The sequence below is a fragment of the Manacus candei genome, unplaced genomic scaffold (genome assembly GCF_025592945.1).
Source record: "Manacus candei isolate 608988 ecotype Guabito, Panama unplaced genomic scaffold, ASM2559294v1 h1tg000065l, whole genome shotgun sequence".
Taxonomy (NCBI): Eukaryota; Metazoa; Chordata; class Aves; order Passeriformes; family Pipridae; genus Manacus; species Manacus candei.
The window spans coordinates 7,043,854-7,115,767 of record NW_026138113.1 but is presented as its reverse complement, the minus strand read 5'-3'; the positions used below and the strand labels follow the sequence as shown (position 1 = coordinate 7,115,767).

The following is a 71,914-nucleotide window of genomic DNA, read 5'->3' as shown; positions in this document are numbered from 1 at the left end:
GCTCATGGCACACTGTGGCTTCTGCAGACTCTGTTAAAACTTTCCACTTCAATCTTATCTGAGAGTAGTTTTGACTCATTTCTCTATTATGAACAAAAGACAAAAATGGTATTGTTCTTCTGATAGACAGTAAGACATTAAATAATAAGTCTTTTGCTGCACAACTAAGAGGTTATTTAGGTGAAAATAGTCGGTCTTTCTGGAGCACATCTCTAGCATTCCCACATCTCCTGCAACCCCTTATACCTGTAGCCCTTAAAACTGAATAGTTACAAATCAAATATTGACCCTCCCCCTCACAAATTTTGCATAGATTTACTATTCAAGATAGAAAGTTACTTCAAATGTGCACACTCGGCAGCAATTGTGTGAGTAATACAGCTGGAAAACATTTGAAAAGAAAAATTTGGGCCAAAAATTTACTTCAGTTTTATCAGGATACTGAAATATATATACTTTATGGAGATTCATCCCTTGTTAAATAACAACTATGCTTTAGCAATTCTACAGACCAGCCTTATTGAGCCTTATTTGCTGGTAACCTCTTTCAGAATAACCAACACCACTTCCTCCAGCACACAAGGGTTTTGTTTGTTTTAATACAGTCAGGGTTGGTACCCAGATAACAAGGCAGCCTGGGAACAGGTCTGGCTGTGTGTCAGTCCCACACAGTGCAACAAAGAACATATCACCACAACAAAATCAGAGTCAAATTATTATGAAGTGTTTCTATTTTCAAAATATATTGTACCATTTCTGAAGAAGAAATCAAGTGATAATTTTGACAAGCCAAGCCTGCAGAGAGAAGTTCCTATTTTCCAGGGTCATCAAATGGCTCTGGAACATGTGACAGGACTATTTTCTGGGTCCCAGCACTCTGCTATATCCCTTCAGTCTACATCAGCTTCCTCTTTCCTCCCCCTCCATTCCTCCTTGCTAAATATGCAGGAAAAATAGCTCGTTCTAAAAAGCCTTTTTGCTTCTTCTGTTCTTAATTGCTGCTGAATCCTGCAGCTCTTTGCTCTAATGTGAACCAGTCACAAAGGACACAAAAGAACCAGTCAAAGGCACAGACATAACTGGGAACAAGCACACTATGTATGGAAAGAGCATGGCAAGCAAGGAAGCAAAGCTACAAATGTCATGGGGGTCTTTAGGAAGACAATTTTCATAGCTGAGTGGCCTTCCAATGGACAGATGACCAGCTCTTCCATGCTATTATAATTGAGGTGTTTTCTGTTCACCTGTTTTTTCCATCTACAAAGGCATTAGGCACTGCAGAGGCCCAAGAGGCACCAAATACTTAACACCTATGCAAGTAATCTTTTCAAATATTTGGGGTGAAAGAAGGACAGCACAATCTCTAGTGCTAAGTAATGTGTACCCAAAATATCACAGAAACATGCAACAGGCAAGGAAATAAGATACTTAAAGTCCAACACTAAGCTGACACCTTGCACTCCAGAGCTGACTTTCAACACTACACAGACTGATACCAGGTCTAGCAATCAGTCACAAAAAGCACCTTAACTGTAGTAGAATTACAGTTGCTTAATATACACAAACAACACTATCAAGCACCAGGTTTGGTAAAGGAAGATTATTTCTAAAATTCCCACTAATTACTCCACATACAGTAGTTAGGTCAATTTTCTAAGAGATTTGAAAAGGGAGAGGTCAATGTTAACTTGATTTATAGTAATTACTTACAAAATGGTGAGTTCACTATTGAATTTATTTTTATAGCCATGACAACCATATATATCACTTTTTTTTTAATCAGCCCAAAAATCACCACAGTGACACATTACAGTCTGACATAACCAGAAATAAGTCAGAAGTAAGAAAATATTCTAAGCCTACTTACTGCTGAACAATAAGATGAGCTGTACTGGAGCAAAGATAATGACAAATGGGTGTGAACCCAGGCTCTGTACCAGCTCTGCAGAAGAGGGTGAGCAAGAGATTGTAGCAGTATCACAAGATCAAGTAAAGGGGATGGCAAGAGCAAGAGAAGATGAGGGTAATCTTACCAAGTGAGATTCAACTTTAAAAAACACACCAAGAAAAAGGCACACCACACACACACACTCTGATGCAAAGATCTCACTGCATCTCTATCTCCAGTTCTCTACCTCCAAGCACTGGCATATTGTACTTAGCAGGATGCAGCAGGAGGTTAGAAACACTCAGCCTAGTTTTGAATAGGAAAATGTGTCTCTTTTTGGAGACTACAAAACATGCCTTAAGAGAATGGATCTTTTCCTTTGACTGCTTTCCTCTTTTCCAGGGACAGAAAAGAAGATTTACTTTTTATATGGCAACCCAAGCAGCTTGCTGGAATTTTAAAACCAAAGCTGTTTGTGAACTAGACCAGCAGTTAAAATGCCTAGAAAGGATCCTAAAGCTGCTAGACAAAGTCTACCTTGGGTCAATAACAAATAGGGAAGCTACATACATCAATAAGCCACATGAAACAGTGAAGAGATTAGGTATTACAAGTGCATTCCTATTATAGGAAAACAATTTCCACCCAGAAAAAAATACAGAAATCAAATTCCACCTCCTCTTTCCAAATCCAGAGCACTAAAAAACTCCACTAAATCCCAATTTATACTTGTTTACAAGAAAGAAACATTAAGAAAGAACAGATTTAAATCAAACAGCAGAGACATCAAAACTGGTTTTGAAAAGTGAGAAACTAAAGGAATTTGCAGCATGAATTAGCACTCTTTTTTCTGCTAACAAACAAGTTGGAAGGGAAAAAATAGCAGCATTTCTGAGTTATACCACAAGATATACTTGAAGGCTCAAGGTGTTTTAAGAACAATATCTTCTGAACATTTGTATGAAGTCTTCTTACCTGCCTTTAAACCTTTTTAAGTCCATGCTAAGTTCTGGATTCATAATTCAGGTCTAAAATTACTATCTCCAAAACACAGATAGCAAACAAAGTGCCAATGGGTTCTTAAAACAATAGAAATTTTAAGTGACAGTTACATTCTTGAGGGGCTCCAGAATTAGTCTCCTCATGTAACAGTCTCTTGGCTGCATAAAGACTAAACCCAGCAGGTTACCAAGGAACCTTAATAATCAAGGAGGCATTTTTTCCTCCAGAGTGTTATTCTAGAAACATGGCTCCAAAATTCAGGTCATAGTAGCAATGCCCTTTTTACTCTGGCCTTCCAAAAGCTTTTAAGAAACTTTTTAAGCAATCCAGTCATTCTAATCCCTCTCTGACAACAGACATCATCATATTGTTTGTCCTTGTGATATAGAGCAGCAGCACCTTAATAAAAAACAAAACAAAACCTCACACTTTGGTCCAATGGCTTTCAACCTACATGCTGAAACTTGACACAGTGGCTAAAAATACAGATTTAGATCTTTGTGGTTTGTTTCATCAGACACTGAAACAAAAAACCAGAGGTCTCTACAGATGTGAAACAGTCCCCACCCTACATTAAGATATCAGGTATTGGCTGAACTAGTCTAATTAAATGGTTTAAATGGCATAAACATTTACTGATTAAAAAAAAAGTCTTCATACAAATAGAAAACCCAGTGAACGTATTTCTCCACTTCTCATACCTCTTTCTTCCTCGTGCTTTTTTGCTGAGGCACTCTTAGGTCTTCCTCTTCCTCTTCTGCTGTGGTCTGAATGGCTGTTAGACCTGGATCTTTTTCGGTTTTCTAAGTCTTTATTTACTGCAGAATTTATCTTCTCTCGCTTAACCCTCTCTGTTCGCCTCCGCTTGGCCTCGCTCTTGTTTTCTGTGCAAAGGAATAGAAATGGACTCATCCAGAGTTCTTTTCATCTCTGTTCTTAATTCATTCCTAGTGCTTACCCCACCTTTTTTTCCTTAAGGTGGTTAGATGTCTATGCCTGTACAGCAAACATGATATCCATGCAGAAATTAAGGGCTCAGATCCAGAATGACACTTTGCCTCTGGATTACAAGGATCAAGCCTTCAGTTGCTTCAAATGCATTTTGCAACATGAGACATTTGCTGGTACACAAAAAGCTCAGTTTCCCAAACAAGATGGAAACACAAACTGCACACACCATAGCCATGAGGACAGCCCACTGCACCTGCTTCCTCTAGCAAAAGAAAAAGATTTATCACACAGGCAAACACCACTACACTTGATCATCTTTTGACAGTAACAATGAAATCGTTCCTGCTGCTCAGACAAATCAAAGGCTGAGTCAAAGATGCTTTAGTAAATGGCACAACACACGGTGTAGGTGTCCCACCACATGCAGCCTGTGACAAGGCTGTGACAGGGGTAATGTTTTTCTACACACCAAAATAAAAAATAAATAAATAAATAAAAAGTGTATTTACATGAGTTTCACCTGGAGGTTAAGTATAAATTAATGAGCTTGGGTACCCAAAATAGTACAGTGACCACAGCACACTACTGAACATGGATTAGCTGCACATGTGCAAGGCTGCAGCACCATTCTGCAGTAGTTATATTGTTGAAAATATTGAAACATTTCCTAAAAGAAGTGGCAGGTACCTTATGAGCACAATATAGACATACACAGTCTCTTACCACATCTTCCTGGGGAACTGATTTTCTCCTGCTGCAGTTGTCCCATTAGTTCTGTACAGGCACAGGGTACAAACTGGACAGCAGAGTAACTTGTCACTAATGTTAACACAAAACCTGTATTTCACAGTGTCACCAACAGGTTGAGGTGGCCAGGGACCCTCTGGAGACCAACCTGTCCTCTGCTCAAGCAGGACCACCAAGAATCAGTTGCCCAGGACCATGTCCAGAAGGCTTTTGAGTATCTTCAAGGATGGAGACTCCACAACCCCTTTGGTCACCCTCACAGTAAAAAGTGCTTTCCAGAGCTCTTTCCAACAGGGTGGCCCCCAGCATATATTCACTTTGTCTCCCCTGGTGCACTTCCTACATACAAAACTGAATTATACAACCAGATTATGGTCTTCAGCTTCATTTTTAACTGCTTCATCCACTGGGGAAGAGGAAAGAAAACTGACTAACACTTCCAACCTACCACAGACATTTCTTAACCTCCTCCACCTTGAAAGTTCAGTTATCAGCACAATGTCATCTAATTCCTACAAGATCCTTCAAAACATGGATAAAATCATCAAATGCTTAACTTCCATTTTGTAGGTCTGGTAGATAATTTTTAAAAGTAGACATTCTAGATCAGATATGCTGTTGGGTTTCTTGGTTTTGTTTGGTTTGGGGTTTGTTTGGGGTTTTTGTTTTTTTGTTTGTTTGTTTGTTTTTTTTTTGTTTGTTTGTTTGTTTTTTTTTTTTTAATATACATCTTCCCTGACAGGTTCTTGTTCTCACTCATTCCTACTAGGACTGGAGGAAGTGATAAAAATGATCACAAGAAGAATGTTATTCTTGCCAGAATGCATATTCAACTGACTTATTACTCTATCCATCAACAAAAGACACACAAGTTGGACACAAAAATTACACTATTTTTCAATTCAACCCATGGAGAGAGAAGCAACACCCACCTGGATTTAGATTAAACATTTTGACCAATTTTTTACTTTCAGAAAACCCAGCTTCAATCAGCACATACTCTGAAATCAGATCCTTCTGGCACTTCTAGACACTTAGCTTCGAAATAGGATTAACACAAAGCTTCCTGTAATGAGCTTTTTTGCATAGACACCAATGTGCACAGCTAGAACATACACAGAGAAAATGCCAACATCACAAGTGCAAAGGAAGACAGATTGAAAACACCAGCTTTGCCCCCCTCCTCAAAATTCAAGCAAAGTTAACATATTCAAAGTCTACCAGGCACAAATTCAAGGGAAAGTGAACTGACAATAGTCAGTTTACACAGAGAAGTAAAATACTATATCCTTTGCCTGCAAGAAATAAGGGGGAAGAACTGTTGCCCCCTTCTTGCCCCTCAGTCAGTATTACCTGTGATGGGTGGTGACCTCTCAGAACGTTTAGCATGCAAGAGTTTTCGACTAATAAATATGTAGCCACAGGGACATGATTTACATGCAACAGGAACCTGGGAAAACAAAAGACAAATATTTCAGATAATTTCAAATTATGACAGAATTCCTTCCCGATGAAGAAACAAACACACCAGTAATTCTCATTTGGCAGAGATAACTCTTCCAATTCAGTCAGTACTGCAAACTATGGTCTGTACTATTATACAATTGTATTTAAACATAATAAAACCAGATTCTGCTGTGAATCACCCAGCAAGCCTTTTCTTTATGCAGTTGTTCAAAACCAAGCTGGAAATGCACAGCTGCTGTGATTGCTTTGCACTGCTTTTCCCCAGACTGGCAGGAAGGGGGTGGGGGAAAGTGGAGAGCATTAAAGGAAGGCTGAATTAAAATAGAAATACAATTTCTCTTCAGAGCTCTCAAATATCACCAGTCAAATCAGTCAGACATTTCCAGTTGTGCTTCCTCTATTTACTTTTAAAAAATAATTATCAGTTAAAACCATCAGTGCATTCAGAATACATTCACTTTCAGAAGCATTTGAAAGCAGCTCCTTTAGAGAGCAGGAGCAGCTTTAAACAGGAGGCACAACAGAGCCCGAAGCAAAACAGATGCATTTGTACCACACTCTGCTCCAGAGCTGGAGACAAGGCCGGGTGGCTACAGAAGGACCTTGTTAATTCAAAATGCAAATAACCCACCACAGCCAGTCAAAAACCGACTGCAGGCCCAAGAGTTTGAGAGAATACAGTGCTTTTCCCGATCAGCTAAGCAGACAGGAGCAGTGTGTTCCCCCAGAATACGACAATGTAAAACAAGAAATGCCACATTTAATACAAAAAATGAAAAAAAAAATCTTACTTGGAGCAATTTTTTAAAAAAAGGTCACAGTGATAAATTACAAACCTCATTACCTTAATGCCAAGATCTTTTGAGATCTTTTAAAAGTAGTAAGGAATACACCATGTTGCTTTGATTAGGTTTAAGACTCAAAACACAAATCAAAGCAAGTTTAAACAGAGATCTGGAAGAGATTAAAATAACACACACATAAAAGTCGAGTCATGTCGAAGCATGACAGTGGGGGAGAAAAAGCAGGAGGGACTTTCTCCAGTGTAATTCTTTAAGACAGGTCACTACAAGTTTGCCAATGTCCACTGAAACAAACAGGAGCACAGAAACACGACTGTCTGCCCAATTTAACCACTGGCTAGGAAAAACCCTGCCCAAATAGTACATGAATCTGTAAAGGGGAACTTAACTGCTACTTGGAATAAACAAATTATTTTGCTTTCTGCAGCACATCCCAACTCCTGTATTTCACCCTGCAAGCAGCTTACAGGTAAGACTTTTGATACAGGCTTTACAGAACTAAAGACTTTTTAATTCCCTTTATGGAGATGCTGACATAATAAAACCAATTCCAATAAAGGTTTATTGAACCTTAAAGCTCAGAATGTAGCAAGCTTGTGTGCACACTTGTCTCCTTGTTCATATGTCAGTATAACAGTACTAAAGCCCAGTCTAGCAGATAATGTGTGTATTTTTAAGGTGATACAGGAGTTCCATTTAAATCCATTTTTGAACACTCGGGTCTCTCCAATAATTACGTTTCCAGGCTCAGCTTTAAAAAAAAACTTTTGGCAAAACCACGCAAGGGGATTGGAACAGACCCAGTATTTTTCAACGAACTTAACTGTATTTAACAGAACAATACTGTTCTCACGTTACAGGTTTGGCATGTAGGTGTGTGCATCAATGGGAGGGAAGGGACTTATTCACTGAAACGTGTCAGTTATCCTTTGAAGACCTACACTGATAACATCCTGCACCATAATTAAGGCAACACAGTCCTACAAACACTACTTTACTTCGTTTAACATTTTCCTAACCAAAAAGAAATTAAGTTTCTTATACAAGAAATTTTACCTGACACTAAATTAAGAAGTGATAATTATTTCCTCTGATTGACTGTAAATACTTCAGGCTCCCTAGTTTAATTAGGCTGTGAAAATTAATTAGGTTGTGAAAATATCATTGGCAATGATATATCATCTAAATTACGATAAAAAAAGTTGTAAAGCCTAAGAAGTCTTACTCAATATTACATTACAATAATTGTGGCTGCCTCAATATCTCCATGTACGCCAGTTCTAGTTAAGAATTCAGAAACAAATGCAAAGCCCTTGCTTATGGAAAAATTTAAGAAAGACTAGTATAGGACACAACCACTGAAGAGTCACACGAGAGCTTCCCCAGAGCGACTTGTACTGTAGGTTTTAGTTTCTTGTCCCCTCTGAAATATTTGGCAGTGAAAAACAAGGTCCTGTGAGCAACGTGTGCCAGGGCAGGACATATATGCATATTAATTCCATATTAGCCACAGAAGAGTTGCTAAGAGAAAATCTACACTGACATATGCATATATGTATTTTAAAGTGTAGAACAAAGTGAAAGATTTCACATCAGTTTAAAAAGCCTACAGTGTTTGCTTATTTGCCCTTTCTATTGTTGGTTTGACATTCACTACGTTTATTAAATAAAACAAAAAAAAGAAACAAACAAACAAAAAGCCAAACAAAAAAATCCCCCACTCTCACATGTAACTTCTCACTCATTTTCATTTCTCCTTTCACCAACCGAATAACCAGAACTCGGCACACGACTCTTTCTCAGAAATAGCACTTCAGTGACGTGCTTAACGTGAGCATTTGCAGCGGTTCATCTGCTGGTTAAAACATGAAAGGACGCCAACACACAGCTCAGCACTCCAAACTGTTCCAGCAGGAGCAGAAACACTGGAAAAACTATGCAAGTCCGAACAAATAATACGATTTTTTTTAAGTAGAGAAAAATGGCACGAGGTTATTTTTTTTTTTTCCCCAAGTGCAGCTAAAGCAGCGTGTCCCAGCCCGCCGGCAGGGTCGAACGGGAGCAGCGCGGTTCCCATGACCGCATGTGACAGGCTCTGCCCCTCCGCCGAGCCCCGCGGCCGCCGGGGCAGCGCTGGGCTATTGTTCGGGGCTCCGCTGGAACCCACCGGCCTGTTTTCAGCAGTCACATCGTCCCCGGCGAAGGCAGAGGAGCTCCCGGCACGGCAGCAGTGCGAGGCGGCCGCTGCGGGTGCCGGAGCGGGAGCAGCTCCATTTTGTGCACACCAGGGACACACGGGCGGCTCCGGGGAGCCCCCGGCTGCGGGGCAGAGAGCGCAGCCCAGGGATCGATTGCGGTGCTCCCAAAGTGCCCCGGGAGAAAACAACGCCGCCGAACGCCCAGCCTGGGGCACACCAGGCATCCAAAGGGCGAACGGCATTATATAAATCACCAAGCCCATTGTATTTGTGACAAACCCCGCGGTTACTAAGCACCGCGAGCACACAAACAACGCCGCAGCCGCGCAGAACTAAGGACTTCACCGCAATGTAACCAGCACACTACCCTGCGAGAGGGACGCGGCGTTTAATCCCCATTCCACGCAGGAAGCTGCAAAAGGCAGCAATTATTTGTTTCACGCAAACGCCGCCTCGCAGCGGCACCGAGACGCTTTTCCGCGTCCTCCCTGCCCAGACCCCCGCGCTCGGCCCGCGGCCGCTCACCTGCTGGTCGCACTCCGGGCAGGACTTGGTGGCCATCTTCACTTTCTTGGCCCTACTGGAGGACATGCTCGCTGCTGCCGCGGCCGTGACTGACACTGCCGGGGCCGGAGCGCCGCCCGCCCGGGAGGAGCCGGCGGGAGGAGCAGGAGGAGCGAGAGGGAGGAGCAGGAGGGAGGAGAAGAAGGGAGGAGCGGGAGGAGCAAAAGGAGCAGGAGGGAGGGGCCGGAGGGAGGGGCCGGAGGGAGGGGCCGGAGGGAGGGGCCGGAGGGAGGGGCCGGAGGGAGGGGCCGGAGGGAGGGGCCGGAGGGAGGGGCCGGAGGGAGGGGCCGGAGGGAGGGGCGGGGAGGACCTCGGGGAGGTCCGCGCGCCCCCTCATGGCCACCGACGGAGGAGCTGCTCTTGCCCACGAGGATGAGGGAGCCCGGGGGATGAGGGGAGCCTGGGAATGAGGGGAGCCTGGGAATGAGGGAGCCAGAGGGATGAGGGGAGTCTGGGGGTAAGGGAGCTCGGGGGATTAGGGACTCCGGGGGATGAGAGAAGCTCTGGGAGACAGGGGAGCCTGGGAGTGATGGGAGTCCGGGGATGAAGGAGCCCGGGGCGGTGAAGGAGCCTGGGGGATGAGGGGAGCCAGGGGATTAGGGAGCCCAGAGGGTGAGGGAGATCGGAGGATGAGGGGAGCCCAGGGGCATAGGGCAGCCTGGGGATGAGGAAGGATGAAGGGAGCCTGACCGAAACGTACGAGCCGTCAGGAAGCATCAAACACAATTTTTCTGATCTTCCTCTAAATTCGGCAAAAGAAAGACTGGAGTGGAGGGGAATGGTTATCGCCTGCTGCTCTGGTGCCTTTAGGAGCCTGCTGGTTCCAGGATCGGGGTGTTCAGTCATGCATCTAAGCCTGGTAATGCTTGCAAATGCGATGTTTTTAGAGTAAAATGTTATCAGGACCAGAGCAACATGAACAGCAGGAGGCTTCTGCCACCTCAGCAGGATCTGAATTTCTGCGGGGTGAACTGCATTTATGCAATCCTTCAGATTCTCGGTGTATCATGCCAGCCCTCTCCACCCTTACTACCAGTATTGTACGATGAATAAAGAATCAAACATCATTTGCAATATCCTCTCCTGTGCCAGTACAACCTGTTGATTTTTTCTGTCCTTCCTCCTTGGTCAGTCTCTACCTTGAGCCTTGTTCCCACACAGGGAATGAGAATACACTGCTCTGTACTTGAAGAGCATTTCAGGCTCCCCATGTGTGTGGTGGTTTCTGTCTGTGTGCAGAGTTGCTAAACTGGCTCATTTGCCCTTTTCCTTTTCTCCTTAGTATTTAAAGTTATGACTCAGAGGGTGTATTTGTTTCCCTGTTCTCTCTGTGTGTTGTTTCCAACCTATGCCAATCCATTGGCACAGGTCTTTCTCCAGAGATACATAAAGATAAGACAAGTTTATTTTCCATATAAACTGTAATTGCTGCCAAAAGGACAAACGTGTCCCTTGTAGGCAGGACATCCAGATTTCATTCCTGAATCCAGAACAAGTCCATGCACACAGGACCTTGAGACTACTTCTGGATTTTTTAAAATTATCTTTATTTTTTTTTTCTTAACTGAGAAGTTCCAGACATAGCAAACATAGAAAGGTATTTCAGGAGAATTTATAACAGCAGGGGGCTCTGCTGGGTATAGTAACAGTATCTAGTAAATAAATTAATGAATATACAGGACAGCTTACAGAGATCTATGACAATATCTTGCTTTTCTTTGTGCAGCAAATAAAGTAGTCAGGGACAGCTGTTCAGCTATTCCAATACAAACAAAAATATTTTCCTTATTGAATGCAAACAAGAGAGTATTCCTAGCTAGACTACTGATTATTAAGTTTTTCCAAAGAGATAAATCTTTTTCTGGTTATTCTAATTTATTAACACATTAGTTTTGAGTTTTGAAAGTCCAAGACTATTTTCTTTTACATAATTTCAGAGGTTTAATCCAGTACTGGGATAAAAACAAGAACATTTTTTAACGGTATAGGTACCTCCTCTCTTAAGAGAGTCCATGAGTGGCACTTTGCAAGACCAAATCTCATTTAAAATGTGTTTTACACCAACTTAAAATAGAAAATAAGAAAGTTATGCCATTTCTCTATTTTATGAAAAGCTACACATGACTTTGTAAGTCCCTGATGGCTGCTTTTCTTTGCTGTTGTCACCACAGGGTCCAGCTGAGCTGGATGGTCTGAGGTCTTAGGGCTCTTTCCCGGTTCACTGGAATGCAGGGCACACACCTGCCACATCAGCTTCCTGCACACTGCAGTATTTTGATGTGCAAGTCTAATTCTACAAGGAAAAACAAATCCCCAAGTAGGTAAAATTCACACATCTAACCCACCTTAGAGGGGGAGAAGAAGCCCTTCCTAAGTTACATTTCTGGTCAGCACTCCAGGCCGTTTGGAAGGATCCTCCCCTCCTGCAGCAGTGTCCCCTGGGAGGGCTGACAGCCTCCCTGCCAAACTGCTGACAACTCCCAGCAAATGAAGAAATTAAATTCCTAACGTGCTGTGCAACCTCAGGTCAGAAAGGTTATAAAACACTTCCCAGTTAAGTAACAACTTCCCAGTTAGTCAGCTGTGTTCAGTGGGGTTTTATTCTTTCCACAGACTAAGCACTATCTGGAGAATTCTTAAATTATATCTAAAATACAAGAGTAGAATGTATGAGAGGAAAATTACAAATAATAGGAAGAGCTAGATGATAATATTTGCAATGTTACCATGAAGGAATTGAAGTTGTAATGTGACAGTACTCAACTGGTAAGAAGAAAGTACTATATAAAAATGAAATCACTATATAGACAGGTTTTAATACTATTTCCTATGATTCTGGTTTTGGAAATTTTGGTAATCACAATAGTTTGTAATACTTAGTAATGTTGCTGGGCTTCTCATCAGTAGATTTCAGAGTAGCTGTAATCTGAGTACCCTCTGAGTCCTTTCATAGGGAATCAAAGTTGTGCCTAACAAGTCCTTTGAGATCCCATTACTCTAAATTTGGGCAAGAACAACATTGAAGTGGTACAAATGTTGGCTTTGTTCTCCAAGTACAGCTAAATATTGAGTGTTTCCCAATTACAAAGCATTTTTTTAATCTAAAGTGTTGTTGTGCATTGATGCCTTTTGGTTTCAGGAAGCCACGTTCAGGCTGCCTTCCTGTCCCAGCTCGGCCTGGCACATCAGAGCTTGCCTGAGGAAAAAGGCCCATGGCCCCACTGCAAGGAAATACTTCAGCTTCCAGCAGCACAATGTAGCTGCTGGACATCTCACACGGCTACGACAGGTCAGGAGCCAGCTCAAGGTCTTACTGTATCACCAACCCCGTGGGAATCGGGGCCCACTCGTGCAGTGAGTCACTGCAGCACTTCCCCACCTCTGCAACTGGAAGTCAGCATCAGCTGGCCACCACAGTCCATTGGACAGAGCCTAATCAAAGTCAAGCCCACTTCAGTAAACAACACTTTACAATTTTTAGGAAGTTATATTTTTTCTATACCTTTACTGTGCTTATTTTTCTAATCAGAAAGAAACATTTTATTTTCTATCTCCTGAATTTTAGTAAGTTGCTGTTTTAGTAATGGGGGAAAAAAATTCCTTGAACTTTTCCAATCAACCGCTTGGTTTTACTTGATTCTTAAAGCAAATGTGTCCAGTACAATGAGCTTCTCCATAAACTTTATAATAATGAACTGCATGCCTCTGAAACCCTTCTTGGAGTAAACACTTGCTGAGAAGATCCCCCTCTAGTAAAGCTGAAGCACAACCTACATAATGAGTCTTATGGCCTGGGTCAATAGTGGTTTTTAGAAAGTATTTATTTGCTTTGTGGAGCGAGTCAGCTTCAGATGGGGTTTTTAAAAGAAGCTTTTAATAAAATATCTGTAATTTAAATTCTTTAATGCCCGTAACAGTTAACATTCCATTAAAAAAAAAATGAGGCATCCAACATTTTATTCTCACATATCAGGCCTTTTCCATGTGAAAATTTATTAAGATCCACGTTATTCAGAACAGCTCAGCTTCAACACAATAATGCAATTTCACCAAAACCTCACATTGCCTTCCTAGAGCACCTTTTCAATTAATTCTTATGAAGAGGATTCAATAGACTATTTTACACATTCCACTTGAGTTTGGTTTTTGGGTAGGAGGTTGGGCTTTTTTCTTTTCTTGGCTTATCATGAGATAATGAGAGCTGTTAAACATTAAGATATGAAGTTACTGAAATGGCATCTTTTTCACAGACTGCTTTGAACTTTGGACCAGATCTTAAAGATTTATGCTCATTTTGAAGAACAGAAGCAACAGTAATTTCTCTGAAGATGCTCCTTATACTCTGAACTGCCACCACGGGCACTATGCCACAGGAAACAACCATTCTCCATACTTGCACAACACAGAATTCAGAAAGCTTTGCTCTTTTTGGCTAACTGAACCTACTTTTTGAAATGTGGTTTCCATCTGCTTAGAGTCTTCATGGATTGCTAAATATCATTAACAAAGCTTTGGCATTTTAAAAGCAGTTTTCTATCCAGTGTCTTTACTTAAATGAAACAGCAGGAAAAAAATGAATGCTTAGTTATCACATGCCATTATTGTAATTATGGGGTTTAAACCACGCAGCTATTGATGGAAAGCAGCATGTTGAAGGCTTGTCAAAATGGAAACATGACAGCAATTGTTATTCTGTTTATCATGTTTTTTTCTCCAACACTCTACCTTTGTATGTATTTATGCATTTGCTGCTGTTAAGTACCCCTAGCTTGCCACCATCAACATGAAATTCATTATTTTAGTTTCCTATAACTGCAAGGGAACCATCCCATGTCTTTATGACTAAAGATGGAAAGCAACATGGAGATCAAGGAACTGCCCTTGTAAAGCAGTACTGTCCACCTTCCATATCTGACTTGTCTGAAACTTGTGCTCCTGTGATTTGCATAGAATACATAAACTGCTGATCAGTCAAACTGAGCACCACAGGCCAACTTGCAGAAGCAAACAGCCTCTCTGAAGGGCACATCTGAGCCTGTGTTTGTGTGTTATCTGCAGTTCAACTCGGGGGCAGGGGGAGAGAGAAAGGAAGATTTCCGTAAGGAAATACAAAAAGATCCTTCATCCTTAATAGGTCATCGCACAAGATTTTTACAAAAGTTCACTGACTAATTTCACAGCTCACAAGGGTAGTTTTCTTTTCCTCATATGATACATAAACATGCCAAGATCCAATAAGTCAGAGTGGCATTCACAAAAACAGTGACACTGACACTGGAGCAGAAGCCCAGCTCTCCTGAAGTCACCGGAAGTTTTGCTGCTAACTTCAAAAAGCAGTGATTTAAGAACGACTTCGCCTCAACATTGCCAGTTCATCATAAACTATTTACTTGCAGGAAAGCATCTGTATTAAAATAACAAGTGGAGATACATTTATCATGAGTAAAGAGAGAGATACTTTTCTATAACACCAACACCACTTCATATTGCATTTGGCATGGAAAGGTTTGTTTCATCCTGTGTGTTTCCTGCGTGCATTTCTAAACTTGGGAAATGATCAGACCATTGAATTTCAGCTTTGCTTGTGTTCCTTGCAATGTTTCGCTCCAAACGCTTGTTTTGAGTCGTGCAACACGCCTTTGAAGGTGTCCAGCCCCACTCCAACACTGCTGGGCTGTTACACACTAACCAGCAGCATTACAGAATTTGCCAGCAAGGTCTGAGGTCTTGCTTGGATTGTCCCTGGAGGCAGAACCGGAGATGCCCGGCACCCTGTTTCTGGGGGGTGGATTGGGGGTGGAGCAAGATGTGGACCAAAAGCAAAGGTTTATGTGTGTTCTTCCCCCAGCAAAATTAGTGGTTCCAGATCTACTGCACTTCGATTTCTAATAGCCTGGGTAGCACTCCAACCTTGATTTCTAATGAACCATAAAACACTCCTGAATTAAGATATCTGGGAAGTCTGCTTGTATACACTGAATATAAATATTAGAATTTAAAATAATTTGAACATTTCACGTAATCTGATTAAAGCTTACTATAAAACCAGATCTGCCTTTGGTTTTGCAGTAACTCCAACCTTGACATGTCTTACCACAGCTTGTAATATTTTCTTCTGAACAGCTTTTTATCAAACCTGAAGAAAAGGCACCGTGTCACTGCTTGTTAATTATCAATCAAAATGCCAGATTTGGAGAACACTCAGCTTTCTAGATACATGATTGATGACAACTTTAAAAGGAAAGTGCCAAAACATAGAGGATCGAAAATTTGACATTTCAAAAGTTAAGAATTTTTAAAATATGGAAAAAAAATCATTCTGAGGGAGATGCAGGCTGCAATGTCCTGAAACAGCTACTGTGGCTGCAAATAAACAAAACTGGACTTCTTGGAACTTGAATTTCTAACACAGAGTGCTCTATTGGCTCATTTTGTGGGCAGAAGTTTGGAGGGAGGACAAGCAGGGCCAGAAACACTCCACATGGCCTTCACAAGCTGAAGAGTAAACAAGAAAAAGCTCTTAGTACAATCAGTACAATGACTGGAAATACGAAACAAATGAGTTTTCTTCATCACCTCGAGAGTCTTCCTTCAGCACAAAAAACATCCCATCTCTGTTACTTTGTTAACTATGTATTGACTAAAATTTTCAAGGAGCAATTATTTTAAATTAGCACAGAGCAACTGCTGAAATAGTGCACTTGAAATAGAATAAAGACTGGAGCAAATTAGTTATGAAACTAAACACTGTGGCTAGCAGAAGTTTGTTAAAAAGAAGAAATGCTAAAGAGAGGAAAAAGGCTCAAGACATAATTGTATGGGATGAAATAAAATCAAACGCAGCAAAAGCAACCTCCTTGCTCTTCATCAACTGAGGAAAGATACTAAAACAACAGAACAAAATCCAAGTCTCAAAACATCTAATTTAGGCACCTAAAATTAGGAAGCTGTTTTTTTTATATTCTCTCTCAGCCAGTGGAGAAAGAGAAAGTGAAAATAAGGTTCTACAAAAACAATTCACAAATAAGGCTGATTTACAGCCCAGGCTCTTACTCGGGGAGGTAACATTAGGTCATAGGAGTATTCCTGACTGAAAGATCCCTTATTCCACTCTCTGAGCACAAACAAGGAGCCTCTTCTGGGCACCCAGGACGGGTAAAAAGGGCCTTCTCCTCCTCATGGGTAGCAAGAAGGAGAGAGAATTTATCTCTCTTCCCTGAATCCTGCTGCTGTTGTATTTCGTGGCAGATCTCCAGTCATTTGCTATGAAAGCTGAATTGAACCCGAGAGATAAAAACATTTTCATCATCTGGAAACAATGAGGAAACTGTGAGAGAGGACCGACTTGTTTCTGCGGGAGGAAAGGAGCAGAAGCGAATGTTGCCCTGGCAGAGTGACAGCGTGAGGGATGAGGCTGCTGGCGCTCGCCCAGCCCCGCTCCCTGCCCGATCCCTGCTCCTCGCTCGCTATTCCAGAAGCAACAGCAGCTATCCCAGCCCTGCAACAGGTGACCGTGACCCACCCGCAGACCCCACCGCGCTGCATTCCTAAGGCTGTGCGAGGCTGGGCAATAAGCGCAGGCGGCCTTTTCCCCCACGGACAGCTGAGAATCAGCGCGGGCAAGCTTAGGACTCCTCACACCGCCGAGCAGAGAAGCGCGCCCAGACAAAGGCGGCGCTCCCTGCGCGGGCGGGCGGCGGCACCGCGGGGGCCGAGCGGCAGCGCCGCGCTCCCCGCACGCCGGGGATGCGGGACGACCCGGCTTTGCCATTCCCCTAGGGAAAACCACCGGACTTGCCCCCGCCCCGGCTCCCACGGCATCTCCAGCGGCGGGAGCGCGCCCCGCCCGCGGGCGGCGGGGACAATGCGGGCCGGGCCGGGGAGGCCGCTGGGTGCGGTAGTTCCCTGCCCATCACCTGATGCCTGGGCAAGCGCAGCCGAGGCGACCGGGACTACAAACCCCGCCAGGCAGCGCGCCCGGCAGCACGGCTGGTGCAATCACACCTTAGCACGCCCCGGGGCCGGGGCAGGCGTCGGCTGGGAGAAGGATGGTTTTACCCGGGACTCTTGCAGAGCAGTAGCTCGGGCACTTCTGTCGGGGACGGGGGGCTGCGGCGCTGTTCGGATGCAATGGTGGGACCTCTTGCTCCCGCGGTGGCATCGCAACGCTGCAAGATCAGTTGTATCCATTGCAATTAAGTTTGCGGGATCTGGACATCAGAGGACCGAGCATGGACGTGTAACTGTGCCAGCTCTTCGGCGTTTCTTCTGACCGCACCTCCTGCTCGTGTGCCTCCTTCCCGGCGCCCGGTTCCTACCGCAGAACACACCGATCCTCAGCGCTCGCATCCTGAATCTCGCTTTGGGGAGTACCCGGAGGACCATGCATCGGTTTGCCTTGGTTGCCAGGCAAACTGGGGCCCTCCTGTGCGGCCGCGGGCCGGGGGTCAGCCGGGGCGGAGGGTCGGACACGGCCCTGCTCGGCGCCGCTTCGGTGGCGGCGGGGCGGCAGCCGCGAGGACCCCGCCGGAACGGCACCGTGCGCTGGAGCAGCGCTGCCAAGGCCTCCGCCGTGAACATCAACGAGAAGGCGAGCAGGGAGAAGATCCTCACGCTGGAGTCCATGAACCCGCAAGTGAAAGCTGTGGAATACGCGGTGCGGGGCCCCATCGTCCTGAAAGCTGGGGAGATCGAGAAGGAGCTGCGGAAGGTGAGGCAGGGCAGGGCAGGGCAGGCAGGACGCGCTCCCCGCAGCCCACACCGGCCCTGCCCCGGGGCACCTCGGGGGGCTCGGCAGAGCCGGCGGTGGGGCCGGCGGGGACACCCCGACACCCCGCAGGGCTGATGCGCGACCCTGTGGAAGCCTCGGGAAAGCGGGAGGCACCGCTGCAGTGCCTTCTCCTACCAAGTTAAAGACTCGGGACCACGGGCAGCCTTTCCCCCCATCCCTCTTTGCCCCAAGCCGTGGCCGGACGCGCTCTCCTCCTCCCGGCCCTGCCCGCTCCGCTCCGGGCACCCCCCGCACCCACACCCCTTCTCACGGGGGGCGGGAGAGGCACAAAACAAAGGAACCCGCTGTCCGGCTACTGTTTATCTGTCACTGCCTGCGTAAGGCAAATAGAGCAGTGTTTACATTTCTTCGGCCAGTTTGACCCTTTGCTGCAATCCCGCGTCCTTTGTGTTATACAAGGGGGTGACTGACCAGCTTTCGTCATACTGATAGAGCGTTTGAGTCGTTCGTGAGGATTTTAGAGATACTGCCTTGGCCGGGGCAGGGAAACACCTCTGAAACCCCCAACAGGTGAGATGGACCCGGCTGTCCCGGGCACTGCTCCGCAGCCTCATCCAGCACTGCCCTGGGCTGCTCAGAGCCGAGCAGCTGAAGGAAGGGTTTTTGAGAGCACCGACACTGTGCTCCGCTTTTTTTAATTGCAGAAGTTGAGGTGCTTGAGGACAAGCTTTCAGAGCACAAACACTCAATGGCACTGCCCGAAGTTTTAGGTGGTTGGTGCTGTTAGGAGGATTGGAAAATAAAGCAAGATACAAGATACTCCTAAGGGTCCGGGCCAAAATGTACTAAATAAGGCATCCGAATCAGTCAGTGCTTACGTTTTGTTCTTTGTATTTTTTTTTCATATTTCTTAAAACTTAGTATTTGAGAAAAAAAAAAAACAACAAAAAACCTTAGTAATACAGACATGGCTTTTTGCTTCTACTGTTCAAACCACAGCTTCCCCTCCCAGCACAAGGACTCATTTTTGTTTTGAATAAAGCATCTGACAGTGTTACTTTTCTTTAATTTCAAATGTTTTTCCCTGCCTTCACTACTTTAGAAAGTCTTGCTAATATGTTATTACAGGTACTGCAAGACTGTTTTGATCAGTACACGTAAAGTGCTTTGACAAAAAGGTGCCACAGGAATTCTAATTGTAAGAGATTATTTTAATTCTCTGGTCTTTGTGTTTTAAAACCCTTGTTTAAAAAGGCAAAACATATTTTTAGCTCACTGTAGTATATGCATCAATTATTTACATCTACTCAATAATTATTAAAGGCAGCTTCTAAAAAAAAGGAATTTACTTAAGAACTTCAGAATGGTGATGGAGAATTAGTTTCAGAACATCTGTTTTTATTTTTCCCTTAAAACTTGTTTATAAAGGTGTCATTGTGTTTATGCAATGGGGTTTCCTAGTGGGTGCATTTTCCTGAGTATAAAATCTTCCAGTGTTCTCACCAAGTATGTTTGTTTTCAAGTTAATATCACAGGGCAGGAGGTATTACTTGACAAAACAAATATAAAATGATCTTCACAAACTCCTCCCTACTCCCCTGCTTACTCCAGTTACCAGCTGAGTCACTGACAAGAGAGACTGTGCACTTTTGAAAAAATATAGGAGTAAGTCATTGCCAATGGCTTATTAAAAGATTGTTATGTCAGTTTTGTGCCTACTTACATGGCATTTTCCATTTAAAAGTGTTTGTCTGGAACTAGTCTCATGGAATAGTGTTAGCCATTGACAGTGGCTACCAGCATTCCCAGGGGTGACTGTGCTCTAAGATGACTAAAGCAAACAAACCTCCCAGTTGGCAGGGAAAGAGGACAGAATTACTGCAAAAGTTGAGCCAGTGTATCTGCAGAAAACATTAATCAACTTAAGGAAGCAGCTGAAAGACTTTACTTCTTTCCAGACTTTTCAAGTTATTTATTCCTCTTTGCCCTTCTGTTAAAAAATACTGTTATTCCTTCTATTGTTTAACCAAGCTGTCTGCTAAAGTGTACAGCGTTGAGTAGTAACGAAATATTATAGGTTACCTAATTGCCTATTTGTGTGTGTGTGTGTGTCTGAAATTCAATTCTGTGAGATCACAGGTCAATGGCTCTTCTTTGTTTACTTTTGATTAAAACTGAACAGCTACTTTTTTCATCCCTCTCAGTCTTAGCTCCCAGAGTTAGGCCAGCCCCTGCCAGCAGAATTAACACTGCCAGATAGAGAGGCTGACGAGGTTGTCAGAGGAAGGTGATGCCCCCCAGCATCTCTAGATCCAAAACTGCTCTTCATTGACAGCAAAAGAGTTGCCCCATAGCAACTGTACCATGTTTGATGGGGAAGGAGCTTTGCCCAGCATGACATGGAAGTCCTGCACTGGCTGGGGCATCAAGAACAGGCAGAGTGAAGCAATGACAGCAAATCTGCATTTATCCTGTTCTGCTGAGATACCTTTAGTCTGAAGTAAAAGCACCTTAAAAGCAGCCATTGTCTCATCAGATGTGATAGAGGCTCTCCCTCTTTAAACTTGGTTCAATTCAGTTACACTTCATACTTGCATAACTTATATAGCTTGTTATGTAGACTATAAAATAGCTACTTGGAGCTGTTTGCACAGTGTAAGCTTTCATCTTCTTTTAGTTTTGTCCTGCTGTCTCAGATCCTGAATAGCAGTGCCTCTGTTATTCTATCTGGCACTTGCTGCTTTTGTATATTAACTCAAATGATTACAACAGGAGCTGTAACTCCACAGCACACACAGAAATAAGGACTAAAATGTTACTTGAGAAGTCCCTGACTAGGCAACTAGTCTAGGCTAGATCTTGAAAAAGTAAATAAAAGTGAGGCATTAGTTTTAGCTCGTGTGCTTGGGACTAAGCCATTGAAAGTGGCAAGAAGAATACTCTGTTAAAGCAGAATAAGATTGATTGCTCTGGAGTACAGGTGGGGCATGTTGTACCTGGACTTCATGAGTTTTGTTGGCTTGTGACCCGTATTCATCTAGGTGGAAAATCAATGTTTTGATCTACATTAAGTCTTTCAAGATAGAAATCTTTATGCAAAGTCGTTGACTTGAATTAACTCCCTGAATTATTTTTAATAGTTTTGAAATTGTATCATGCTTCGAAAGTGAAAACGTGGTTTTTCTTCCTCTTTGCTAATGGTAATATTTAGCTGATTCTGACTTACTAAGATGACACAGAAAGAACTGACTTCAACCAGTTTCCTAGGTGTTTCTGGGGAACTTTTTAAAGCAAGTTGGAGCACAGACATATTTTAATAAATCATTACACTCTCAATAGAACACAAACAAGACCTTTTTTTCTATCCCCTTTGTGTAGACTTGCTAACAGATGACCACCATATCAAGTGTTGACTTTAATTGCATTGCAGACTAGAAAATTGATCCTGAACATGAATTCAATGCAAGAATAATGTAATCTTTGGACAGAGCCCTTCTCTTTACTTAATCAGTAATAACAAGCTAGCTTTATCTTTACCCAGGCTGCACACATACCTGATTTATTACTTTGCATTCATGCTAATTTTAACTGACCTTGTTATGAAAGTCCCTTCATATCTGTTACTCTGACATTCTTCTTCACTTATACTCTCCTTTTTTCTCACAGTTCCTGATTGGGTTTTACATAATGTCAAGTTCTATGTCAGGTTGAGTTGGATTGCATCTACTTGCAAAGCGTGTGCGTATTAAACAGCATTTCAGGATCCACAAGTCAGCTCATGAAACATTGGAAGCAGTGCCTGGCTTCATATAAGTCACACAACACGAGGTTCTTCTTCAGAGTTTTCAAGTTACTGAAACAGAATTGTAGGGCAGAAGGGGGTAGAGGGATGCTGTACAGGAATGTATTGGTAGCATGTAGAAAGTTCCTTCAGACCAGCACAGGTGGTTACCTTATCCCACCCCTGGGCCTGGAACTGTGGGACTTCAATGGCAATACACGGTCTCTACACTTTGGAGCCCTTATTTTTGTGAAAAGCCACAGTAGTCTGGCTTACTTTTACAGTAACAGGGTTGTACACTCATCTCCTGTGCCCACACTTTTCTTTTGCATAACTATTGCAAATAGGTTCCTGTTGCATGTTCATTCAAGTCACTGGTTCACTCCCTATATTTCTATTTAGATAATAAAACTACCAAAATCCTTCTGCTTGTGTAGGTGTAACCTCAGGCAGCTTCTGCTGAAGTCTTTTGATTAAAAGACTGTAGAGCTTTTCTTTTTTTCTTTTCTTTTTTCTTTTTTTTTTTTTTAACTAATTCATCAGGCTTTTAAATTGAATAGAAAAAGTCTGACTTAGAATCCAGCCTTAATTGTAAATGTGAGTTGACTGTGTCTCTGGGAGTTGTGGAAAGATAAAACACAGTTTAGGCAATGACATGCAGAAATATAATTTGACATGCCAAGAAAAAGATACAAGATTGACTGGTACACCCAGTAATGAAAGATGTTAAGCTTAAATTACCATCCTCTAATTTTCTGCTTTGAATACGTGACTGTGTGCACACTAAGAAAGTATCTTCCAGGCAAGAGCATTTGACCTCATTAAGACAGAATGGTTGTTCCTCAGTTGTCTGTACATGTTGCATACGTAAGTGAATCTGTAGTAAACCCCCTATTTTTTAACAGGATGAAAATTGCTGCAGATGAAGATGAAAAAAAATGAGTTTTAAGAGTATGATTACCAAAATCATATGTTCAGAAGCACACAGCAGGCAAGATCCAGTTATTTGAAGTCTTCTTATTGAATACAGTAGCAAAATCTATTCCAAAATAGCCCTTTTCCAATAGGTCTTCAAGTTAAGAGGGTCCTAATGTCTAATCACTTTCTAATGAGCATTATTTCAATTCTGTCATTTGCAACGCCATTGAAATCTAGGGCTTGATTCATATAGGCAAAGTTTCTGAATGCAAATGCACTTTGACCAATGTGTAGGGCAACAGTAACTTGAGGACAAGTCCTGTTCTGTAATCTCTGTATCAGATCTGCCAGTTAATGGTCTGCCTCACGGGTTTGCTCATGTGATATGAGGGGGCATGCAAGCCATCACTGCCATTTCCAGTCAAAATCCAGAATTTGCCTTCTCCTTCCTTCCAAAACCAGCTCATGTCAGCTTGAATTACACAGGCATAATACAAACTGAAAGCTTTTCTCTGTGGTAAGCAGGTCAGGTTTATTTTTCTGCTGTGAGCTGTTTTAATAAAAAGATTGGATGCTAATACAGGTCTTTGGGTCCCTATTAGTTAAGGGCCTGTGGGCAGTGCTTTCTTGTCCCTTTGAGTGGAGGAGAAAAAAAAGCAAGCAAGCAACTTGGCTACTACAGCATAGATCTCAACTGTGCTGAAATGTTTGGATTTGCCAGCTCTCCTATTGTACAGCTTGTTTGTGCAAGTCACAGCAAAACCAGACTCAAGGAAATAGTACAATGTTTCATGGTGTGATGTTAGTGCCTGATAATCATCAAGAGGAGACACAAAGAAGTGGCAATGAAAGTGAAACAATTGAGAGCAGCTGAAATTCATAAATAATCGAAATAACGTCTTGCTCTTTTGGGATTAAAAGCAGCTCACATTTTGATGGCCTCCTCGAGGGAGCTCTTTTCAGTCCTTTCCTGTTGCCATTACCAAATCCACATGTGCTTCTCTCCAGACTGAGGGGTTTCCTTTGAAATTTGCTGAAGACTTAAGCAAGGACAGCGTTAGGTCAGCTTGCACCCTTCTTCACCCTTTCTGGCCACAGCAATTCGCCAGCATTTATGATTGTCATTTATTCTTAGATGGTACTATAGTGAAGGGAACATCCAGGCATACTAAACCTCCTGAGAGACCAAACCAGCTCATGGCAGGGCACTGCCTTCATGCTAGTTCTGTGGGATAGTGTATGTTCTGGCATCATGTTGTTTCTTTGATCAGGTAATTCTCCCAACACCTCTTGGTGTTGGTGACTCTCCTTGAGAGACAGCTCATTGTTTCACGCTGTATTCCTTGCTTGCTGGGTGTCTTGAGGCTGTGGGAATGTCCAGGGGAAGAGGAGGCTTCCCCAAACCTGATTAAATTCTTGAAGATTTGTATTGACTCTGCACCAATGAATTCTGGTTCATGTACAAAAACCCCTTCTCCCAACTTCGTGTGGTATTTAGAACACTGACACAGTCATTAGAATAATCCTGTCTGACCTGCTTCAGGTTTCAGATGTTTTTCATCTGGACTCTTAAGACAGCATTTCCTCTGAAAAGAGAGAGCAGTGTGACAGAAGTAACTAATTTCCAAAGAGTATATTCCAAATCCTGGAAGATTCCTTTATTCCATTAAAATACTTTCATTATCAAGAAGAGAGCAACCGAGAAATGAATGAACACATTTTTTTATTTTCTGCTTTACATCAGAGAGTGAAAGATGGCTTCTGCAGCTTTAAAAATGGCTACTACAATTAGTCTGTCTGCCAACAATGACAAAAGAATGGCAGGAGACTGGCCTTGTTCCCCAGATGAAGCTGAATCACGTTGTAAGCACAGTGTGAGGTGCCGCCAGAGGCAGAAGGCTTTAACAGTGCTTGTTTTGTAGGTTTTTCTTCTTGATTCATGTGGTTCATACCCTCTTCAGTAGACATGAGTATCAATCTGGTACTTATGGCTCCCGAGTTTGTTATTAGAGCTCTTGTTATGCAAGCTGCACTTTTCCAAAGCTCTGCCAGCTCCAGTCCAGTCAGACTGTGTCTGGAACACACCTTGAGAGCCTGCCTGCACTCAGGGAGGGGGAGAGGTGTGGTGGGGGGCTGCACTCTATCCCTAGAGGAAAGCAAACCAACTCCAATAACCCAGTGTCTGCTCCCCCTGTGTGTTCCTTGGCTTGCAGGGGCATAAATTGTCTCAGCACAGGTCTGTAGGTGACATGGTCAAAGGCTGCTTACCCTTCTGCAGTGAAATAAATCTAACTAACTAGGTCCTGCTGCAGCCCTTTTCCTGCTGTTCTGCAACCTGATGTTGAGGTTATCAACATCACATTCATATTTCCTCCTTTCATACAGATCTTTTCATAGACCTTCCCAAAAATATTTAGCATTACTCTTCCCTTGGATACCCCCACACACCAGTGCCATCACCACAGGAGGAACCTTGACACAAGTAAGCAGTGACTCATGCCACGCTTTCTTAGGGATCTGTGTAGAATTCTACCTTGCTCTCATCTGCAGAGTCATAGGCACTGGCTAGACTTCCCTTGATGCCAGCTTCTGATATCCTTGCTTTGGAACTTTGACCCATTAGCATTTGGGGCTTGTTACTATTTCCAGTTCCTCCTTTCTGAAATGCTAAGGTGGGACTTTTTGTTCTAAAGAACTTCATTAGAACTTTTTTAGAACTTCTTTAAGAACCTGTTTAGAACTTCTTGTTCTAAACTAAAATTAACAAGTTCTGATATTCCTTCTTTCCCTAGAGAGATTGGAAATTAGTAGAAAAATACTAAGTAGTCGTAGCGTTTTTTGTATAGATTTCACTAGGAGGCATGTAGGGAATCTCTTGAATACAGTTCTAAACAATTGGTGATTGTTTAGAACTCATTGTCAGGCAAGGAAAAGGCCCAAGTTATTTAAAAGCATCTCTCTTTTGAAAGACAACAGCTCTTGTAGCTGAGGCCAAGAAGCACAAGTTAGTCAAGAGGACCATGGGCTTTTAACGTGGGAACTGTGTGTACAGCACAGAAAACCCAATGATTCCTTCTCTAACAAGATTTTACAGTGAGATAACTGTAAAAAAAATTGTGTGTGTTTTGCTATTTTTTCCAGATCAATCATTTGAGTAGCAGAGATAGTATGGGGTTCATGGGGTTGGTGATGATTCTATACCTGCAGTGATGCCCACAGGCAGTGATGGCATAAACGCTGAGTTTGGCACTAGTAGTGATCTGGATGGTATCAGTGCTAATAAACTACAATAAACCTGACACAGACACCAAAAAGGTGATCTGTTATCTTTGTCTGGCATCCCTATTCCTATTTTTTTATTTAGAGCTGAAATGCAACTCTTAATTTAGGGACTCAGATCAACAAGCATAAAAGCAAATGACTTGATGGAGTCCCTGTGTCACTTTAAATTATTTAAAGTGAACATTTTTTTTTTCAATTGCTGCTGAATTTAGGGCCATATAAAATTGACCCTTTTCAATCAGGATCATGTAAGTCCAGCTGTCTTGTTTTAATGCCATTTACAACTACCTATTCAATTTTAAAAGGAAAAAACCCTATAGGCTATCAGTCATATGATGGACTGGATCTGTGGGGATTTGAATCACGTGGTCCCATAACCTCTCAGGCACATCATGCAGCCTTAAACCTCCAAATCCTGGCATACCTGGGAATCTGTATCCCTGATGACTACTTGTATTTTGGTCCTTGTTAGCTTTGCACGTCTGGGTTCTGGTCTATCAATCACTGAAATTCAACACATAATCCACTGTAGAAAAGCAAAAATTAGTTCAAGCTTGCCAGCCACATATTCCACGTAACAATTCTGTCACTGTTAGGAGGCCTCCCTACTGTCTTTCAAATATACACCAGAACAATTGTAAATTTATAATTGTCATTTATTCTTCTTGTAATGTTGGCCTTTACTTTCAGTTAATCTCTTTTTATTTAAACCAGTGGTGTTTTTTTCTACCAGTCAGCTCTTTGCCTTTTTTTTTCCTTATTTTATTTTACTTTTTAAAGGCCTGTGCTTGCTAATCAACATTCATTAACTGCATTCCCTGTCTTCTCATAATGTATTCGGTTTCTCACAGGAAAAATGGCTGTCTATTCAGATTTCAGAGACTGAGAAGCTTTTAAATATTCATGGTGATTATTTAGCACTTCTGCTGTTTATCATACAGAGCCTCACTATGATATATTTTGTAAAACATCTCTACATGGAAAAGTGGGGTCACGATACAATGAATATTTAATCTAAATAAAAATAAATAAACCAGTAGTATGTTTACTGCTTTTACTCTAAAAGGGCTAAAGATCTCAAGGCTTGTTTTGTTGGTGGTTTCTCAAATGTCCTCAAATCTTTTTAGCTTCCTGACTGATCCATCCCTCCCTTTAGCTGTGTCTAAAGTTGCTCTAATACTGACAGTTCAAAGTGCCTTTTTTTCATCTTTTCTACTTCAGTGTGTAGTTTTGAAGCAAGTCAGTCCCTTACTTGCAGCAAGCAGAAGAATAAAAGCCAGCCTATCCTTTAAAAATGTGTCACAGTCAACACAATTTCTGTAAACCATTTAAGATTTACTGGCAGTATTGAATAAGAAATGCATTGAGCTTTACATTCAACACTGTATCTGTTCTGAGAGCAGGCACTGTATAGTTACAGCTATATGACAGATACCAAGAAAGAATCACCTACTTCAGTCCTAACAAAATATTCTGCATTCTCCATTTTTAGGGAATCAAAAAACCTTTTACTGAAGTAATTAAAGCCAACATTGGAGATGCACATGCAATGGGACAGAGGCCAATCACCTTCCTCCGTCAGGTAAGACTATTATAAAATATTATTATTCATTTTTTACTAGAATGCCTTAAAAGCCATCTGATACGTGTATTGGTATAAATGATTCCCTAGATGCAATTAGACTTAAAATATTCTTTTGTAAAGAATTACAAATTTTCAGTTCTGAACCAAAGGTGTAGACCTTGCTTGCTGATTGTCCTCTTTTAACACAGTAGCTTTCCTTACTTTTTGTGTCATTCTCCATCCATACTTTCTTCTGCCATTTCTCCTGTGTTATCAGTCAGAACATTCATTATCAATAATGTACTTGAAGTGGTTGTCTTCAGAGAAAAAAAGCAAATGCCTTTCTTCACCTGACAGTATACTTTTTGATCTGCAACAGTTGGGTGCAGGAGTTGTACTGTTGCTCATTTTGCACATTTTACCTGTGGACAAGCTAATTGGTGGGTTAACTTTTAGGAAAGACCACAACAGACTTCATATTTGTATATTATTCCTAAAACACAAGTAAGGTTAAAACTAGTATTACAGTATTTACTGAGCATCCTTTACACACAGATGTAAAATCCTCAGGCTATAATAATGTAAATTCAGAGAGTTCTAGGACAAACTAAAGCTGTATCAAACGGGGGGTTATATTCCTTAATATATTCTGCTGGGTCATGTTTCTACTTTTACTATGTTCTATATCACCGCTTCTTTTTTTAATTAAATATTTTACACAACTTCAAATTAGTAAGAACTGTAAGTTATTTTTGGGAGGGATTATTAGAACATGCAACTGGGACTTCAAAATTTGATCATATTTCTCAGTTCTGCTCCATATTCAGACTCTTGACTTCTTGTCAATAAGGTGGACTGGGAATACACAAAGAGTGGAGGATAGAGCTGTTTAGAGATAACATATGAATAATTAACTGTGCTTTACTGTGTTTGCACTGTCCTAGGTCCCATGGACTCCAATCTTCACTGTCTGTAATACAAATAGTTAATAGTTCTAGAATTCTGTTTATCAGCGCAACTCAGAACCTGATAAGATTTCTTCACTTCTGTAAGCCCTACCTTTAAAAAAAACAACTGCAAACTCTTCATCAATAACCTGTGTTTTAAATTAGCCAGTATTTGTGACCTTCATTTCCAAGGAAAGTTAACAGTGATATTACCAACTTAAAATAACCATTGATAAAACGGCGAATTTACATTTTCTTGGCACTCTAGGTGGTGGCCCTGTGTACATACCCAAACCTGCTGGACAGCCCAAGTTTTCCAGAAGATGCCAAAAAGCGAGCCAGACGGATCTTGCAGGGCTGTGGAGGAAACAGCTTAGGTAAGACTCAGTTTGAGTTGCTCCTGTTGGTATTAGAAACAAAACAGGTCATTTCAATATCTGCAACAGTGAAATTTCTTTGTCACATTTTATATGATTGCAAGTCAAATGGGGAGGGCCTGGGACAGCCTGGTGGGGGAGGTTGGATAATCAGTGACAGAGAGTACTTGTGAGGCTTTATACTGTTGTTATGGCATCTGTAAATCCCAGGCTCTGACAGCTGGTCTCCTGCTAAGACTAGGTGGAGGTTTTTATAGTTCTATCTTCTCTAGATGTTTCTCTGCCAAGGAATCTACCACTGTAGACATATACAGACACATACAGTGTGTGTCCACCCCAGCTGATCCAGTTCACAGTCCTGTATCTTTATTTTGAACCATCAGTCCAACCGTGTTTGTCAGGTTATGAACTGGAGTATCAGCAGTTCAGGTACCTGGGTGATAATCCTCTGCAAAGGGAAAGCTACAGCACTGAAAGGTGGTGGTTTTTTATCTAGCTGAGATAGTTTGAATATATCAGAGCCCTCTTTATCCAGGGTAAAATAACTCTTGAAAGAACTACAGAGCTCTGTTCTTCAGCCATTGGTCCTGCAAGACTACACCTGTAGTACCATATAAATAAGTACAAACTTTGCATATTCAGTAGAGAGGAAATTGAAGAGAATTTCTTTCTCCTCTGGCAGCTGTACTGCCTACTTGTACCTGGCAAACACCACTAGAATTTCTACTCTGCAGATACTGTTACCGCTGCTGGGTACAGCAAAGAGTCTGGCACACTTAATTACCTTATGTCAAGTAGGCAAACACTGACATTTCAGACCACATATTACAGTAATTGGCATATTTCTTAATCTTTGTAATTGCACTGCCTATTTGCACTGGCATATTTTGAGATTAGGTGCTTTGAAACTTAATAAAATAAACAAGACCTAACCAGTGGTTACATTAGCAGTATTTCAGCCTTGGACTATTCCTGACAACATAGGCTAGTACAGAATGTATTTTATCTTCACTTCTTTGTATCAGTTTTGTCTGTTAATGTAGAACATTAAAAATACTTTTATCAAAACTGAGAAGTTCCTCTAGCTCAATGAATTCCTTTCCTGTCTTACTTTGGCAAAATAAATCCACATAGTACTGTTGTAAGAGTTAGTGGGGATACATTTGAGTTTTGACTCAATCTTTCTTTGTAGTAATTCTCAAATTCAGGGATGTGATGTGGTTTGAATTGTCAAAATGCTAAGTCTTGTCCCCTTGAGTGCTCCCTTCCCCTTAAGGGTGAGACCCCACAGCCTCATGCTGGAGTAAAATGAAAGGAATTCATCCTTGCATAATACTTCAGAAATAAGTTCCATTTTCAGCAGATCACGTATTTCCAACAATTTGTGTTAGCTCAGTAGATTCTGAGGAAGTAGACCTGGAACAGTTGCAATATTCAAATAAGATGATAATTCTGAACAAATCCTGTTAATTTCAGTGGATAAACTGAAATTCTGTAACTGGAGTCTAAATGGTTTTTTTTCATGAAATGATACATGCCAAGAACAACTGTACCTCTGAATTCCTGAAAACTAAAACCACTGTGTACCTTACTGATCTGCTGTGCTGTTTTCTGCCTCCTCTCCACTCTCCCTCGTCTCCAGTATCGTGTATCAGTCCCTCCTCCTGGCCCCTGTAGCTCACCAGCCTCTGCACAGCCCTCCATAAGCACACAGTCTGAGGCAAGTGGACCTGCAGCTGAAAGGAAGTCACTGTGTTGGTAGTCTGACTACACACTGCTGTTGTCTTCTTGGCTGAGAAGAAGAGATTGGCTTTTTTGGGGAAAATCAAAGGTCAAAACCTGATCCTTCTGTGTAGCTTTAAGTGCTGTGTTGTGTTCTAAGAAAACCTTATTTTCAACGGATTTGTGAATCCAACACTAAAGTGGCTTCACTACATATGGTCATTTGAAACCTTGCACCCACATCTAAACCAGCATTAATTGTAAAGTTAACATGAATGTCTTGACCTCTGGATATGAACTAGAATAACCTCACTTCCAATGAATGTTCATTTGGCAAAACCCTGCTCTTGATATTGAGTCTTGCTACTCCCAGGCCACGTATGAAGGCTCAGTTATGTCCTCAACTTCTGCTGTGTCCAAACACTCTGGGATTCTATGGACATCACTTTGCATGTGGGTTAACTGGCTTGTCTTCCCAGGCATTTGAGAAATTTACCCCTCTCCTCTGTACAAAAATACCTGTTATATGCATATGCAGCTTTTTGGGTTGGGTTTGTTTATTTGCATCCCACAGTGCAAACACACAGGTTCTAGTCAAAGCTATTAACTGAGCACAGTTAAGTGTAGAAGTACAGGACAATTAAGTGTTATATCCTCAGAGTCACTGCACTCAATGGGGCACAAGACAGAAGGACAGCTTGGCTTTGCTCTCCTGCTTTACCAGCAGCTTCTGAGCTGTGATCAAAGACCCATGTACAGAGCCAATAGAACTTTTAACCCTGTAAAAGTAAATGTTTAGGACATCAGGGAACTTTGTGCCCTGAGTTGCCACTTTGCCCCATGCAATTGTGCAGTACTTGCAAAGCTTCTTTGTCTTTATAAATCATGGTTTCACAGAAGTGTTACCAGGCAGACTACTAGCGTATAACTGAAAGATGAGAGTTGAGTCAGGCACAATTATTCCACTCCACCCAACAAGCAAAGAAGATCCTGCAGCTTCCTGACAGTGTTCTAAAATAGATGTACACTTGTCACTTCATTGTCCATCAGTTTTAGGCTCCGTAACTTGGATCCATTCCTCACCTTGGCCTAGGCTTATTTTTACTCTTTACTTCTTCCACGTACTCAGCAATGATGCACACAGGTATCTAACATCTCATTTTATTTAAAATTATTAGTGGTGCTTTGTAAACTGCACATTTTTTGGGGCTGATCCTAGGCATTTCTGCTCCAAGTGACTGAAAAGTGGTTGTGGGAGATGCTGTGGGGGAAGGAGAGAAGCAGTGTAGGATTTTTTGGGGTTTCAGTTGTGGGAGATAATGGTATGATATTATTTTCATATTGCAAATAAACCCCTTATATTTGTCATGGAATTGAAGAAGTCACTTTCCTTTCTACTGCACATACTACCTCTCTTCCTTGTTCCTGTTAGTTAAATAGGTGTTGGTTTATGTTCAGAAGTGATTTCAACATAAAAAAAGCAACTGAAAGACAGTAAACATGGGATTGCTGTCCCAATTTGCAAAGTAGCCTTTAAGTCATACTTTATACCAATTTTATTTTTGTATTTTAGTGATACTGTATTTGTCAAATTCCAAATTTGTTCTTTTGCTCTAAGAGCAAACCAATTCCCTTTCCTACTCCTTTGGAAAAAAAAGAGAAAATCAAACCCATCTTGGGGATCCAAAGTGCTGATATTTACAAACTATACCTTACAATACTAGCTCAGGAGTTTTGTTAGCAAGCAGAAAATGTGATGTACTTTGTACTCAGTTCTCATCTCATTCTCTTTTTTTCACAGGATCCTACACTGCCAGTCAAGGTATAAATTGTATCCGTGAAGATGTTGCTTCATATATTGAAAGAAGAGATGGAGGGGTTCCTGCAGACCCAGATAACATTTATCTCACCACTGGAGCAAGTGATGGGATTTCTGTAAGTGTTAAAATTAAACCTGTCCCTTCTTGGTACAAACTATAATTTATCAGTTACCTTTGGAAATACAGGTCTCTGTTGAACATCAGGTCTCACAAGCTCCTGTGAGTTTGATCTGACAGATGCTGAAGTCACATTCAATGGATATCCACTATGTGGATGTCAGATGCCAGCTAAGAAGCAGGTGCAAAGTCTCTTAATATACATTAACTTGTTCCTTTTTGTAAAGGTACTACGAACTACACAGGTGCCTAAATATAAATTTAGAACATTCAGACCATTCAGACTAAATAATGATTGTCTTCAGTGGTTAAGGTACATAAGCACTGGAGACTAGATGGTATCAGTCAGTGGCACAGAGAAGAGGGAATGACCTCAGATGTGAGAAGTCTCAGCAGCTCATTTTCCTGGTAAACTCTGCTAGTTCAGATCAATGCCAATGAAAATCCAAAGATCTATTTCTGTAATCAGCTTGTTTGGGAAAAAATTCAGGTCTTGGCTTCAACCAAGGTTCAAATTTGGTCCTTGGTTAAGACAGGCATAAGTGTGTCTATTAGATTCTTCCTTTACGTGGACACATTTACTGATACCAGCAGTACCAGCAGCAGTTCTTTGCTTTTATTAAGGCAGCCTTTCTTTGCCTGTTGGTAAAAGTGTTTTTTTAAACGACATCTAGTGGCAGAGCTCAGAATGGCAATGTTCTGACAGGAACAGCTCTCCAGATGTTGGTAGTGACTTGGCTTTCCAGAGTTTATGATACTGGCAGCTTGTCAGGAATGGCAGCACAGCACAACAAGTCTGTACCATGCTGATTTGATTTCACCAGTGATGAAAAATGAGCAGTAATATGAGTCTCGTTATTTGTCCCTTTCAAAAATAAAACAATTATTGTCTCATAGCCTGGGGGCAGAGGGTGTCAAGCAATTTTAAAATATGCATTTGGTCCTGATTGTATATTTTGAATGCTTGATATTTTTAAGCTAGTGGTGGGTACAAAATTATGCTGATTATAAACCATTAGCTTAGCAGCTGAGCTAGTATGTGATGAGAGGTACAGAACAGCAGGTTTTGTACTAGAATCACTGAGAAACTAAAGGATATACTGCTGTATCTGAAGAGATATTTTTGGGTTTACACTGTTGGTTACATGCTGATAAGGATGCTTGCTCTGATTGCACCTGCACTTCAGAGTTCTCCCTTGGTTATAAAAGCAAGAAATCTCTCTGTTTCCTGCACCAAATGCACTCTTTTATTTAATTCACATGTAAAAAGCCTCCACACAGACACACACGGGTAAATCCTCTGGACTCATCTTAGCACAAACACTACATTTCTGTCTGTATCTTCCAGGCATAAACTACATATGGTTATATTTCCATCCCAAGACATGCAGATTTTTGGTCTCTTCTGTTATTTGAAAATGGAAACATAATGTGACTGCAGTTTTGTTCCCAGCTAGCCACAATTCCTCCTAATCTAAAACAGGTCTCTGTTCCAGTGGAGAATCTGCACAGTACCCCAGTTCTAATTTCTGATTTTTTTATTGGTCTCTTGTGGTTAGTGAGATAAAATAAATGGAAGGCAACAAGCAAGAACTAGCTGAGGCTTCTTTGCTTACAACTGGGCACAGCAGAAAAATCATCATCTTGATATTCCTGTTTACAACTTTCCCTCTAGCACTGTGCTCAGAATGTTTTCCCTAAATTTTGCAGCTGATCAGGCATGATCTTTGGAAGCCATGACATGCAGAGGAATTCCATTTAACTGAGATAGACTGTTCTCACTCAGCCAGTAACAACCTGAAATAAATAAATGCCCTTTGATATGAGAAGATGACTGTATGCTTCTAGAACAGAAATCCACCTCTGGACTTTTTAGGAAGGAAGATCAGTAACTTTTTCCAGAGTATACTATTAACTCTGGTGTGTAATTTTTTTTTTTTAATTCCTACTTTTTCCCCAGGCAATTTTAAAGATCCTGGTCTCAGGAGGTGGAAAATCCCGAACAGGAGTGATGATTCCTATACCACAGTATCCCTTATATTCAGCAGCCATATCTGAGCTAGATGCTATCCAGGTGAACTACTATTTGGATGAAGAAAATTGCTGGGCTCTAGATGTGAATGAACTTCGCCGTGCCTTGAATGAAGCCAAGGCATATTGCAACCCAAAAGTCCTCTGCATCATCAACCCTGGAAATCCCACAGGTCTGGGAATTTTGTTCATTCATTTGACATTGCAGGCAAATCCTAAATACACATCAAGTATGTAAAGCTGAATTTTAGAGTCAGTGCTCTAAGTTGGACAGTATGTCGTATTTTCAGAAATATTTTTTCAGTGTGGTGGAACTCCAGAGAGGAGGGAGCAGGTTCACTTCACTGGATCCCATTTGAGGCCACTGCTTCCACTGAACTTTTGCAGACTTATAGGATTACTTTCAGTCACTTCTGGTCTTTATGAAGGATCCTGTCTCTGGCATGGCCTGTAGCCTTTTGCTTCTGAGAGGCAATGACTGTAGATACTCTCTGAACTCCATGGCAACCACTGCCTCCCTCAGAATTTAGTTTTTTGAGTAGTTGAGGTTGATTAGTGAGAAACTAGATCCCACTTAACCCACATGGCTGTGAGCATTTGAAATCATAAGTTATACACAGAGTACTCTTAATAAGCCATTGATTGATTACTGTATCTCACAATTCCTTTGCTCGAGATGGACTAAGTTACCTTAAACCATAATTCCTCCAAAAATACTCCTTAATTTCATACTTGGTGAACTGAATTCTGAAGTTCAATATCACTTTTCTGAGAAAGAGGGATATCTTGTTGAAAAGCTAGTAGACTTACTAGGTCTTACTATATATATATGCTCCACTAACTTTCCTCTTGCTCTAAAAATCAAACTACAGGACAGGTGCAAAACAGAAAGTGCATTGAAGATGTGATACACTTTGCCTGGGAAGAGAAACTTTTTCTTCTGGCTGATGAGGTAATGGAATATTCTGTTCTCTCAAAAGCACAGCTGAGAGTATGAGGTATAATTTTGTTCCATGAGTGGTTGTTGGTATTTTTTAAGTACAAGGAACAGATTTTCTGTTATCATACCATATCATAAGACATGAACAAACATGCAAGATTCTTGGTATCAAAGGATCAATATAACAGGTGGTTTGATCTGGATTTGAACTAGAGAGAAAGTGTAGGGGACACAAGGAAGAACTTTGCTGGAACTGACCTAAAAACCTGTGTGAAGCTGAGACCACTTCAAATGAAAGAAATAGAAGGAAAATCAATTTAAACATGCAAGTAAAGGTTAAATTGTATACAAAGAAGCTCAGTGTTCTTCCAAAGACGGAACCTTTAACTATAGTCACATGATATAAAATATATCATGGCAGTAACTATTACTTAACAAAGAACCTTGTGTCTTCTAACAGCTTTTAAGTTCTGAGTGTTACCACTGTTTCTTCAGTTCAGATCTGTCTCTCTAAAAGGCCATGTTTTATCCTTAGTTGGGGGAACAGAGCACATTAATGTCTTCTGACTGTTCAGGTTTACCAGGACAATGTGTACTCTGAAGGATGCCAGTTCCATTCTTTCAAAAAGATTCTGTATGAGATGGGACCCGAGTACTATAACAATGTTGAGCTGGCCTCTTTTCACTCCACCTCTAAGGGATACATGGGCGAGTAAGTCTGATTTAGTTTTTTTTTATTTCATCTTCCTCATTAATCTGGTTGGACAGCCCTTTCATGTTACTGACCTGAAGGTAATCCACCATCTTCTATTAATTTTAACTAAAAACTATCAAGAAAGGGGACAAAAAGCATTTAAAGCAGAGAGTAATGGATTAGCTCTGTGGTTTTCAAAGTATGAAATAATAAGCACATTTATTTCAGACACTTAATGCCTCATTTCCACAGAGGTGAAATCCTACAGTCCCAATCTGGACCTGTGATAATGGAAAACTGGTCTCCAGCATTCAAGGAAACAGCTCAATAATTGCTGGGATGTTTGATATTGTAAATGTTTGGGTTTGGTTGTTTTGGGGAGGAAGAGATGAAAGAAAAAAGGACACATCATTTGTGATGAAATGTGTGCTGCTACAGCCATATGCTCCTGTTCTGGAGATTAAACAATCCGTGTTAATTGTTAACTTGCCTGACAGGGAAGCTGCATGTGCACCTTTAACTTTGTGTGGGATACTGGGAACTAATGACATCCCATGGAGTTCCATCTTAAACCAGTACCAGTATAGCAGCTGTTTCAACAGCCTTATGTTACATATTGTAAGATTCTCATTAATTGTCTTTCCTCTTCTGCAGACACTTTCATTGCTTTCCCAGTGTTTATCCACTTGAGGTTGACCAGTCTTTTCTCTTCACTTTGTCACAGATGTGGCTACAGAGGAGGTTACATGGAGGTCATTAATTTGCACCCAGAAATCAAAGGACAGCTTGTTAAGCTGCTTTCTGTTCGCCTTTGTCCCCCAGTCTCAGGACAAGCAGCAATGGATATTGTAGTGAATCCTCCAGTACCTGGAGAAGAATCTTATGCACAGTTCATAAAGGTCAGCAGTAATGTTCTTTTGTGCATTTCCTAAACCTATCCTAAGTATTGGGAACTCAAAATATGCACAGGGACATATTTTCTTTCCTTTCTCCTCAGACAGTCCTGTAATAGAACCAATTTACAGAACCATGCAGTGTATTTAAAATTAACTCAATATGAATACCTTGAAAAATACTAAGAAGACATTACCAAATGAGCTTTCTTTCTGATAAATTCAACTTTTCTCCTGTGTTTAGTTTGACTAAATAAGATTTTTACTAAAATCCAAGTAGGAATGTAAGTTCAAATACAGTTATAAAATCAGCCTTGTTCTTAGGTGCATGCAGTGCCTTTATATACTGAAGAACATGGTAATCTGTGTTAAAGTATACACAAAGTTTCTCACTTGTAAAAATGAAATGGTGTCTGGCTTAAGAAATTACATTATTGAGTCAGATCAGAAGTTCAGCTGATGTGGTCTCTAAAAACAGCCAAGAGTGGATGCCCAGAAGGAAGAAGGCACACAGATAGACTCCTGTAGGTTATTGTGTGTCTACAACACTTTGTAGTTGAATCCTGCCAATGCCTTTTTGTATTGCTGTTTTTAAGAGCAGGACTGGAATTTGGAACATTGTTTGCTCTAATAGCTCAGCAAAGCCCTAAAAGTGTTTAATTTGGGGAAGGCCTCTTGAAGCATCACAGTTTCCTCTGGAGTTTTTGTTGCCACTTCAAATACGTTCAACTGGACACCTTTTTTTAAACAGGAAAAAGAGTCTGTTTTGAACAATCTTGCCAAAAAAGCCAAACTAACAGAAGATATGTTTAACAAGATACCAGGCATTCACTGCAATCCTCTTCAGGGAGCTATGTATGCTTTCCCACGGATCTTTATTCCTTCCAAAGCCATTGAGGAAGCAAAGGTCAGTCAGTCGCTTCTACCTCAATTAATTTTAACCTTCACTGGCCTGTGCCTGCCACTTCTAATGATGGATTTTTATTCCAGAGACAGAGTAAGCTCACACAGTTACAAAAGCAGTACTTCATAGACTATGTATGATCTGAAATATAACATGACCTTTATTTTAAGAGGGGAAAACAAAGCAGAGTGTTTCATCTCAGTGGTGAGGCTTTCAGGGTGAGAGTGTTCCCAAGGATGTTGGTGTTCAAGGCATACAAGTAGCTGGACCTGTGCAATTCCAAATTGCTGCCCTGCCTGGGTTAGGGAGGCAGTGGATTGGGAATGGCAGTGTGCTACTGAGCCTGCAAAAGAAGCCCCATTCAGCAAGTCTGGGAAAGAGGAAGGTTTCCTTACAAATTTTACCTTTTTACATTTGGGTCAGTAACCTCTATTACTGAAGGGCAAGTCTTTCTGTTCCTGACTAGAGCTCTGATACCTGATGTGTAATACTTGTTTTTTAAAGGGAATTTTATCAGCACAGCTGAGAACAAAAATAGGGCTGTTTTTCAGCTGCTTATTTGATTAGGTTTATAACTTGCATGAATTTAAGAACTTTCTAATCAGCAGATAATTTGGGGGAAGGGGAAATAGTAGCTGCCAACGGAACTGGAACACGCAGTTCTCAAATTAATTTAATCTTATCAAATGTCAGTGCCTTAGATTTTTCTAAGTACAATTCTGAGACTTGTGACAAAAAGTTATAAGCAAGTCAAGGAGAATAACAAAATTACCTAAAATCTTTCTTTTGAAGTGAGTGTTTTTTGTAGGTTCCTCAGCTCTGTTCCTCCATGAAGTATTGTTATTTAATTCACAGTGTGAATTTGTGAACTGTCCCATTAGCAAATGTTCCTCACCTTCTTTAGTGAGCAGAATAAGAAACTAATAATGTAAGATAAGGTTTCAGGAAAAAAAAGGAATCGTGAAATTCTATATATTTTATATCTATATATTCTATAATAATTCCAAAGCATCCATTCCCTTAGGCTCATAAAATGGCACCTGATATGTTCTATTGCATGAAACTTTTGGAAGAGACTGGAATATGTGTTGTACCTGGAAGTGGATTTGGCCAAAGAGAAGGAACCCACCATTTCAGGTACAGTTTCTGTTTGTTTAAAATCAAATTAACAGTAATAAGCAAAATACCATCCCAGTACTTTCTCTTCTGATTAAATATAAGGATTTTTATTTCAATTTCTGTTATCTCACTTTAAACTGGACAGTTTCAGTGGACTGACAGCTAGGCCAGAGACCTGGTCTGCTAGATGAGCTGTCCAGGTTTTTGTGGTGTTTTCACAGCTTGCTGACATAATTTTATTCTATTTTTATGTGCTGGCATTTGAAATGCCTTCTCCAGGAATACAAACAATAATAATATCTTAGACTTTAATCTTAAAGTTGGCTACAGAATTACAAAAATTGCCCTGCATTCTTCTGGGATGAGGGGGCATTTAACAGTGTTTCTCTATGGAGAAACTGCATGAAAAATGCAATATGTCCCCTATAAATCTCCTCCTTTAGCATGCTGAATAACTCTTCACTTTACCAAAACAAGATGTTGAGCTAAATAATCTGACACCAGAACTGTGAACATAAACTCTGTTGCTTTTGCTTCCAATAAATAGCACTTTACTCCACCCAAGCCACTGATACTAGAATTTATCATGGAATTTAGTCTTATTCGGTCTGAAACAACATAACAGGGTATCTTTAGCTTTGGTAGTTCTGCAACACAGCTGGGTGAGGTATCTGGGTACATACAGCTCCAGGAAAAAGCCATTCCAGCACTGGTGTGGGAAAAACACTCTTGCTCACAGTCTGCCATAAATACTCCATGGGATTTTCATATTATGAAGAAGAAGGAAAAAAGGGACCAAAAACTGCAGAGTAGGATGTTACATTATTCTAATGTTTCTGAATTCTGTTTTCAGTTAAAGAAGAAATGTATATTTACTCATAACTGCCCGCTCCTAAAGCTCAAAAAGCTGGGTACAATTTGGCACTATTGTGCCAACTGTGGAAACCAAGTTGCTGTTGTTTCTTACTGATGACCTTCTTTAGGTTAACTCAGCAGAAAATAACAATTCTTGAATTCCTATGAACTAACCAATTGAAACAAATGGCTCTAGTTTAATAGTATAGTTCAATTAAAGTATAAATGCATAAAACAAGAGAATCACATCAAAACGGGTATTAACATGTTACTGTGCCCTGAGATGAATCAAGATCTGTGCAAAGATCACAGTTTAGTTTGTTCTGAAGATAATGTGGGTTGTTTTTTTTCTTTCTCTAAATATTATTTTTCAGAATGACCATTCTTCCTCCAGTAGAGAAGCTGAAGATCCTACTGGAGAAAGTGAAAGACTTCCACATAAAGTTTCTTGAAAAATATGCATGAAACTACTGTGGCTTTTTCCCCCTCATCCCCTCCCCTTCAAGGCAAATGAAGACTGAACAAAGATGTGCTGAGAATGTGCTGTTCATCTAATTTAACTAAGTTCAAAATAGATAGAACCAGTCTCAGATACTGCTGCAACTTATTGGACAATTAAAAAGTTAATGTCTGGTATAGAAGGCATTGTTACACCAACTTGATTTTTAAGGGGAAGGGGAAGAATGTGAAGGAAGTGGTGAGAAGAAAGAGTCAGTAAATGTTTTTGTGCCTTGATTGGAAGTTACATTGTGAACTTTTGACTCAATAGGTTGGGAAAGGGAATTGCTCACTAAAATTATTACTGTTATGTGGGGTTTTTTACAGAACAGAAATGCAAAGATCAATTGTTTAGCTAGGAAAATGTCTCATCCTAAAATTCTACTAAACAAAAATTCAAACCCCAACATTTATAGGTATTGTTTGGTTTAATTTTTGTTGTTATTATTAAGTATGAAATGTCCTCCAGATCTGATTAAGCATGTAGGTACATCATGCTTATTAAAAAATCTTTGGCACATGTGTGCATATACCTTTGAAATTCTGCTAAAAAGAAATCTTGCCATCACAGCATAATTGGAATGGAATATACAGTTTTGATCAGAGGAGTGAATACAGTGTCTGCTTGGACCCTATTTTTGTGAAACTGAAAGATAATGAGGAATATTTTCTTCTTCTTCATGTGCTGTTCAACACAAAATCCCAGCACAAGAGCACTGAACATTTCCTCTCATAACAACTCCACGAGTCTCCTGTTAATCTCATCTTTTGTACACATGGAACATAGTAAGGTACTGTTTCAAAGCAGATGTGAGCACAGTCAGTCCTTTCAAGTAGGGTAAGACACAACACACTTCCAGAACCACTCTGTCTATGGAGAGCATTTGTTTGGAATCACATGACAGAGACCCACAATGTGGCCAAAATCCAGCTTGAACTGGCAAAGACTAACACATGTTGTTACCAGGGGAAATGCTGGGGGGGATTTCTAATGAAGGAAAAGGTATTTAAAGGAAAATGTCTTGCACCAAGCATAAAGAGAATGATAGTACAGCTGACACTTAAATCTTCCACTGGCTGAATGACCCTGAGTGCTTATTAAAGCCTGGCTCAACAAGGTTGCTATCCAGTACAGCTGTATGACTCCACTAATCTATGCCAGTTTTCCTGCAAAACAAAGGACAGCTTCTGTTTCTCTAGAGCTGGAAGCTGGACACCTCCTACTAGCTCTGACAAAGGGCTAAAGGAACAGAGCTTCCAGTATTCAGGCATGAAAGCATTAGCATTTGTCAGGCTTCGCCTCAGCATTTACAGAGTTTATTCATTAAGAATATCACATTTAATCCAGTCATTAATGTTAAGTTACTATATAGAAGTAAACTCATTTTCATGTCTATTAGCACTTTGTTAGGCTGCCTTTGTAGCTGGTTCAACATCCTCTGCTGATCCAAGTTACTAAAGCCAAGGGCTACAGAATCACTGTATGGATAAACCTGTGCCAATTTAGTATGTGTGGAGGACGAGAGGTGTTGCCAATAACTGTCCTTGCAACAGCAACCACCAGTCTAGGACACAGCATTAGCTGTACTCCTCACAGTCCCTTGCTGAAGTCTGTGAGAGGAATTTAGTCCTTCTCAATCACCTGCCAGTGGTCCCAGGTCCATGAATGAAAATGTCACGCTGCTACAGAGTCACTGTGGAGGCTTGGAGAGAAAAAAATCATACTATGAGAAATGCACTTGTGGGAGGACAGCAGACTGAGAATACTTATGCTGCTACTATCCATTGATAAATACAACCTTTTATCTGTTGGCATCCTTAATATGCACTAATAAAACAAATCCAGAAAGGAAAACTGTAGTAGGAGATCAGAATATTGATGTGAAAGTAAGACAAACAGCACTTTCCTATTCTGGGAATGTGCCCAAGTGAGATCTGGCTTTGGACTCGTAATGCAGTGTAGATTGAAGCTAAGATCTAACAATGGGAGTTAGAATATTTTTTTATATTTTTGTAACTACAGCTTTTTCATGGGGTAGTATTTGTAATCTAATAAGTCAATAGATTTTATATTTGCCTTGCATTTGCACCTGTTACTTCTGGAAAAAAATGTAAAGGTTTACAAGTTTCTAATGATAATTTACAGGTGTGAAAGGCTTTTTCTTTTCAGTCAGGACAGCAATTCTTACACTTTTAAATCAAAATATAATGACATAAACTGAGTTTTTTCTAAACATTCTATTATGGTGCCTTTTATGTTTGTGACATTATAAGGGATAACAATTTGTTCTTGATGCATCTCATGTGGAAATGTGGTGATTTCTATTGTCCATCCACAATATTTGTATGTATTGTGATAAGGTTAATGTGCATTTTTGTGGAACAATGCTGTAAAGCTAAGAAAAGAGGCTTATTTTCCATGTCTTTGAAATCTTTCATCAGTAACAGACAATCCTTACTTTCAAATGCATGCTTCTAGGTTTGATCTTCCTACAGGTGCTCCTTATAGCAGTACTTCAGATGTATGAGACTTCCAAATAATAAAGCACATATTAAAAAAAGGGTAATAATTCTCCATTTCCTATTTCACTGAAACCACACCAGCTGGAATGCACTATGGCACATTAACCCCCTGTTCAAACCAGTATTTACTAGTATTTAGTATGCATGTACCAGATCATTAATCTCTGCACCACTTCAATTTATGGACTTGAAATTTGTCCAACTTGTTACTGCAGAACTAATTCCTGCTGTTGCAGAACTGTGAACAGAGACGGTCTTGGGCAAGTTTATGCTCATAATTAATCATACAGTGTAAAGAGTTGTAACCAGGAGTTTGGCAAGCCAGACTTTTTTCTTCTAAGAGAGGATCAACCAGTCAGTTGAGGCTGATCAACTGTGTCATGAAAGCTTCTGTGAGGGGTTTGTTTGTCAGTGTTGGTTGCTCCCGTTTAAAAAAAACTTCTTACATGGTTTATATGAGATTAAACTTAATAATCTTTTTTTTCAGTGACACCACAGAATTACTTTATTGTGTTTTTTTTGGTTATTCCAAATAAAATGGCATTTAGGGAAAGGGAAGTTATTTCTGCTTCCCTAAACATACATGCTCCCAAAGCAGAATCTTCTCTTCTTTTTATCAGGTATTTGAGTGTTTTCTGGAACAGAAACTTTTCCTCCTTTTTTTTGGTGGGAGGCTGGTGGAGGTATGTTATTTATTTTACAAACAAGATGGTCTGATATGAAATGCTTATATTATGAATTGTCAGATTTTTTACAGCTTTTTTTTCAGTGACATAGGCTGTCCCATCTGGCTCAGGAGATAAGGGTGCTGTACCAGATGCATATGATACAGAAAAAGCTACTACAGAGAGCTTACAGCATGAACTGTATACACTGTATGAAAACCACTAGCATTTTAAAATATTGTCTAAATTCCTTTTTATAATTTCCTTGGTCAAATTTGTACAAAACCCAAGAGACTCATACCTCAGGTATGATTTTTTATTTGGATGCATGTAAGATAATAAGTTTCTTCAAGGAATTCCACTTTTAAGGATACGGATTTGAATATTCAATATTAGTTGTAGTCATGCCTTTCTAATGTTCCACTTTATTACATGTTTATTAAATCCTGTGTTCATGTGATTAGAATTTACACAACCTGTAACAATTTGCATGAGGCAGAACAGGTTATTCACTTTGCTAGCTTGGAAGCTTTGAAGCTTTGAAGCCCTGCATATTCTGCATGCTGAACAGCAGTAAAGTAGCTAACCCCAAACCTCAGCTCTTAAATAGGACAGAAAGGTTTCCCTATGGGGCAGAAAGGTTTCCCAGTACCTGTCCAAGCCCTGGAAGTGTTCACTCCTTGTGTGCTCAGTTTTGCAGTGGCTGCTCCAAACAAGTAATGAAACAGCACAATTAATTTGTTCAGGACCAAGTTGTGTGTGTGTGTGTGTGTGTGTGTGTGTAGTGTGAGCCTGCCCAGCTCCTGTCAGGGCACGAGGGTCATAAAATCATAGAAAACTGCTGAGGGGTTAGAAGGGACCTTGAAGACCATCTAGTCTCAGCCCCCAGCTGTGGGCAGGACACCTTCCACTAGATCCAGCTTGGCCTTGAGCAGTGTCAGGATTGGGGCATCCACAGCCTCCCTGGGCAACCTCTGCCAGCACCTCACCACCCTCACAGTGAAAAATTTCTTTGTAATATCTAACCTAAATTTCAAATTGTACCCATTACTCTTTGTCCTATCGCTACAGGATGGGATAGGGTAGGGTAGGGTAGGGTAGGGTAGGATAGGCTAGGCTAGGCTAGGCTAGGCTGGGCTTTGAGTCTCATTGCCCATCCCTCGGGCACCCCCGAGACGAGGCACCCGCAGATCCCCACCCTTCTCTGCCCTCCCTTCTGACAGGAGCCGGGGAAACCCCAGGGTACCCTCGGCCCCCGCCCCGGCGCTTCCCAGGCCGCCCCATCCCCTCCCCGAGGTGTGTCCGCCCCATCCCCTCCCCGAGGTGTGTCCGCCCCATCCCCTCCCCGAGGTGTGTCCGCCCGGCCCGCGGGCGGGGGCGGAGGGAGGGAATATCCCCCGCTTTCCCCGCGGTCCCGGGCTCGGTTCCCGGCGGGACGGTCGCCAAGCCCTTGCCGAAGCCCCCGGGCAAGCGCCACAGCTCGGACTCGGGCGTGGAGCCGGACCGCGGGGCGCTGCCCCAGGAGCGGGACCAGCGCCCCGGGCTGCCCCAGGAGAAGAAGGATCAGCGCATCGCGCTCTTCCTCAGCGACTGCGACCAGCAGGGTATGGCGGGGGGCGGCGGGGCTGACCGGGGCGAGGCGGTGGTGCCCGCCCGCCGGCACTTCCCTGCCGGGATGGGTGGAGGGAACAGCGGCTCCCGGCGGGAAGAGCCCCCGGGCCGGGAACGCGCCCTCGGGCAGCGCCGCCGGCACCGCGGGCTTCGGCCTCGAAGGAGAGGCTGGTAGCAGGCGCTCCGGCTGCCAAGCGGGATTTCTCCGGATAAAGCGTTGTTTTAATTTCCTTTTATAATGCGATCTTCCGACGTTTATACTTGGAAACACGTAACACGCATGGCAATAAAACCTGTTTTGTTTTAAAGACAAGGAGCGCGTCCAGGAGACGAAGGAAGAGCTCGATTCGCCGTTGCAAACAGCTGAGAAGGCGTTTGCAGTGGAGCTGCTGACGGTGCCGGCTGCCAGCAGGAAAATGAAAAGGAAAGACCTGCTCAGTAAGTGTGCGTGGCCCTGTCCTTGCGAGGGGTGCGGACAGGGTTAGGGCAGGATGTGTCTGGGAGAAAATCTGTAAACTGGGGGACTTTTATGAACAAGTTTGCTTTGTCTGGTGTGTATTTTAAGCTAATCAGCAGAGCTGTTACCCTGCAGATGGTCAGTAAGCACTCTTGTTCAGGTAGGCTGGTCTGTGTAATTAAGGGTAGAGAATTAGTAGGTAAAAATGTATAGTCTGGAGCTTTTTCTATGTATGCTCTAAAGTCTTATTTAAAGTCTGAAAATACAAAGAATAATTACAAACCTAGTGCTTTCTCTGCATAGAAACATAAGCACTTCTGTCCATCTGAATCTCTTCATCCCAGCCATAGAGATTTTTTTTAGTTTTTGTCAATTTGAAGCTTTTTACTTCTGAGCCTTTCTCAATTAGTCGTTTACCTGTGATGATGAGCAAATAAGTTTAATTTTAACTCACATGTGTGCAGCAGTTTAAGATGTGGTGTATGCTCAGCCTCAGATGTACATTTCGGTGAGAACTGATGTTTTTGGAAGCAACTTTGCAGCTGGAAATTGCAGGGGCCACACAAATATCAGACTTAAGACTCTTGAAGAACTTACGTTTACTGTAAGCCTGAGTATGTATTTTGGTGTTTTTCTTGAGAAACTTCTGCCTAAAAGCATTAGATTTCTGCAATAAAATGTGTCTGTGTGATTCTTCTTTGAATTTAAGTTATATACTGTGTGACTACACTCAGTATCCTTCAAAGATTAAACATACTGAAATTTTCATTGTTTTGTAGGATGACTAAAAAAAAAATGCAACAGATATGCTAGCTAAGGTTAACTATTTAAGCCACTGTAATCCTGAATTACTTGTTCAGCTTCAAGGCCTTAAGATAAGAACTTGAAGATAAAAATTATGCAAGTAATAGTATCTAAACAAGTTACACTTTCTTGAACTACAGATTTGCAAGGAGGGGAGGAAGTGGCTCTTACTGCTGCAGTAGTAAGTGTGTGTTTTCAAATTTTATCACAGTTTACAGAACAGAATTCTCCTCTCCTTGCTGTAAATATTTCAGACAAAATATTTTGTTTGGCTGCGTGTTTAAATAGAAGATGATATTAAAAGACTAGAGAGCCAGCCAGTGCAGTTATGAACATTACCTAAACTTTTAGGGTCATCTGCTGGCAGAAATCCAGATGTTCATGCCAAAATAAACTGGTGTTTAGCCAATCCCACTTCTGTCACTTGCTTCCACCTGCTTTTGTGACATAATATTTATTTACTGGGCAAAATCTGTTGACCTCCCCTTGTTGGATAGACACTCTCTTTTAGACTGGAAGGTGTATATATGAGGCAGGTGGTTGGTTGCACAGAACTTCATTATGAACATGTTTTGACAGCATGAAACTCCTTTTAGAATGCATATTTGCCATTTTAGATATATGTAGAACTGTATGTGTGTGTGTATGTATATATATATACACACACATACGTATATATATAGTAGGGCTTAACTGCTCTTTTTCAACTGGGAATTCTTACAGTATTGTTTCCTGCAAATACCTATCATTTTGCTTTCAAATGCCACTTCTTTTAACTGCAGTCTTGCATATACATTTTCAGATTTCCAAAACCAAGCCATTGGTTTCACTGGCCTCTGGTTTAAATGGCAAATGGAACACTCTTTCCAGGTAAGACTGACCTTTGATAGCTTGTTTAACTCACCTGAACTTGTGAATGCTGAAGAAAATTATTTCCAAATAAAGTAGCTGAGATTTGAGCCCAGCAGGAATACATCTGATAAGGATATCCTCCCTGACTGAGTGAGATGCACTGTGGTTATGTGAAACCTGGGCTAAAAAGCAGCTCTAGATGATGAAGGTATGGAGTTGTATTTCTCAGTGAATGGTGCATAGTTCTGAACTTAGGGAATCAGTATAGATTTCCAAACAATACTTAAGGGAAGAGAATACATAAGGGAAGAATCTTTGCTCTGTTAGGACTAGTAAATTGTTCTGTAATAAACACTCAATTTGGTTATTACAGCCCTCTCTTACCTACTAACATCAATTAATTCTTTTGTTCCTGTATGTTGTTAGGTCCCATGATATCATGTTTACCTCAGGAGGGCTTTTTCATATGTGTATACAGTAGATGTCTGTCCTGGAGCACTCCCTAATCCATTCTCTAATCCACTGTCTGTCTATTTTCATCCCAGCTAAAACTCCACATTAGAAGTAGAGGAGGAGGAATAAATAAAAATAATAATAAAACAAGAACAAACAAAAACATCCCAAACAAAAAACCTGATAAGTATTTTTTTTTTTTGAGCAATTTAAAATCCTTCTGCAAGTCACACTCACAGAAGAGTAAAGTCTCTTACTTCTTATTGCAGTGCCACAAATCTCAGAGCCACTCCAAAGATACCTAACAGGTAAGGGGTTATAATGGGCTAATTAAAAGATAGAGTCTGCTTCACCATTGCCTCGAGCATGGAGCTAAAAAGCTTGATGTGCCAGCTGAGCTGCTTGCAAAACCACCTAGCAAGTGCCCAGGTAGCTGAGCCATTCTTAGGAAAAAGGAAGGTCCTGGGATAAGAAGTGTCACAATCAAGAACACAGCAGAGACTTACTCTCCCAAATAAGGTATACCAGGCAGATCTTGCTTGGATACTGGGGCACCAGCCAATGGACACTCAGGCCCATCTTGGTCCCAGGCAAACTTTGCTTGGATACTGGTGAGCTGGCCAGTGGGCACTCAGGGTCTGCCACAGGGAGGGTATTTAAGTTGGTGTGTCAGTGGCCTTTGTGGTGGTTGTAAACTCCTGTCCTGTGCTTTTAACAGTCACCCCCAGCTTTTCCTGCTTTTCTGTCCCACTTCTTTCTCTCTTCTCTTTTGTGTAACAAAATAAAGTTGAGTTATCCTTTTTGGAATCAAGCATCTGGCCTCATTTGTGCCTTAATCCCGCTTATGGGAAGTTTTTAGAACCTGGTTCCCCTCCTTGTCTAAGCAGATCAGAACAGCGGTTTTTGGCTTGTTCTTAATAAATAATTTTGTTAAATACCACATGATTTCATGGAATATTCTGAGTTGGAAGGGACCCACAGGGATCATTGAGTCCAACTCTTAAGTGTGAGTCAAAGGAGCAACATCTCTACCTCAATTAGCTTAGGAATTCAGTGGTCTCTGGCTTAGAAGAGGAGCTGTACCTTAATCAACAAAAATGCATGTTTTCCTGAACTTTGCCATTTTGGCTGTTTTTCTCTTAAACCTATAATCAGTTTAGCATCATAAAATAAGGGTAAAGGAAGCTGAGATAATTGAAAACAGCTGACTAGTCCACCTGAAGGACATTAACCAAATGCATCATATACTTCAAAAGGCACAATCAATAGACGTTGTTTTGCTGGGAATTGAATTCAAATAAAGGATTGTTGAAGTAGAAAAATAACACGAGGCTATCTTTTAACTAGTGATAGGTGTGTCTTGTAGTGGGTAAAGACAATCAGATGAGATTGTCCACAGCCCCAAATTCCTGCCACGAAAGAGACACTAGATGGCAGAGTTGCTCCACGAAAGAGAAGTCAGGTGAGATTTGGGTATAGTCTCATGCCGTAATGAGCTGGGTAGTTTTCTGGGAAGCAACTTTGAATGTTACAATGTATACAAAGCCGAAGGAACTGTACTTCGGAGAGGATGTGTGGCGAATGATTCCCCCGTGCTCCCGTCCCGACGAATTAAAGGAATGTTTCATCCCAACGACACCGTGTCCGTGTCGGTTGGTGCTGTAACTCAGATCCCTCTGTTCCTGTGAGACCCCTTGGTGAGACAGACGCTTTCAGGGCACCCCTGGAGATTTCTCCGGCAAAGCCTCCCTCAGCCACGGGATCATTGCAGGAGCAGACAAGGTCCTGGCCACAGGTAAGGACATTCCTTTTCTGGTATGGTTAAAAGACCAGACTCTGGGTTATTGCCCATAAGTCGTTACATATAAAGTGTTGGACGAAGTGTATTGGGCTGTGCCTTATAGATACTCATGGGGCACTTTATATATGGTTCTGTCTGTCATCTGGTCTCCTGATTCGGGGTTGATATTTGTCAGCTTACAGACTTGGTTTTGGCCTTGGTATTGTGTGTATTGTAATTTCTGTTTGGGTATATTGCTATCCTGTCCCTTGATTCCCTTTGTAGAAGGTGCCAGCCAGTTGTAATTGCTCAGTGCCAATGGGAAGGTTGTCTGGGACTCATCAGGACAGACTAAAGCTGAGGGTCCAAGTGGCAGTGTAATCTCACTGTTTGCAAGCACCTTCAGACTTGGGGCTGAGGGGCCAATACAATAAAGCCCAAATTCACCCTTTTAAGTGGTAGAGTGAGTTAGTAAAGCTCTGGGGATAGATTGGCAGTTGCATTGCATAGTCCCTACTGTCCCCAGGCCAGTGGGCAGGTGGAAAAGATGAATCATTTGATCAAACAGCAGTTGGCAAAGATTGGTCAAGAGGCTAATCTGGGGTCAGATCAGGCATTATCACTTGCCCTGCTTAGGATCAGAATTGAACCACAATTAAGTAAGGCCTAAGCCTGTTTGAAATATTATGTGGAAGGCCTTATCAAATCCAGTGCAAGGGAGAAGACATGAGTTAATTAGGAAAAAACTGTTTGAGGCAATATGTAGTAGCTCTAGGGAAACAGTTGAAGGAAATAATAAAGTGTTCTTGGGACTAGAGCTAGAGGAGTAGACCATGCAGTTCATTGTTTTAAGCCTGGAGATTGAGTGTATGTTAAAGCTTTTTCAGGTCAACCTCTGGAGGGGAAGTGGAACAGACCCTACCAAGTGCTGCTGGCAACCTTCACTGCAATCAAGATCAAAGAGCATGGATTCACTATTTACGAGTGAAGAAAGCACCTGAGAAGGCTTGGGCATCAGAACCAGGCAGACCCACTACTGTCAAGTTTTCCCAGCACTGATCTTTGATAAGTATAATAACTCTGACTGAGACTTTTGCCTTAGACTGGCCATGGTCTCAAGCATATTGTGGGTTCTCTGGTCTAGAGACCATGTATATAGATGATCATCAACAAATGGCTACATATAATACTTCTGCTGTGGTCTTACAAAGAGACACAACAATCTCAAAAGGTTGGCAGAATCAACACTATGGTGCAAACATTTTGGCTGAAGTTGTTGGAAAGGAAGTACGAGTAGGATGTAAAATACTTAATCCACCCCTACAAGAAAACTAAAAACTGCAACCCCAAATTTTTGTGAGAGATTCTTTGGTTCTTGGGGGTCCATCCTGTTCACCTTTTCTTAAAACTTCATATGCAGGATGGGCAGCGTGGCTGCACAAATGTACATTCACCTTTAAGAATTGGACTAGAAGAGATATAGTTGGGGCATTAGGATCAGGATTAGGGATTTTGAACAGCATGGATTCTGAAATATTAATAAATAGATTGGAAAGAGTGACCAGCAATTTGAATCAACTGCAAAGTCCCCTAAAATCTTCCCTTTCAGCCCTAGGAGCTAGTCAACAACTCACGTTAGAAGCATTACTCCCATGGGAAGAAACTAATGAAAATATCATCTGTTAATTGCAAAAGCTCCTGGGACAGCTCAGACCAATGTTTGTTTGGCTCAGAGTTGTATTCAGGCTCAAGCTTGGACACAAACAGTGATAGTGGCAATCATTAGGGAAAGTGAAGGTGGCATCTTATCAACTGAAATTTGTGCAGTTATTTGGCAAAATGTGACACAATTTGAATAGGAATTGCAATTGTGGTGGTAATGAGTTAATTTGACCTCCTGATCCTACTACTGGTGTTGCTACAACCTTTGTACTAACTGTACAAAAAGCTGAAATTAATGGGATCTACCCAATTATCACCTTAAGGGCAAGTCACGACAGAACTATACTGGAACCTGAGACGTTGTTTGGGCCCTGAGAAAAGGAGATAAGTGGCAAACAATTGATGTAGAGGCATGCACTGTACAGGAACAACAAGGAGATATCTGTGAGAGCAACAGTATGAGAGCACAGGACATCAATCTAAATACTGAACAAAGCATTTGTCATTATGAGATGCACCCATTTGAAAATCCAAAACCTGTGATTGTTTACATAAGGTGAGGGCTGTGCTTGCTTGAGGACCCCACGAAGCCTGTTGCATGTAGATAAACATTCTTTAATGACCAGTAATCAGTCCAATTTCTGTGTTTGCAATTTTGTTAACGTTGAAGGGTGTGATTTTAATTATGCAGCTCCAGTTGTTTTGTACTCCTTGTTATGATGTGACTGTGTGTTATTTTGAGAGGTCCAGCCTGCCCCCACCAGAATGGACTATGCCTTGCTTGCAGAATTATTGCATCATGAAGACCTGCAGAAACTATTGAAGCAAATCCAAGAAAATGGATGAAAGACTCTAATTATGGTCCAGCATGATGTAGAAAAGATTCACTACATACTCGAACGAGTGAAAGAAGACAGAAAGAACTATTGATGGGATACTTTCATGAGAAAATCTCCCTCAGCAACTCAAGTTTTGAAAGTGTTGATTTTGTTGTTTATAATAGTAATACTTTCAGTGGTCCATTTTGTATTCCAGTATAAGTTAAGAACCTTAGCATCTCAGGTAATGAAGAATTCAAAAATAAAATACAATAAAAATATAAATAAAAAATAAAAAAATAAAACTAAAGTAAGAAAAAGTAAAAAGCAAAAGAATAAAATTATTTTATGGGCCAGGCAATTAGTTACTCTCACCAGGGGTATATTTTACTGCTATCTATTTTATATATAGCAAAATTCAAATGTTTTTTTCAAATTGGTGATAGACTTGGATTGCAGACTTGGGCTGCAGACTGAAGTGTAGCTGCTCTGAAAATTCCAGGAAAAGGTGTAAAATGATGAGTGAAAAATGTCAAGGGTAATATTTGTTTAATGTGATTTCACTCATACGTTTATATCCAAAAATGTCTTTCTAGACCACCTGGGAGTTCTACTGTTGAGTCAGGTTAGCCCTTTCCTTCTTCACATTTACTCCATTTTGTTTGTACTTCCCAAGTCTATTTTATTTTTCTCATTTTCTTTTACCCTGCTGGTTTGTTCTTTCTTGGCTTTATTTTTAATTAGTTAAACGTAAGTGGCCTTTGACATAGCAAAGATTATGAAAACAGTGGGACGTTGGTTACTGCTTTGAAAGAGTAAGGCAAATATTTTTGTGTTTGTTCTCCTTTGTCTGTTACCTCTCTCCTGGGGTTGTATTGTCAGTAAGTGAAGCAAAAGAGCCACTTGAAGGGGGGAAAGAGAGTTTATTTGGAATCTTTCTTAGTTTTCTGTGTATTATTAGGGCTAAAAGCCCTAATGAATCTTAGTTCCATTGTGCTATGCAAAGCTACAAATGTGTAATGAGAACATCTGAAGTTTTACATTAAGCACTATGCCAGACCAGACCTGGCAGGGAGATGGTACTTAATTTTATGCATGCAGATCCACCACCAGAGATTTTGAGCTGGCATCTAATCATGTTCAACATCTCTTGAAAATCTGTCCTCTCACAATGGAAGCTCCTGTGTGGAAACTGGCCTACTGGAAAGCTCTCCTTTTATAGTCATTTGAAGGCCATGGGGGAGATGGTGATGTGAAATCTGAAAGTGTTTCCCAGCTCTGGTGCCTGTCCAGCACTGTAAGCTTGAGAATATAACCTTTCACTTGTTTTAGACCTTGTCATATCCAGTAACAAATGTGGCCAGACTGTGCATGTTTGGTCTCCTTTTGAGACTTGTGTTTTATTTCGTTTGGAACTTCAGCATTTTGTGATGACCAGAGGTGGTGGCTGTTGAGATGGTCGATCCTGTTGCACATGGGCAGTGTGGCTCCCCGAAAAATGAACACATGCAAACTGTTCCCTTGCTTGACTTCAACCAAAAGTTGTTAACGAGATTCTGCTAGTTAAGTAAAGCTCAAATTTTGGCTACAAGAACTTTCAAAATAGTCCCAGAACCCTGCATTTGTCTCTGTATTTCTCTGTAATGGGCACCAGTTGACCTTAAAGAGGTTCAGTGATAATTCCTTAGAGATTTAGCAGAAGGTATAAGGTCTATACTTGTGTTGCCTTCCTAGAGAAAGCTCTTTGGGAATCAACCATTGCTACCTGTCACAGGAGAGAAGTAATAAGTGCCTCCTGACTTGCATGAAGGGTCTTAACAGATTGTTCAGGCAGGTTGTAGCTGGAAAAATTTAAGGTCCAATTGGACGGGGCTCTGAACAACCTGATCTAGTTGAAGGTGTTCCTGTTCATTGCAGGGGGCTTGGAACTAGATGAGCTTTAAAGGTCCCCTCCAATCCAAACCACTGTGTGATCTTTGGAATTCTGTCTGAAGCAGAACAGGTCTATTTCTGGCCTTACACAGTTTGAATACAATCCAGCATGATTTACAAAACACTGGAAATGAGCACATGCCACAGAAAATAACAAGATTCACAGGCTGTGTATGTGAAATATACACTGCATTGCTAAAACTGGAGGGTTTTTATTCATGGTGATGAATATATACTAATCTGTTTTGTACTCAGTCACAATAGCCCACATGTTAATGTGGACTCTGCTCTCTGGGCCTCAAAAATCAAGGATGGAATAGGAGTTCTACTTTCGGTAAGGCCTTAACATATCAATGAAGCAATAAATCCTCAGTTTCCTACAGCTAGGCAGTATCTTGAATTTGGAAAGCGGCCAACAGTCACTTGTCCTGCTTCTGCAGGTAAAAGCCAGGTGGTGGTGTACGGAAGTTGAGCACTTCATGTTCATCTCCATGGAAATATTTATATTCTGATAGAGCATCCTCCATGAAAGAAGGCTGATAACAGAAACACCAATTCAGCTGTAATGAAGCTGCTACAGTTTACCCTGTTGCAGTAGCAGAGTTCTTAAGAAATCCAAACTTTAGGCTGTTTAAATAATTTTAGAATATAAACTCCATACTTGGAAGACAACAGAGATGACAGTTAAAATCAAAGGAAGCAATCTGATTTTTTTTTTAGCAGTGACCAGCTGTAGTCACTGACACACTTTTTAGTGTATTCTAAGGTACTAGAAAATGTGGGCTATGAAGACTGTGAACAAGGACACAGAGATAAGAAGCTTCTTTACCAGCCCTATTCATTCCAGAGCCTTTATTTTAAGTAGTATAGTAAAGCTACTGTGACTTGGTTTGAGCAGTCTTCTCCTTGGAGACCTATGATCTCCCTTCTATTCTATGGAATGTATACAAGGAAAGCTGCTTGTGTAGAACAGTTCTCAGCATTGGAGCCTCTAGGACCATAAGAATTAATTTGTGTACTATTCCCAAGAGCTCTGTGTTGGTATTTTCCAAATCTCTTTCTTTAGAGTAGTGCAGTTTTCAAGCATAGTCAGCATTGCCCTGTCCCTCCCATTAAAATGATCTCAGGGAAAACAGGCTGAGTTTGGAATGAATCATTTTGGAAACACCACTACACCAGGAGCTGATGGTGAGACTACTACCAGCTTGGCATTAGTCATACACAACTGGAATTCTACACATTAGCAATGATGTGTTCTAGACAGAAAGAAGGTAAGTGATGACACTGTAAGAAAAGGTACCAGGAAGGCTTAGCCTTGATTTGTTCTGGCTACCATAAAAGGCAAAATGAAGTAATCTCTGTTTGGGACATACATACTGGAATTAAATTGAACATAATGTTGTCTTGAATGAACTGATGAAAATTAAAAAGAAATTCCACAAATAAGAAGTTTAAAAAAATGGACAGTGCCTTTTAAATGATAAAGGGCTTCTGCTATAGTGCAGAAATATGAAATAGTTGACATTTAAAATGTCAACAGTTTCAGTGTTTACCAGAGGAGTTCTGACATTTTAATAGTGACCATTTGAGCTTTTATTTGTTTTAAATGCCTCACTTAAATTCTTTTAGCAAATTATGAGCAATCTGGTCATCTTTGAAAAGTGGCATCCTCTTTTGGGACGACAGCTGCTGGGGGAGCAGAGCTCTTAATTTTCATGGTTACAGTCTGTGAAATAAGGTCAGCCAAAGATGGGCACTTATTTCCTATGCTTGCATTTGCATTTTGCTCTGGGTGGGACGAAAAACTGAGCAAGGGGTAATTATTTCTTCTATTTTTTAATTTTTTTCCTATGAAAATATGATGTGGATGAAAACCTTTGTTTAATGGTCAAAAGTAGTAGGCTGAGCCTTGGGAGATCTCATTCCTTCCTGAATTTGGCTGGCTGGCTGCCTTTTGCGAAGTCCTTCCCTCTCTGTGCCTTGGTTTTCAAGGTTTAAGAAGTTAAGTAATAGTCCTTTTCTTTCCCAAAAAGCATTTCGAAGTCAGTTTTAGGAAGAAATTAATTTTTCTGACATTTGTAGAGACTGCAGAGGCTTCTCAAACTATTTAGAAGACGACAGTTGTGGTTTCACTACTGAGAACCTGATCTGAGCTCAACTATTCAGTGTCTTATGACCACTAATGAAAGGCTTATATTGAAAAGTTTTTGCATTATAATGTTTGATGTAAACAACACTGAATTAACACTTCTGTTAGGAAGACACTAAAACAAACAAATAATTAATTTGGTGCCATTCTCACTTCCAGCGCATATACTCACTTTGCTTATACTTCTAATACAGTTTCTGCACTATTTTATTGGCACCTGAGTGCTCATTTTAGCTCAACAAAGGAAAATGTCTGGTGTAAGGATCCATTCCACAAGGTTTCATGCCTATACCATATGCACAGTAAAAGGAATCCCCATCCCCAGTTTCACATGAGGAAGTGAAGCAAAGTACATGTGAAAGCCTTTTGGCTGAAGAAAACTGCCAAAGGATGTTGCCAAAGGATGCTTATTCTCCATGAAACTTCACTTGGTTGCAGCTTTTTCTGTAGAATAAGGAATTTCTGTGAATGCACAGTATATTTTGGTTGTTGCTATTCTTGACTTTCTTCATAAAAGAAACAGCATAAGCTATTACTGCTATTTATAAAAGTACTTTGTGACCCTATGCCATAGTGTTGAACGGATTTCATGACAGTTTTTTAATCCAAAAATTTATCGTTGGAGCTTGACAAAAGCTGGTAATGGCAATTCTGCCTCTATTTTAAAAATACCTATTAAAGTTCATTGGTGTAGAAGTAGTCTAAGAAAATAATTAGATTCCTCTCATAACTTCCAAAATGTTTGTGTTTTTTCTTAAATGGGCTTTTTTTAAAACCAAGCCAACCAACCAAAAAAAAAAAAACCAAACCCAAAAAACACGTGTTCTGGAGATTTTCTCTGTTTTGTTATAATTTAGAGTTTATTCAGAGCCTGCTAAGGCATTGGGAGTCCTGACTGAGACACTGCCAAAATAACTCATTTGCTTCCTTTAAATAGAATATGTGGTGGGAATTTTCTGGCTTCTGTTTCTACAGAGATGAGTAAGATCCTTCAGCTGTGCTCAACTGATGGGTTTATATTGGATCTTACAATATTTCAGTCCTCAGAAGGAAATCCCCCATGAAATTTAAGATGGTGTTCTTTACCCTTTGAGATGAACACTATTCAATAAGGGGTCTGTGTCAGCCACATCTAATTCCACGAACAGAAGAATTTATAATGGTTTCTATTTCATGGCATATCAGTTCATTGCATATCTTAAATATTGCACCAACACCTTGAATTAAAAGGTGTGTGAATGATGGAAATAAACATGATATTTTAATTTTACTACTTAGATGCTGTTAGCAAATGGAAGGAAACATTGAAAGCCAACTGTTTGCTTTCTTACTCAGACCCAAAAGAAGCACTTGTAACCCAAAATGTCTAACCTGGATTCCAGGAAACCTAAGTTTATTCAGTGCCATGGAAGATTCATTCAGTCTCCTCACTTCTGCCACTTCCACACAGAGCAGCTGCTAAGGAAAATGGAGGAAATGTACTTCTGAAGACTGGGTTAGTCTGAGCAATACCATCCATTTGTTTGGAGGTCTTTGTTTCTTTTCTGTTCTGTCATCGGGGCCAAACATTCTACTGAACACAAATACAGGGTCTGTGGCAGAATGTTTAATAAAATTAATAATTTCTGAGGATTTTTCCCCTGCAAAATATCAACTGCAGTCATGTGTGTGAGGATTGCATATGAAAAGGGCAAGAAATGGTTTGGCTTACTTTGCTGTGGTCTTATCCTGACATAGAGAGCTGTTATCTACAATGAGAGACCTTACCAAAACCTACTTTGGTATTTTCTTTCTATCTTTCCTGTTATGCTAAAGTAAGTGCATTAAGATTTTCTTTTTAATGAGTTTATTAAATATATTATTTTTAATTTTGTTTCAAGATTGAAGATTCAAGTGTCTGTTCTGTATTCCACAAGTACGCTTTCAGTTGGCATTAATAAGACATATGTGCACATTTATGGGCATAGTGCTTCAAATAATCTTTTATGAGTTAAGAGACACCACATGAAAGGCTATTATCTCTGACTCAGCTGTGAGAGTATTTTTAAAGCAGCATTTACCAAACTTTGATCCACAGATGCATATCTGTGTTTTTAAGACTTCTTGGTTTTGTCTGCTAAGTTACAAGATAAGAGTTTAAAATCTTTGGCTTGGCATAATTTCTTTGCTATTGTTGGGATAGGAAGCTGCACTGTTACAAATGGGCATGTAGCTGGTTCCCAGTGCTAACTACACAAAAAGATTTGCAAGTCCTGCTGTACAAAGTTCAATATGAAATGTCTTCCCTTGGTGACCAAAAGCCCGTGTTCAACAATATGAAGCTTGCTGTGGATGTAACTGGGATCAAAACTAGGTATGTCCTACAGATCCTGCTGAATGATCTCACTGGGAAAGTACTCTCTTGCCAGAATTGCTGTCTAGAGACAGAGGGAATACAGGGTGGATGAATCTATGAAGTTGTGATAAAAAGTCCTGGAATATTCAAGTGTACTAAAAGAGATTGACAAAACAGAAGTGTCTATGCGAGGTAGAATGTGGTAGATGAAAAGGAAAATGTAATGGAGAGATCTGAATGGGAAAACAAAATTAGAATAGCAGTAGGCAAATAGCTGGTATTCATGCACACATCTTGAAGAGACTGAGGAAAATGAGGTGAGAACTGAAGTGAGGCACCAGTGTCCCAGTTTCCTCAGCAGAGACTGTGGGAAATATCTGTGTGTTAGATAAGAACAACAGATCTGGATGTGCAGGGTAAAATAAACACTGAAGGTGAGCCACCTCTCTGAGAGGAATCAATGGAAGGCATCAGAAACGAATCTTGACATCCATCCTCTAATTTCTTTGGAAGAGAAGGGAAGCTGGATTTGCACCTTCCCTCCCCTTCCATGCAACAACAAACACTATAGCCTCTGGCTCTGAAATAACCTTCAAAGCCTGTAGATACATTCTCGTGCCATGTCATAATTCTAGTTCTGTTTGAAATTGTATGTGACTGGCCACAGCATCCCTGAAGTGAAAGCTGAGTAACTTCTGTGTGTCTTTGTGGCAAACCCAATTAGTCTGCCTCTTTCTTAAAGGAGAAGCAGAGCTCATAGCTCTGCCTTCTGCACAGCCCGCAGGGAGCAGAGGAGCTGGCAGGGACACTCATGCATGAGCGAGGGGCCGTCCCTGGGTGTGCAATGTCATGAGAGGAGGAAGGTCATTCGGCCCCATTTCTCAAAGAAAAAACTGAGTCTGTTCATACTGCTTCTCCCATGATGATCCCACTTCCAAATCGCTGGGAAATGCAGCTGTGCTGCCCTGTAGGTGTGAGTCCCCGGTGGTTATGAGGGGAACAGACAGAGATGGAGTTGAATAACTTGTATGGAACACACACAGAGCACATGCTGATTAATTGTGCTGTGTCAGTGGCCTTGAAATGCTGCTGGAGACGCTGTGGTGCCTGCAGGTTTTCCCAGCAGCTTCAGTCTCTGTCATGGAAAGATTAATGCTGTGAGACACGGGACACAAGGGTATAAACTGACCTCATATGCCCCATGATGACTTTTGGAATTGGTAGATAAGCTTGCTCTCCAGCTTTCTTGCTTTTAATGAGCTATTATCTTCCTGCAGGATCCTGCAAATAGTGCAATGACTTCTCAGTAATGCACAGGGGCTAAAATGGTGTCCTTTTATGGTAATCTCTTAGATGTGACACAGTTTTCAGTAAGGAGTTAATGCTGAAAGATTATTGCTACTGCTAGAGTGGATCACACAGGCAAATTTCCTTTTTTGTCTTTGGTTATAAAATCTAGAAGGAGAGGAAAAAACCCCCTTGAAGCAAAGTTTCTGATGACATTAACACCTACACGACCTACTGATGACAGGGAAAAGGGAGAGTCAGCCTGTTCCCCCAGCCAGAAAGACATGAATACAGCAGCTGTAATGGATCCTTCTTACTCATATTTTCAAAAAGCCTGACCTAGACCAAACCCTCTAGAGCCAAAACTGCACTTACAATGACTCCTAAAACTGAGGAGTATGAGGGGACTGATTGTTGAAAAAGAGTTTTCATTTCTGAGCACACTTTTATCTTGTTTAAATACATATCTTCTTGTGTTATTTGTTCTTTTGACTTCAGTTTGAACAAAATTAGCCTGATATAGGAGGGCTTTTGCTTAGTTTTATGTGCATTTTTATAGCCACCATATTCCTTAGGTGCAAAAGTGCTTATGTCCCTACTGAAATTAGGATTTAAGAACAAATAAGACTTTCTTAAATAAAAAAGAAATCACAAAATATTTTAAGGATATCCATTTAAAATGTCATGTGTTAGGATATCACTTGATTAGATTTTGCCTGCCTTTATGGATATAACGTTAAAAGTTCTTTTCAAAACTAAATATTATATTTGTGTGACTGGTGCTGTGAGTTCTTTTCCTGCTAACAACAACTTATGAGAATGTGTCTGATACATAAAATATGTATTTTAGTTGTGGAGACTTCAAAATGTTGAGGATGGGGGAAAACACCTGTAGCAGTGTCTCTGAAATCTGAAAAGATTTCCTTGCTTGCTGATGTCCTCTCACAACTATCTTCTGCAAAGTGTGTAGATGGGTGTCTGCAGATAGGTTGTCTTAACACTGTTTGCCCTGGTAGTGAACAGATGTATAGAGAAGAATAGGAAGGATACAATTCTTAGCAATCCAGCCTTTGATTCACCCTTGCTTTCCAGGCTCAGCTGGTGTGGATCTTTCTAACATTGGAGGAAAAAAGTCAGAGGAGGTGGATAATGGTTGTTAGTTTAGTTCTCTCACCCATTTAATCTGTTGTGTCTATTGTTTCCTCACCTGTATGTAAGTCCTGTGTCCTTCCATCCTGTTATAAAAGGGTCTTATTAGTTGAGTGAACAAGCAGTGAAGCTGTGATTAGTCTGGTAGTAAGTAGAGCTTTTTTTCGAAATCACATGTTTTTTGAGTAATCATTTTATCCAGAGCCCTGCAGGAATATCTACTGTTTCTGCTTTGGCTCAAATGTACATTTTGCTCTAATAGTTTTAAAATAGACTAGACTGGAAGCTTTCCTGTTTGACTGATGTCTTGACTTGGATGTCAGTGCATCCCTTCCTTAAATAAGAGGACCTTAACTGGTTTGAATCAAAGCCCATTAAACTTTTGAGGTGATGGTAAAATGGCTTCCCGGTGCTTTCAGCTTTTGCATCTTGCTTGCATTATTAGGGGGGTCAGGTTTAGCTTTGAATACAATGATCTTGAACTAGTCTTATTTTCCTGAAGATGCTCTGTTTCCAGCTTATTCAGGATGTCAGAAATTCTGGGCAGAGAAGGGTTTTTGCATAATCCACCAGGAGAAAGGACTGATAAGATATGAGAATAACCATATGTGTAAACTGCTAGGTAGGTGACCATCAGAGCTGGCAGAGAAGGTGTAGTGAAGAACTGGAAGTTCAGAGTTAAAATTTCTAAGAGGCTTTGTGTGTGTGTGTGTGTGTATAGATACAAAATTATCTGCTGAATTGCAGGGGGCATTTAAAATGTCAGGACACTTTTTTTTTTTTTAGAAGCGCTGACAATGAAGTTTGTGGGGACATATTCTGAGGCCCTGTTTAGGCCAGGAGAGTTGTTACCACAGTTTCAGTTAGGAAATATTGACCCAGTCCTCCCATTCAGCTCCACACTGGCAGATAAGCTTTGTCAGGGATTGAGAGCCTCAATAAAACTGAGAGGCAAACCCATCCATGAGGTGACTTCATTGAAGTCAGTGAGTTACAACAGCCCACAGGAACATTCAGCACAGAATTAATTTCTATGTAACTAACTAGTTTTATTAAAGAGGTAGATTAATGTGACTTAGTTTTTAAATCTCATGGTCTATTATCTTCTTCTCAGCTCTGTTTACTTCAACAGGAGCTGCCATTCTGGTCAACACTAAGTAGTGTCTCTATGGCAACTTTCAACAAAAGAATTATTTATTTGTATACACACACACATTTTGTACCTCTTGTATACCTTCAGAGACATGGTTGAATCACTGCAAAGAACAATTTATAGTTCTATCTTTTAAATAAATCACACTCTACCCTGTTTCAGGCTCACCAAGGGACAATACTAAACAACTGAGACTTGTGCACAGAAGAAACCATGTTGTGATGCAGGAATGTTAGATGTGGACAGGGTGATACACACTGATTCTTTACTGAACACGTCTAAGTTCAGAGACATCAAGCTGTGTACATTCTCATCCTTTTTATTCTTTGGAATTTGAATGAGCTTAACAAACTTATTATAGGCTAATACATTTGCAAATGTATGGAAAATACTAGTGTATCACCTTCAACTGTATGTGAGAGAAAAGTGGTATTATCCAAGTAGGCTGCAACTGAAATGAATCAAGAATAGCAGCTGTGTATAGTGTATTAATCAGAAAAGCTAAGAAACTGTATTAAATTCACTGTTTTTTCTTTGGAGGTTTCATAGAATTTCTATGAATAAGCTGATTTCTGTGAAGGAACAAAATACCACAGTATTTGCTTTATAGGGGAAGAATAAGACATGGAAGGATTACCTAAACCTATACCATGAGTCTAAATGTACTTTCAGGTAACATTTTTGACAGGGTGATGTGGATTAAACTGTGCATAGTACTTGTTCCACATAAAGAAAAGAAAAATCTTCATACTATTAGGTACTTCAGAGCCTTATCTAACCCCAGATTTTGGTATGGGTGGGATATGCTAGAAAGAAGGGCTTCCTGAGGCTAAAAGTGCTTATTTTTTTATTGCTCAACAGCTCTCCTCTGTCTGTAGATATTGTTGTCTAAATAGTTTTGTAATAAAGAGCCCCAGTAGGTCATGTCAGGCTTGTTTATTATCATCACTCCTAAAATTTTTTTGGTGTTATTTTTGTGAAAGCCAGGCAGTGTCACTAAAAGCCCTATGGTGCTTAGAATCCCTGAAAATGAGTCAGCCTTAAATAATTTGTAACAGACAACCACTGCTCTATTTTCCAAATATGTGAAAACTATTAGCAGTTGCTAGCCAAGTTAATTTGACTTTTAATTGCATGGTGTTTGTCTGTGAGCCAGAAAATATATAGAGCAGGCTTTGTTTATTGTCACATTATGCACCAAAAGCATGTGCCTGTCAGCTTACCCTGAGGATAAACACCAACTTCTCCAGCAATGATTCTTCTTTTGGGAATCCTACTCTGTGGTGGAGCTGCAACTTTTTTAGAATTTTGCTGCATCAGAAACGACATGTGGGCTGGCTTACATATAGGTAGCAAAACATGGAGAAAAGGATGTATGAGTTGCAGTAAAATTGCCTCTTGTGTAATTGCTGCCATTTTGTGAATGTTTCCCAGGCTTCTGTGGTGCTGTGTCTTAGGAGGCAAAGTCACCATGTTTGTGCACATTGCACACCAACATAAAGCAATATATATTTGTTGTGAGACTGGTTTTGGTAGCAGTCCTGAAGTTATTGCTTCTCTTCCTTCTAGCCAGTTAGTCATGCCCCACAGGAGCTTGTGAGATGTCTGATTTCAAAGACAGGATTACGGCCAGGGCTCCTTTTTGGGGCAGTAAAATCATTCTGCAGCTCAACGTAGCCCTTGGTAGTTCAGTTGTCTTCATGTCTGTGTACAAGTTTTATTTATCCAGAAGACAGTGGTCATTTTGTTTTACAGGTTATTGTTGTTCCTGTGCTTCAGATTTTCTTACCAGATCAGAGGCTTGAAATTCTTTGCCCATGTATAGCAGGAGTGCATTTTCTTTCTGTGTTTCTAAACCCTTTAAACATTTTAATCTGTTGACTTGGGAACAATTAATAATGTCTTGGTAATAAATTTTGAGAGATATTTGACAAGAAAAGTGCTATTTATAGAAAATATATTGCATAGTCCATAATAAACCTTATTTATAAATGGCTGGGGCTTTTTTCTTACAGAATGCAGTCTAATATTGCTAAGATGGGGGAAGGAAAGTTTCCTTTTAGAATTCTAATAATTAAAAAAAAAAAAAAAAGAAAAGAACCCCACATAAAAATCACTCTAGCAACTACTAATGAAAAACTTTAATCTACTCATTAACACAATTATATGTCAATAATCTGATGCCTGTATAGACCTGAAGATGTTTTTCTGGGGGTCTATATGTGCTTTTTCTTTGGTTCAAGTGAGATCATGAGAGGAGTCCCTTTGTTTTCTTGCAGTGTCATACTTCTTTCCTGAAAAGTAAGGTAGGGTAGGGGATTCCTTAAAAAATTTTGGAAAACATTTTCACATATTTTTGACCAGGGTCTGTACTGTAGTTGACAGAAGCATAAACTAGAGATGCTGTTCTACTGCCTCAACTCTCAGGCTAACACTACAAGTTTGTTTACTATTTTAGGATAAAACAGAATGCAAAATATAGCCACACTGAATGTGAAATTACACCAGTAACTAGGGTTTCAGATTAAAAGTTCAGAAAGTCATTTGCTGTGTTCTTGAATTGATGCCTTTTTCAAGTATTTGTGTAAAATATAAATTTTATAATTCATAAGATTTAAACAAAACAACTAATCAGAACAATGTCTAAAGTTCTTCAGAGTAAATAGAAAAATCATCATAAATTGTTGGAAGCTCTGCTCATCAGCTTCATTTATTAGGCTGTAAAACACAGCTGTCAAGCTATTAGTGGCTCACGAAACAACTTCTCCACCCCTCCTTTTATTCCTGGTACGAAATTTCAGCTAAACAGATAAAACCCTTGAATCCAAATACTGTTTGAAGTCCTTCCTCATTAAGTTTTCCTGTAGATTTTTTTTTTATTCTTTGAAATGCTTATGGTAAATGTATGTTTATTTATCTGTGTCACTCAGGAGTACTTGGGTTTTCAGTGTCCATATCAGAAGATAGGTCTGCAATTAGTGCTTGTCACCACATCCTGCTTTTTCAAGAGACTTGATGCTGAAGAAAGTAAAATTTGGTGGGTCAGTTGGGATGTTATTTCATATAAAATGTGAACTTATCATTCTGTAACTGAGACACAGAATTAAAGGATCTAGTTGATGAAGAGCAAAGGCAAAGATTCCAGAAAGCAATTAAACCTATTCAGGTTCTGAATCTTTAGTGCTGTCTGGTGATGCCTTTTTCTACTGACTACAGATAAAGTCCAAATGTGTACACATTCATATTTAAATGCTGAGCAGGATTGTGCTTTTAGCACATCTCCTATTTGTGTCTCCTCATATGTCTGGGCAAGCATGGAGTGATCTTGGAGCACTGTTCCATGCTCCTCTCCTGCAGAAGGTAGTGATCACACTGTTTTCAGTAATGTTTTCAGTAATTTGCTTTTTCTGTGACTTAAAATAATATATGACACAAAACCCAATGAAGGGAATGTTGTCTATGCTTGTGAGTTCACTTTTACAAAGGTGTGCAATTGCACAGCTTCATGGTCCTAAATTATTCCATAGTAGTTTAACACATGCTATTGATAGAATAGAACTTTGCCCCTCAAGAGCTTCTTCCAGTCTTTGAGCCAAAAAAAAAAAAGAAAAACAACTGTCATGTTTGTAGAGGCTTCTAAATTCAAAATTTCGTGTTGAATTCCAATGGATATTCATGCAAGATGTTTCCCTGCATTTCCTCTGTTCTCATTTTATTTGGCTTTGGGACAACTTCAGAATGGCCAAGCCTGAGAATTTTCTGCAAATCTTCTGAATGCCTCTACTAGACCAATCTGGGTGTGCTCCCACAACTGAATTGGGGCATATTTCTGGGTTGATAGTATTATTTTTGTGGAAACTTTTGGAAACAACGAAAGAGCCCTCCCTAGGGATTGTACTAACTAGGGTCAGTGGATTTGAGTTTGTATTAATTATAGTCAGGTTTAATATAAGAATTTTCTCTTGGCATAAACATGTATCAGTCTAATTGCCACTGATTGGGCACAGAAAGTGCATAAACAAGAATTAATGAGGAATTTATAACTCTATATACTTGAATCACAATAGGGATGGGATTGGAATAAAGTGTTTCCTGAGAGCTGGAACAGCAGTTCAGATCTACTTACAAAGTCCCTTTTTTATGGAAGTCCTCTTATAAAGAAGCTTTCTATAAATCAGCACATTGCATTGGTTGACATCAGGCTACTCTTGTTTTTTGTATGTTGTATGCATGTGTATAATCTGTATTAATAATTATATATAGAAAAAACACTGCAGCAACTTCAGCATCGGAAATTACTTTTCTTTCTTGAATATTTATTAAATACCTTAAATTTGGTATGGTATTTAATGTATAATATTAAATCATGGGAAGGACTTTTACGAGGGTCAAAATACTGCAATTGCACATACTTTTTTCCTGCTGGAAGATGTTTTTATACATCTTGAAAACATTCAAATAAGATCAGATACAAGTTTTTGAAAATGGTAGCTTTTAGATCAGGAACCAGACAGATTAATGTTTTGTGAATTCGATTAGAGTCCAAATTGTCTGAATGAGTTTGATACCAGACAGCTAACCAAAGTTCTTTTTTTCCTCTTGAATTGGATTAAACTGTCGTAGTCACAGCAATTATGCTGTGGTTTCTGGGCAGTTTACTGACTTTTATTATATAAATAAATTTTAAGGAATTTTGTGAGTTTGACCTTTTGTCACATCAGATAGCATCAGGTGTTTGGAATGAAATCAGCTGGCTAAAGAACTGTTGAAAAGCCAGATTTGCTCAAGCATATGATCATTATTGAAGATGGATTATACTAACACTGCAGAAGATCTTTGAAACCTCTTGAATAATTCTAAGGGATATTTTTCTAATTTTTAGTGTTTAGTTCACATCAGGTTTTTTATTTCTGTGTTGGAAATGAAGCCTTGAAAATTAGGAAATATTGGATGGTAATTACATTTCAAATAATTTGATACCATCCTGATGCATTTGTTCTAGCTAGGTAATAACTACTTATTCTGCTTGCATACAAAAAGTATTAAGTACCAGAAATATTTAGCTCATAAGCCATTTCTGTTAGATTGAGGTCTTCATTTAGTCAAATCTAATCTTATGGAGACTGAGGTTGCTAACTAAACAGTCAAAAAAGTCCTTTCTGGTGTAGCTATAGTACATGTAGCTGGGCTAATATGATTCCTGGAAATTGAGCTGGAATTGCTGATAGGGGTAATGATAGCTAATGAAAAATCACAGTGATAACTCATTTGTCACAGACTGAAACAAAACTTTGGGGAAAATGAAATATTTCTCTTTAAAATAGGAAACTGAAATGTCTTGGAAGTCTTTGGGCCAGGCTCTATGTAATGCCTAAAAAGAACTTTCAAAGGCTATTACTTAGCCCAAAACATCCAGAAGAGGTGGTAAGGTGTCTTTGAGGTTTGATCATACAAGGTACTCTTATGTCTGGAAAAAAGAAAAAAACAACAACCCAAAATAAAAATCCAACCCACAGTATGAAGCCTGAACTGAACTCTTTCTGACCTGATCTTGCCCACTACCTTCATTTGTATTGTGAGGACTGTCAGAGCTGATGTATCTCCAACTGGGCTCTGCATGAAAAAGGTGAATGGAAGCAGAAATGGTTGATCATTATTCTCTTTTTTTCTTTTTAGTTGCTTAATTGTATCTTAGCTTTGTATACAGTGACTTTTCTGTGTTACCTCTTTCTTGATGTCAACAGCCTCATGTACTTAAAGGGTAATGTCATTTGGGCTTCAGAAAGCATTGAAAAGTCAATGGAAAATGTGAACTACTGAACTGGCATATTGCAAGGACAAAAACATCAAATCAGATGAGCAGAAAACAGTTCATTTTGTTCTTGAATAACAAAGGATAGTCTATATGCCTAGGAGGGGGATTTATATTTCAGGTTTAATTTTTAAATAAAATAGATTTAAAAACAAAGAATAAAACAGTTCAAGGGACTCAGGGTCAGTTCAGTAGGTGCATGTAACACACCTAACAAAAGAGTAAAAACAGTGATTTAAAGATAGTTTGAAATTCCTGGGCTGCTTAAGTGCTTCAAATTAGAGCAAGGCTGATGTGGGCTTCTGTCCCTTCATAGAATCATAGAATATACTGAGTTGGAAGGGAGCCACAAGGATCATTGAGTCCAGTTCCTAAGTGAATGGCCCATATAGGGATCAAACCCACGACCTTGGTGTTATTAGGACCATCCTCTCACCAGCTGAGCTGATCTCGGGGGCATCTAGGGGGTTACACTGGCACTCAATCAGCACTTAGGCTTTTCTTGCCATTGTTTTGGATGAGACAACCAGAAATTAAATAACAGTTTGTTCTTTTCCAAAACTGGGAAACCAGAGTACTTACACAGTCAATTCTCAGTCTTATTTATTATCCCAATGGGAATGGGGTAACTGAGGCCCAGAGAAACAAGAAGACAAATGTAGTATTTATATAATAAATTAAATAAAATCATCTCTATCCAACATTCAAATGCCATAGTCTTCAAATGCACACCTTTATCTATGTTTTCTTAGATTATGGAATGTTCTAGAAAAAACTTAATGCTTCCCTCTCTTTCAAAGGTATTGCAGGTTCCCTTTCTCTTTTACTCTCTCTGTCTGTTACTTGGCCTAGACCAAACGAGCTACAGCTGGTATAAATGCCACAGCTGACTTGAATTGTTTTGAGTAAAGAGGATTAAGAAGCCCCTACCCAGGTTGCATAGCTGGCAAACCTGAGGTGTCTGAGGAGGTGAAGCAGTGCCCTGATGCAATGCAGCAGGGGACAGTGGTGGAGTTGCCTGGCAGAGCTGAAGACGGCCAAGGTACGTCATGGCCTTACTTCATTAACTCTGTGTGTTTGTTTAGAGGGCTCTCATTTTGCTTTGTGGAACTCCTGGGGGTCTGTGTGTCTCACCATGCAGCCCTACAATGCCTTTGTCCCCTTCAGATTTGTCATTACTGATGGTGCAAGCTTAGTGATGGTAGAACTAAAAATGAACTGTGAAGTTCAATCAATTTACTCTTTACAATCGGGTTTAATTAACTTCAAGGATTAAAAGCAGAAGCTTAAGGGAAGCTGCCAGTGACCTCTTAGCAAAACATGGAAGACTGAATGTTGTTGAATTCTCAGGACCAGAGTTCTAATGAAGACAGTAGGTGGCAGAAAAATCACTCAGTTCTAGGAACTAAACCAGGGACAAGATCCATTATCCTGCAGTCAGTGTCTGCTTCACCTCAGGCTCAAAATTCTGCTCTGTGGCTTCTTTAATGCATGTTCTGGAAAGAAGTCAGAATGTAGTTTAGATACATGTCTATTTGATTACAAGCAAATCACCCCCATTTACCTGAAGCCTTGGTTTAGGATAAGCTTCCCTCCTTGGGGAGGGAGGAATCAGCCTTAGCTAAGTGTACCTTAGGAGGTGACTGAGAGGGGACCTCAGCAGTGTCTGTCACTCTCTGAAGGGAGGTGGCAGAGGATGGACCAGGCTCCTCTGGGGGATGCCAAGCAACAGGATGACAGGCAATGGGCAGAAAGGGAGGCACAGGAATAAGTCTGGATCCACCTGGATAAGGCTGCACAACCCACTGTGGTCCCTTCCAGCCTGAGCCCTTCCGAGCCAGTACTACCAGAGAATTCCTCTGTTGCAGGGATAGAGAGACTAGGAACACCCTGCTTGTTTTGATAAGCTTTTCCTGTCTGTGAGGTTTTTTTTCACTTTTCCCAGTTAAAGCAACAGGTGCGAATATGCAGTATTGGTGATGATGTTTTCAATTTTGCAATTGAGTAGCTGTAACTGTGATAATTTCTGGTCATATTCAAAGTCAAAATATAAAATTTCTTGAAAGGTTTGCTTTCATGGTCACCACAGAAAGAAGCAGCAAATATTTCTTTTTTGAGAGGTGAGAGCATTTTTTTTTCTCTGACAGAAATTACAACTTTTTTGCCATTTCTAAGTTCTTTATTTCTGCTGTTTAGCTGTCTGGGAAGGTTTATGTGAAAGGTAATGAGTGAATAACCACTTAGACCAAAATGGTAGTTTTGTTCTCTGTTTGTAAACTGTCATGTTCACGTTGGTTAATATTGTTGCAAATAGTTGCTTGCAGAAATATATGTAGAAGCAATAATTACCATGTTGATATTTGTGGAAAGCAAGTGCTTTTTTGGGTAAAACTGAAAACCTAATTCCAAGATTAATCTCACAAATTTAGCAGAAATGATAGAATGTGTCAAGTAGTTAAGACTTGAACTTCAAATGTTTCCCGGGCCTGTCTATGGAAGACTTTTGATCAGATATTTAGGAAAACAGTATTGAACACCAATATTCCCTGCTTGATTGTTTTCTGGCTTCGGCAGAAAGAAAGGAAATTAAATAATGGATTTTCATTTCAAAATGCTTCAGTGTTATGTAAATATCTTAAATTATGTTGGGTTTTTTTCTGAGTCTCAGTGACCAGAAGTAATAAAACCCCAACACTGGTGCCTTCTGCAAATGTGTGCAGTGTCATATATTTTGGCTAAAGTCGATTTCTGTCTGGATAACTTGAGAACTAAATCTTTCCTGAAGTTGGAATCAATGGCTTGACCAGACATTTTTTGCCTGAAATGACAGTAAACGTGACAATTTGGTTTTAACAGGACACTGAAGAAAGAAAATTAATGGGTGGCTGAACTTTTAGTCTGCTTCTATGGATAAGAAATTCATAGACAGGGAAAATTAGGACCAGTAGATGCTGGTGTTTCGCTTTCCAGTTTGGTTTACATAATGTGAAACAACTGTTCATTAAAATGTGTAAATGTTTCCACAGACACTGGGTAGACATCTAGGAAGGAAATTATTGCCTTATTTTGATTCTCTATTGCAAACCATGAACAGTGAAGCTGTATGTATGGCTAGGGTTTGATTTAATTCTCTGTACTAGGAAAAAAGAGTTGTGAATAGTAGATTCCACTTGCTCCTCTAGAAAATCTGGCTCTTAGAGGATTGAAGTTGAACATTGAAGCATTGAGCTTTTCTGTACTCTAGTGGGTAATGCAGCTGTGTATCTGTAAAGTTCATCTAGCTCCAAATATATTAAAAAAAATACTGTTTTATTAAGAATTCCAACTAAAACTTTGAATATTTTTCTTCCATAACAATAAAAAAGGGCAAAGAAATAGTATAGTTTATCTTCAAAGAATTTCAAATATCACTGATATTTGTCAAAAAAAAAAAAAGAAAAAGCAGGAATTCTTGAAGGCTTAAGAGGTTTATAATTTGCCTTTTATAATTTGCCTTTTAATTTTCCTTTGACCAATAATTTTTCCTGCTATTGGCTAGCTCATTTTTGAATGTCAAGTGGTCTTTGGATGTATTTGGCTGAATTTCTGCCCAAGTCACTGTGAATTAGCATTGCGTGAGATGTAATGATCTGAAAAAGATCAACCAGTATTATGAAAAT

At 40.4% G+C, this 71,914-nt stretch overlaps 3 protein-coding genes across 3 annotated transcripts in view; 2 read left to right on the top strand and 1 right to left on the bottom strand.

The window, feature by feature from the left end:
• Positions 1–9,748, bottom strand: part of CUNH16orf87 (chromosome unknown C16orf87 homolog) — a 12,213-nt gene extending 2,465 nt beyond the window's left edge. Inside the window, exons 1-3 of the mRNA XM_051805924.1 lie at positions 9,582–9,748; positions 5,942–6,038; positions 3,592–3,774 (exon numbers count right to left, since the gene is read on the bottom strand). Of these exons, the coding sequence (XP_051661884.1) occupies positions 3,592–3,774; positions 5,942–6,038; positions 9,582–9,647 (346 nt within the window). The 5' untranslated portion in view covers positions 9,648–9,748. The remainder of the gene's footprint in view (positions 1–3,591; positions 3,775–5,941; positions 6,039–9,581) is intronic.
• A 7,930-nt stretch (positions 9,749–17,678) lies between these two features.
• On the top strand, positions 17,679–43,383 carry LOC127479213 (alanine aminotransferase 2). The gene is made up of 11 exons (XM_051805879.1): positions 17,679–18,330; positions 27,825–27,914; positions 29,112–29,220; positions 32,744–32,877; positions 34,840–35,083; positions 35,783–35,862; positions 36,426–36,562; positions 37,269–37,443; positions 38,189–38,344; positions 39,366–39,478; positions 40,690–43,383. Exons 1-11 carry the CDS (start codon positions 18,004–18,006, stop codon positions 40,778–40,780), a joined length of 1,656 nt encoding a protein of 551 aa, XP_051661839.1. The 5' UTR covers positions 17,679–18,003; the 3' UTR covers positions 40,781–43,383.
• On the top strand, positions 41,590–53,696 carry LOC127479046 (basic proline-rich protein-like). The gene is made up of 6 exons (XM_051805529.1): positions 41,590–41,604; positions 45,128–45,605; positions 45,922–46,050; positions 47,676–47,743; positions 48,448–49,973; positions 50,837–53,696. Exons 1-5 carry the CDS (start codon positions 41,590–41,592, stop codon positions 48,481–48,483), a joined length of 726 nt encoding a protein of 241 aa, XP_051661489.1. The 3' UTR covers positions 48,484–49,973; positions 50,837–53,696.
• Positions 53,697–71,914: the final 18,218 nt, after the last annotated feature.

Coding starts and splice junctions, on each gene's coding strand:
- LOC127479213 (XM_051805879.1), top strand. CDS start 18,004: ATGCATCGGTTTGCCTTGGTTGCCAGGCAAACTGGGGCCCTCCTGTGC. Junction 27,915..29,111: donor CAATCACCTTCCTCCGTCAG/GTAAGACTATTA, acceptor TTGGCACTCTAG/GTGGTGGCCCTGTGTACATA. Junction 38,345..39,365: donor AAGCCATTGAGGAAGCAAAG/GTCAGTCAGTCG, acceptor CCATTCCCTTAG/GCTCATAAAATGGCACCTGA.
- LOC127479046 (XM_051805529.1), top strand. Junction 46,051..47,675: donor GAAAAGGAAAGACCTGCTCA/GTAAGTGTGCGT, acceptor ATACATTTTCAG/ATTTCCAAAACCAAGCCATT. Junction 47,744..48,447: donor AAATGGAACACTCTTTCCAG/GTAAGACTGACC, acceptor TTCTTATTGCAG/TGCCACAAATCTCAGAGCCA.